Below are 51,841 nucleotides of genomic sequence, written 5' to 3' on the forward strand. Positions count from 1 at the left end.
GCGAATCAAGGCGACAGTAAAAACGACCTGATATTCTTTGATAGGATTATCAAGATGGATATCAAGTTTTCAGACACCAGGTTGATTTTCAGGGTTATTGCCCCCTGCTTCAAGTTTCCTTCAGGTAAACTCGTTATTACAATATTTTCGCTCAAAACAATAAGTTCTTCAAGCACTTAAGTAAGCCGTACACTTCTTGCTTAATTATCCACTCAATACAAAAGTTATCCAGGAAATAATTACGTTCTTGATGTACCTTTTAACTCAGTCTTAATTATCCTAGAAAGAATTATGTTCTTGGCGTACCCTTTACCTCATCTAGTTTAATTATTCCCTTAAACCAAATTTTATCCTGGAACTAACACTGCTCTTGATGTACAGTTTTACACGTCACACATTTACTAAACACAGCACTTTCGCATTACAGGCGATTTAGTCAGAAATTTATGCGTATATTTCTCAGTCATAGGGTGTTTCACATCTATCATAGTTCTTGAAATTTCTTGTAATAAAATGTGACCATTCAACGTGTAATTCCTTAGCATTATTTATCAAGAATGATCGTATGGTATTACGATCTGTCAACTTCCTCTGTGAAGGAGTGTTATGAGTATTTTGACAATCATTTACAGAAGCCTCATGGATGAACGAGACATATGAACAATAGACATTTTCCGGTGTCTCTGTAACCAATTGGTTCTTAGCCACGTTAAATAAGTCTAATCCTTCGGGCCAGCCCTAGGAGAGCTGTTAATCAGCTCAGTGGTCTGGTAAAACTAAGGTATACTTAACTTTCTGTAGTAGAGTTTCCCCTCTTGGTTGTAATAAGATACAGAATCGGAATTCATTGTCGTGAATAAAGTAAGATTTCTGGGCACAGAGAGTTATGTAAGAAAGAGTTAAGTTTAAGTATTACTTTCCTACAGCTTCATATATAAATGCTGTGCCATACTGATGTGAAATAATTAGGGACGATTACAACTGATTATTGTAAAATTGAGAATAAAGATTTTTTCTGAAAAAAAGTTGCTAGTCTGCTTGGGATTCCTATATATTTATCTTACTAGAAACGGAAAGCATAAAACGATAATGCTGAATAGTAGCGATGTTCATGCGAAAGGTACGAATACGGAAATCCAAATTTTCTATTATATTCTCTATTGCCTTACAGATTGTTTATGGTAGTCCTATCGTTGTAGTCCATTAATTTAACTGCTCTTATAAAAGAACAGAATACCACTATCGGTAATATATATAATCTTCTATATATACTATAACATTACCTGCGAGATTTCCACCCTTCTCTTCAGTGGCTGAACTAACTGAAGGCCCAAGTGTCACCATAATGTTCAAATCCTCCCCTACCACTCTTACACCTTTTCTAAGGCCTTGCTGTCACTGTTGCCAGAAGAACGATCATATTTTTGTTCAAAAGCACTCTTAGCATCATGCAAAATAAAGCTTATAATTTTGCTGCTTCTCAAACTTCCTTGACTATCTGCCATGTCCCTTGTTTGCTTCAAGCCTGCAACTTTGCATTTTGTGACGTCACAAGGATGGTTCATTTACCTCAATCTTTATCGAATCCCCATAACATAAATCCACTGACATGAAGTGTAGACTCGTCACTAAAAATTACGGAATCCAGAAAATCTTTCATCATACTTCTATCGAATTCAACAACGAGCCTCGTTATTGTAATAAGCAATCCTTACCTTAAAAACATTTTGGTAACACCAATACACGATTCCATGGGAAATGACAGATTTTCCGGTCATACGGCGAGTTGACTTTTGAGAACTAGGAGTGACACTTGTCCTAACCATACTTCACTAGGACAACCTGGTGACCGGGCCTGTTGCAATGAGTATATGTTCTTAACAAACGTTTTGTACCGCTGGTGAACCTAGGCCCAATTTGGAGGCTCCTTGCTATATTATAAGCGAAAATTACATTAAAGTAGGTTAGCAGACTCCATTTCTTTTAAACATAACACAATATAAACTGTTCACGTCTCCATATTAACTTTAACTGGCAGCTCAAATTGTTCTGCCAAATGATTGAACTTAAAAGCATTGCATACGTCATTTAAATAAATATATAAAGCATTCCATTTCAAAGTTGTAAAACTTATTTTTGAAACAACCATTATATATACATACAGTGTATGTATATATATATATATATATATATATATATATATATATATATATATATATATATATATATATATATATATATATATATATATATATATATATAATATACACATATATATATATATATATATATATATATATATATATATATATATATATATATATATATATGAATGTTGGCATGCTTGTTTGGACAGTATGGGAATCCGAACCGCTTGACAGAAGCAGACAAAATTTGGCACATGGCCCTATGTCACCCCAGGAAGGTTTATACCTCAAAATCAAACCCACACCTCCGTGACAGACATTAAACACGGACAAACTGAATGAAATTTCCTTCAGGTGCTATGTGAATTAATGGTCATTTTTCGCCTGAACGTTCCAGCTTTCCTTTCAGGACTCATGATCAGCTGGAACATCAAAGCCTTGAGAAAATAAATGTAGAACCCTCCTTATTTAACAATATTAGGAGTCAATAATAATGTAAATAATTATTATTAGTTATAAGTGATTATTATTAGTTGATTAATAATGTCAAGGGATGTTATAAAGGGGATATAAGGATTCGGTTTTGCTAAATAAATAATTAAAAGTATTACTGAAACCATTGGCGTAAGGCGTAACTAGCGTTGTTGGACCCCTGGCCGGACTCTGAAATGCCAACCCATTCTCGTGCTAAAAAGTATTAAAGTGGTGGAAATTAAACGCACATTTAAAGCCGTAACATCTCATTCATTTATTTTATTTCATAAGGCTAAAACAACACAGAAGATTTACAACGAAATCCTATGAGCTTTGTTAGAAGCGAATTCGCTAATAACAACATCAAAGTCCAACCGATTGGTAATTTCAACCTCTGTTGACAACATCGCGAGGTTTGACAATCTTAGCAGACTCATAGTTGATCTTAGGTAGATTTTTATTAGTTTTAACTTGGAGAAGCTTCTCTCACAACTGGCAACACTTAGGACTTTTAAGAGCAATCTCAACAATTATGCCAGACCAGAACTGTTCTAAAAGTGTGGAATCTTAAGACTGCGCTCCTCCGCCAAACCCTATAATCATATCAATTGCATCAACGTCGGGAAACACCCAAAATAAAGGTAAGATAAAGCATCTGTGCATGCAGCGTCAATATATGCAATTTCAGTAGTTATTTTCATGATTTTACTCGAAATGGGAAAGTTTAGGCAAAAGCCTAGGACCTTAGGCCAGCTCCCTAGTATTAGGGTAAGTTCAAATTCGGCCATTTTCTTAGGCCATTTGCTTAATTAAATATGCAACTTTCATATTCATTTGCTTAGAACTTCATGCAGTACCTGTATTTGAAGGCGACAAATCTTGAATAAAGTGAAATGTGAAGGCATTTAGTTATTTTCATGGTTTTACACGAAACAGAAGAGTTTGGGTAAGAGTTTGGGACCTTAGACCACCATCCTAACTTAGGGGTAGTTCAGAGACGGCTATTTTCTTAGGACATTTGCATATTCAGTTGCTTAGGGTTATATGCAACATTTATATTTGCAGTTTTAATAAGGGTTTACGTTGGGTAGGCAGTCATGAACCTTAGGCTACCACCCTAGGTTAGGTATCAAGGTGGTCATGTTAAATGTAATTTCAATATTCAGTTGAATATATCTGTATTTGAAGGTGCCAAATATTAGATAAAGCGAACTGTTAAGGCATTTAGTTATTTCCATGGTTTTACACGAAATAGAAAAGTTTACGTTAGAGCCTAGGGGTAAGTTCAAATGCGGCCAGTAACATTTATATTTGCGATTTTAATAAGGACTTTTTTTTTATTTTTACCCACAAAACTAGAGTTTAGGTAGGCTGTCATAAACCTTAGGCTACCACCCTAGGTTAGGTAAGTATGAATGTGGTCATATTAAATGTAATTTTCATATTCAATTGCATAGAACTGCATGCAATATCTGTATTTGAAGGCGCCAAATCTTAGATGTGAAATGTGAAGGTATTTAGTTATTTTCATGGTTTTTCCACCTTCCCGCCTCAATCTTTCTTCCCTCTTCCCTCCCCCTCACCCTTCCATCCCCTCCCTACCCTTCCTTCTTCCCTCCCCTCTCCCCACCCTTCCTTCTCCCCTCCCCTCCCCACCCTTCCTTCTCCCCTCCCCATACCCTATTATTTCTACCTCACCTCCCCTCCACTTCTCCATCCCATCCCCCTCCCCTACCCTTCCCCTCCCATCCCCTCCCCCTTCCTTCTCCCTTCCATTTCTCTTTTCCCTCCTCCTTCCCCTTCCCTCTCCCTACCCGTAGGCTGTCATTCAGAGTTTTCCCAGGCATAGCCAGGTTGGTCAGCTAGTGTATACATAAAGTAGTTGAGCTAACAACCTCACCCCTAAAAACTTGCTGAGAAACCAAAGGCTGTAGCCTCCTGGCTCAGGACACTCCAGAAAACGGAAAAAGGCTTATGGCAAGCAAATCAAGAGCATTGTGCTAATAAATACCGTAGCATCAACTTTACTGCTCACCTCTGCCTTGCGCATACTGTAGAATCATCTTTCCTGATTATTGGGGTTTTTAGTTTCAATGTCTCTTCTTCATTTATCATATCTTCTTTCTCAGTTACAAATTGCTAACATTACGTCTTTGAGGGTACAGAAGTGATGTAATTGTAACCCTTTTTGGGCGCTGACTGTGCGTCGTGACTCATGTTTCAAAACTGCCTCAAAAATAACTCTTATTACTTCGGTGAAATGATTCTCTATTTGAGACGATAGCTTACAGTAGCATTTGTGTATTTTTTCGAGGAATAAAAGAATATGATGAGCAGAAGACTATAACACAGAATACTGTGGGCGAATAAATGGAATAACCGGAAACCGTAAATCAATTACAGACAGCCTAGATAAGGAATATCATACACATGCCTTGTTTCAAAACTTAAGGACAAAACTTAGGCTTCTGTTATCATTGCTCACTAAAGTGGTATTATTTGTGTTGCAAACAAAACGAGAAAACTTCACTTATTCCACAAAATATGATTTTCCCACCAGTGGATGCTAAAGGGCTCAAGGCCTGAAAGTCACTTAGCCTAAATAAGTAGGACATTACATTGACATTATCTTTACGTCTTAAATAAGGTACCTTGAACGAAGTAATGTGTTAGACTATTTAAAATAAAATTAGGTGCATAACGGAAGTTAGAATTTCAAGTTCTGGCCCGTACATAGACAAAGATATATATAAAAATGTATATTAAATGAAATTATTTACTTTTATTATTGCTTTAAGATATGTACCAATATAAAGAATACCAATATAGATATAAAAACTATTCTCTGACATGATGAAATTGTTGTCATAGACGGTAAGACTTACATCTGTTATCATTATTATTGGTATTGAGAACTTATCCTTTCTTGACAATGACTTCAGAACCGCCTTCTGAGAACCGTTCAACCTTTGCTCAGGAGGAGGCATCCACCTCCAAAAAAGGCCTAAAACCTATTGATTTTAGATACAACCTTTATCATACTTCTGTAGCACCTGTGAATAAGATCATGATATTGTGATTTTTGTGGCGTTACTGTTGAACTTCCAACTACAGAAGTAGCTTGTCCACTTCAGTGGTAACATAAGGACGGTTGTCGGTACTTCATCAAATTAGCAATTAGTGTCTCGCTGCTCCATTGTTATTTTCAGTGAATTAAGGTATCTGATTACTCAGAATTTTGTGAGAAGACCCACTACCGCCAACAAAACTATGACACTGTCAGTGTCATATGTAAACTTTTCTCCATCGTTATAAATGGAAAAAAATAACACCCACAGACTATTTAATGAAGGACAGAGATTTTAGTTACGCGATTATAACAGTCTTGTATCCTGTTGGCTGTTGCTTATCGTGTTCCCTAACATCCTTCGTCATCGTAAGATAAAAGAATTGCATAAAACCTTTAGCCTTGGGTTTATAGAGTTGCTATCTCAGGACATACATATGCCCGGGCAATAAATTATCCCAGGCCTTATCGGGATGACATGAGATGATGTCGGAATCCTTTGGCACACCACTGAGGATTGGGGACGTTACGCGGTGTTACGCGCAATTGCTTTTTCTCATTCAAAATATTATTTCACACACTGATTAGATCAAATCTTACTTTTTTTTTTCTACGGCGCACACAATAACAAAAACACTTTTTCTCCGAATATGATATACTTTTTATCCCTTTTTTCTTTACAGTACAAAGGGAGTAGAGACAGACTTGGAGCTGATTAAAATCTAATTATTTACCTTTTAGAAGGAAACTTAGGACCTAGGGAACACGCACGCACGCACGCACGCGCAAAAGCATAATGAAACTTAGTTGGAATAGTAAATGGCAATCGAGACTCGAGGTAGAGGACCTTTTATTTTTGCTTCTGAAGCACTATTTATAGAAAATAGAGAAGGTATTTGTCGGCCGAAAACATGATATATGTTGTACTAAACTCTCTCAAGTGCAGAGCAAAGGTGGTTATCCCTTGGTACTGGAAACGACACTGCAACCATGACAATGCAGTAATTGTCAAAGACAGATGATGACGTTATTTAGGAAAGACGCGCTTCTACCAACTAAACAGTTGTTTCAGTTTTAAGAATATTGACTGTATTTGAATATTTTCAGACTTTTTTAAAAGCTTTGGTGGGAAAATAACCCAAAAAAGGCCTTTTAGGACCACGTAACCAGATACATTGCAAGATAAATATGAACATTTGAGAAGTCAGGAACCATCAACTAAGAAGAAAAAAATTGGCAGCAGGTCACGGGGAAAAATTTGGTGCAAAGAGGACAGAGACCTACGTTATGGCAACACCAAGTCTAGCAAGCACTGTTGTGTCTGAGGATGGTGATAAATTTAGAGAGTAAATAAAAGGCTCAAGTGAGAATCTTATCTCGCAGTTGTTTAAAACTGACGAGCAATATGAAGTGATTCTCATACTGCCGGAAGACTAAAATAGCAATCAGCAATATTAAGAATAAAATGGGGTATAGGAAATTAATAAGTATAACGGGCTAGTGAGTAGAGAGATAGTGGATATTGGGGTATCAGGATAAAAAAAAAAAGACTGGAAAAGCAAAGGGAGAAACTCATGAGGATAAGAAGGATAAGAAGATAGTAGAAGTGTCTTTCTCATCCTTGTGGGACTTTCGGAAGTCCTTTAGATTCCAGTGTTGTCTCAGCGTCTGTTTATACCGTTCATTGTTGAATGGGATTAAACGACGAGGCTGCAAAAAGCAACAGTAACATCTCTTTTAATGAGAAAGGAAGACTAAATTTCGAAAAGATATTTTGAGAGTCCTAACGCTAAAAGCCCTAAGATACCTTAATTCCACCCACCTATTTAGATGACAATGGTGATTAAGGCTCGCCCCGGACTGGACGAGGGAAGTCTACACATTGAGTTTATTATCAATAGAAGGAAAGATTTTTATATATATATATATATATATATATATATATATATATATATATATATATATATATATATATATATGTAATATATATATACATTGCACTTAGATTGCTTTGAATATTGCATTTTAATGCATGGAGATAGGCTGCTTTTAATATTTATTCAGCAATGTACTCTAATAAAGTATTCCTGCCCCCTTTTCTTCATTATCTTAGAAGAAAGACTTAATTTGCAGTTTCATAATTTTCTTATCTTCCAAAACACTTGTCAGTTCGTGTGGTGACAATCCCTCTGATATTCAGTTACTTCAGATGGAGTGCGTGGTGAAGATAACGGCTTGCATTGTTATTGTGTGGCCCTCTTCAAATATATTATTTGTAATGACGAGAGAATCCATGCATGACACGCGTCATTCCAGGAATGCATGTCTATACAAGGAAAAAATAAATGGGATCATGTGCAGCATCATTTGAATTCTATTGAAATGTCTCTCTCCAAACCGATTTGTGAAGTGAATGACGAGTCATACGGGATATCATTCCTTACTGAACCTCAGCAATAGCAATACCAATATATAACATAAATATAAATTCATGATAAATTTTACATGTGCGCATTGTGTCTTTTGTATGAGTCTTGTCTCACTAAAGATCAAGTAGTAGTTTAATGCTTAGAAATAGTTATTATTCGTATTTCTTTAAAAATAAATGTTAGTTGCAATATTTAAAGGACTTAATTAGAAAAAATGTACGTTAGAAAAAATGTACTCGTACAATAAACTAAACATATCTGTTTTTGCAAATGAGACATCCTTTCAAATTGTAAGACTCACCACAACGCAGTTTACTTTCTTACAGTTTTACAGATCATTCTGGAACTGCAAAGGAGTAAATTTTATTTGCACTGGTTTAAAAAAAAAGACAAGAAAATTAGCCTTCTTGCTAAACGGCAAACCTTCCCCTCTGCAGTAAGTGAAGACCAAGGATCTTTGAAGCATAGAAGAAGAAAATGAGCTCCAGAGCTCATGGAGGATGATGTGGAAGGCTGATCCAGTTGACTAGCTCGTAGAGTCCTAATCAGGGCGTGTTATGACTAAAGAGCAAATAATAAAAACAAAATCAAAACAGGTAGCCAGAGTGGTTGTATGTTTACGAATTACTAACTTCCATTCGGCATTACACGGTATAAAAACTCGCCATAGCAACATCCAAAGCATTGCACATGAAAAAAGGTTAAGGCTAGTGATCTTTCAGCTAGACACAACCGGCTAAAATTTCAGCTAATAACTCGCTCCCAAAACTTTACTCAAAAAAAAAAAAAGCGGAAATGTGTGCGTAAAATTCTGCACTTATAACAACAAACAGATACTATCCGGAAGAAGATTGCTACATGAAGTGTAGTGATTTAAGATAATCGGTAGGTCTTGCACATAGAATTCAGATTTCAAGTCAGCATTGCTTCAGAGACTTTGTGGCTGCAGAACTGACAAGTGTTACGGTATTTAGAGCGTAGAAGAGGTCAACATTGCCAGCAAAGGGCTGAATGAGAAAAACATTTCCAGTATATGGGTATCGAATATGTCGACAAGATAGGGCGAGTCCACTAGTGAAATCTCCCGAAAGATAAGTTTTTAATAATAGTTTTACTTTCAGGTCTCTCTCTCTCTCTCTCTCTCTCTCTCTCTCTCTCTCTCTCTCTCTCTCTCTCTCTCTCTCTCGTACACACACCGGGTTTTAGTCCTTTGCAAAGTAAAGATTATCAGTATCACGTAATTAACTGTTTGCCAACCATTTACTGAAATTACACAAACGCTTTCAATAATTCTTTATTCCATATTCAGTTATTCATAATTTTGCCTTCTTTTTTATACGTTTCTTTGATATGTTTGTCAAACATTTCACCAAGATAATTTTTTCCATTTGGCAAAATTCTTTCGAACGTCAAACCATTTGTCTAATTAAGTTGGTTTCATTTATATGTTTATTCTCAAAAGGGTGTCACCCATTAACCTAAACTTGTCTTTATATGAGACCTAAAGCTATTTTGAGTGTTTCTATGCAGCTATCTATCTATATATTTATTACGAAATATATAATTTTAAGAATTTGTTCACGTACCTTGGACGCGGTGCTGTTATCAATCACAAACAAATGATAACAAAATGTGTCAGGATCTCGTGTCACAGACAACAGAATAATAAGTTTTAACTTTGATTTTTATGTTTTTTAAAGCAGAGGAATATCTCGCCACAAAATAACAAAAACTAAGTTTCTGGCAATCATTAAATGTTATATCATTCGAGTGTTTTTCCTTCTATCAATAAGCATGTTAGAGAATTGCCAGTAAGCCTTATTCAAGGAAACTACGTTATCTTTGCTTTCGTTTTCTTCTTTAATATTTAGTGTTGGAATTTCAGGAACCGCAAACTCTTCAGAAAAAACATTTTCTCTTGAAATCTTTATTATCCGTCCGTAAATGTTCGAAAGAATAATGTTTTCTTATTCTTTCACGTCATACGTCGCAACATACTGTTTAAGAATGTAAAACTCTCGAAAATTAATTAACAGATTGAGGTGTTTCATCAATAACAGCAAGGCTGAGGGATACAGTACCCGTGTTTTCATACACAACAATGGTTACAGTTCCATAAGAGTCGTAATAACAGAAAGTAATAAATGCAATAATGTCAGTACGTGCATCAGTACAAGCAGTACCTTCACGTACGCATAATACAAAAATACCGGTTATTCACTTACAATTATTTCTTTCGAAGGTTTGGGATACACTATAGTTATTCGATTTTCATATTTTTATTTACGGAATGTGAAAGGATATGTAATTTCAAGAGGAATGCGTGTTCAAAAATTAAGGGTGCTCTAAAATAGCTAAAAGTGACGAAAAAAAAAAAAAAAAAATATATATATATATATATATATATATATATATATATATATATATATATATATATAATATATATATATATATATATATATATATATATATATATATATATATATATATATATATATATATATATATATATATATATATATATATATATTCGTCACTTTTAGTTATTTTAGAGCACCCTTAATATATATATATATATATATATATATATATATATATATATATATATATATATATATATATATATATATGAACAAAGTTTCAGCCACGAACAAAAATCAGACATGCATATATATACATACAAACACGTCATAATTATGTGTTTGCAAAGCACTTAAAGAGTTATAGAATGATATCAACAGAAAACTGCAAGGTGATCTAAGAAACCTTGAAATTACACCGAAGAAACTGAAGAATTCTTTCTGCCAAGATGGTGGATTTCGCGGATGGATCGGCTAGGTCAATTGTCGAAGGCTGCGAATTGTGGCCACATCGAGTATATGTACCATGTAAGCATGTGTGTATGGTTCCTGTAATACCTACAGGCGCACACACATACATGGGTGTGCAGAGAATCATTGTATGTGTGAAGGAAGGTTGAAAGATTGTTTTCCTGGGGTGAATGTCATGGTTAAAAAATAAATGGTAAAAACTGGTACATAATTTGGACAATTTGGCAGCGGGAGGGGTGGGGGTTGCGTTTGTTGGGGGGGGGGCGAAGGAGAGCGAGACACTAAAATCTGCAGGTAGAGGATGTAGAAGGGGTGTTAGAACCCAAAAGCTTTAACATTCAGGAAATGACAGAATATTTAGTGAATAGAGGTGAGTGGTGCAGTGGGTGTAGCGGGTGTTTATATGCTGATAATGAGCCTACTGCGTAGTGACCTAGAGCAGCTGACTCTACGGGAGTGTTCTGAACAGGAATGCAGGGAGTGGCTAAATATGTTTCTTCCTTTTCATCTTACGCCTTTTCCTTATATTTTATATATATTTTATATATATATATATATTATATATATATATATATATATATATATATATATATATATATATATATATATATATATATATATATATATATATATATGTATGTATGTATATATGTATATATATACATATACATACATCTGCACACATACATACAGCCGTGTCCCTTCAGCGCAGGTGGTTCCCGAGAAGATTAAGGCAGCGATCATTCCTGCATTCATTCTGTAACTATTAATCGTGAACGAATCCCAAGTTTAATGCGCTGAGAGGGTATATAGATATACCACATTAATATGTATTATATTATTTTTATAAAGGCCTTTGAATATGATTGAGCGAGTGTTTATATACCTTAACAAGTAAAAAATGCACCGAAGTTTCTCTGGCGCAATCGAGTATTCTGCGCACCGTATAATCAAGGCCACCGAAAATTGATCTATCTTTCGGTGGTCCCGGTATAATGCTGTATGAGCCGCGGCCATGAAACTTTAACACGACCCGGTGGTGTCCTGGCCTATCGCTTCCAGAAGCACGATTATGGCTAACTTTAACCTTAACAAAATAAAAACTGCTGAGGCTAGAGGGCTGCAATTTGACATGTGTAATTATTGGGGGGTGGATGATCAACACCAATTTGCAGCCCTCTAGCCTCAGTAGTCTTTAAGATCTGAGGGTGGACAAAAAGTGCGGACGGACAGACAAAGCCGGCACAATAGTTGTCTTTTAAAGAAAAATAAAAAGGTGACAAGCTGCTGGCGCTATAAAACACTGTTTCCGGATAGCTTATCTTTATTGAATTATACAACAATGTTTATACTGGAGTGGAAGGCAACCAGTCTACTGTAAGAAAGGAATAAACGTATATAAATTTAACGAAGTTTTTGGTCGTCTGCTTACAGAATTTAAGGAAAAGATTGGAAAATTTCACGAAAAACATATATACAGGTATATGTACATAACTGCAAGCTGTTGTTGGTGTAAATCGTTATAAATATCTGGAAAAGTTTGTGTAGACTTTAAACCTGTGCGTGAAATGAATTATACAAGTGTTTCCGTTTGAACTGGAATAGTACGTGTGCCTAATTTTATGGTTTTTCGTTCGTTGTAGGTTAAACTGGATTTGGACCAGAACGGGCTTTCGCTCAGTTTTTCGTAACTTTAGGAATACGTTGAGGGACGTATCCTACAATAATTTGATAAAGAATTTACGAACTACTAACCGATACAAAGAATCTGTCTTAATCTAAATTAAGATATCCTAATAACTGTCTTATCCATGGAAAACTGAAGAATTTGGCTTAACGCAAGGATGCTGCGCCCTTCACGTAAGGATGATAAGGCCAGGCAATCCTATGGATGGACTTGTGCCATAAATGTTGTTGGGAAGAGAAGAAAGGGAACGAGGAAGAGCAGTATCTTCCGAGTAAAATTTTGCTATTACTGTAGCATATTCTTTCCCCTCTGCTTGTCCCACATTGGAGCAATTATTAATTATTAAATTATTAAACAGGGCTTACATAATCAAAATAAGATCACTCTAAGATTATCAATGAATATCAGATCATTTTTACTCTCGTTTATTCGCCAATTTAATTTCCACGAAAAAAAAATATTTTCCAGCCTAATTGCTACTGCTGTGGCTGCTAGACTGGATAAATATGAAATGGGATACCTTTGGTCCAGTGTCTGATCACGGCCTCCGGCCGAAATTGTGCAAAAGACCCTAAAATTGGGCACTCCTTCGTCCAATGGGGTGTTCGGCACAATCACATTCGGGGCCAGCTAGTCCCTCCTGACAGGCTTCGTTGCAGAACGCTTCCCAAGGATCCTCAGTGGTTGTTTTTAGTGTTGTTGTCGTTGTTGTTGTTGTTGTTGTTGTTGTTGTAGGTTTTGTTGTTGTTGTTGTTGGTTTTGCTGTTGTTGTCGTTGGTTTTGCTGTTACTGTTGTTGCTGGTATTTTTGTTACTGTTGCTGTTGGCTCTACCGTTGATATTACTGTTGCGGCTTCTGTTGTAACAACCGGGGGCTCTGTGGAAATGATAGTACTAACTCCAGTTGTAGCTGCTTCCTCACGCAGCTTCAGCATATTGTCTTTGACTCGGTCCGGAAATACGGTGCGCTTTCCTCCCTGTTCTCCCCCTTGCGAGGAAGCCTTGTCTTTCTGTGGACGATCATCTCTCACCAACGACTGGAATTTAATGACTGGGAGGGGTTGTGGAGTGTCGTGGATTTTCGTTGACGATTCGTACATCGCAGAAAAAGGAGGTCGTTTTGGTCCTTTCAGAGCATTTGTTACAGGTGTATTTTCATCTACCTGTTCTCGACTCTTTTTGGCGAAATGTTCCCGGGCAAAAAGAGCTGCCTTTGCAAGTGGTAGTCTGAAGGAGGACTTCTGAGGTGGATCAGGAACATCATTAAGGATCAAAGACTTTGCATAAGGGTTGGAAACCAGCATCAACAATATCACACAAGACGACAAAGACATCGTCAGTTTCATCCCTGGAAAAAGAAATGTTTAAGGTCGTCACTAGGTTGTTTGCCTACAAGGAAAAGTAAAGGAAAGAAAATGATGAATGTCATCATGTATATCAAACTTCTAAAGATCTTTGTAGAACTTAGTCATTTGAAGCTCCATTTATTTTTTTTAACTTCTTTGCTTAGTGAAACAATATCTATTTGTATATAAAATAAATCCAATAAGTGCTGGTTTGAAAAAGGTGCTTTTTTGTTTAGTCACCGACAGTCAACACGAAAATTAAGGAATGATTTATGAAAACGTCATGAAAATTTATTTGAAAAAGTAATGATCATGATTTTGACACCTGGTCTTTATAATTTTTTTTTTCATGTTTAACGATCATTAAGTCTAATTTACAGTATTATGTTTTACAGGGGATTAAAGTGGGTCAAACAACCAAGGATTCTAGGCTATAGTTCCTCCTAGTGTTTTCTGTCCCAACACTGTAACAGAACACGTCGACAGTCGCTCTGTGACCAACCTAAGGACAAAACTCAAGGATAATTTCATTTCAAGCACAGTTCACTCACCCATTGCCGACAGTGTTATGAATAAATTCCTTCTCAAGAGGGTATTTCCGTAAGCGTATTCAAAGGTCAGCAGGTGAGGGCACTTCTGGTCAGAAAACGTTTGGAAATAACATTGACAATAACAGTTTTCTCGTGGGAAAGACACTGTAACTGAATGGCAATGGTCGCTCGAGCCTTTTTATGTCTCTAACTGTCTTATCTCTTCTTATCATCATCCCCAACCCCAACACACACAAAACTGATATATGGCCCATCCAATCCTAAATCGCCATCTCTCTCTCTCTCTCTCTCTCTCTCTCATTAATAACTACCTCAGAATTGCGTCTATCTTTCTGTCGCTGTTCTAACCATTAACTGTTCCACAGTGAAGCATCTACAAATAAATATATTCACAAGAGTTTTTTTTTCTCTCTCTCTCTCTCTCTCTCTCTCTCTCTCTCTCTCTCTCTCTCTCTCTCTCCATCCCCCAACTAACAGTTGTTTGGATACCTCGCAACGTAGCAGACAACTAAGTTCTTCTCTCAGAAGTTTTCCCATGAAACCCCTTCTTCCTCTTTGGTGTTCCGAATTTACCCCTCCCTATTGACGTAAACCGACTTCAAGGCGTCTTTTTCAAGTGGCAAATGACGTCTCTCTCTCTCTCTCTCTCTCTCTCTCTCTCTCTCTCTCTCTCTCTCTCTCTCTCTCTCTCTCTCTCTCGGCAAAAACCTGTGAACCGAGGCAATTCAGATTTTATTTTGTGGCTGTAAAAAAATAGAGTTCATTTTAAAAACAGTCTCAATTGGTGTCATGCTGATAAAACAGATAAAAATGCTGCTGCATTCAAGTTATCTTAGAATTAAGACACCTGAGACTGCAGATTTTGCAGGAACATCGGTCTTGCTCCAGGTGGCAGTTAGAGGTTTTTCAGTACCCTTTCTTGCTGATTAGTAAATTATCTTCAGTTTTTTTGTTGTAACGACGAAAGAAAAGTACTGGGGACGTGTAGTAGCGTGGTAGTTATATATATATATATATATATATATATATATATATATATATATATATATATATATATATATATATATATATATAGTATATATATATATATATATATATATATATATATATATATATATATTTAATATATATATATATATATATATATATATATATATATATATATATATATATATATATATATATATTATATATATATATATAGGCTATGTTTGTATATGTATATATGCATGTATGTATATAGATATATACTTATATGTAATTATATATATATATATATATATATATATATATATATATATATATATATATATATATATATATATATATATATATAATGATCTATTATCGGCGTCGGTGACCCTGGTAGTTGTGACGCCAGATAACCCACAATTAATTAATCATGATCTATTAGGACGATAATTATAGAACTTCTAGCCAGATTTTTATCGTTGCTGGAATTATCCTACGCCTTTTTCTAAAATCGGCATCTTGATGTAACTACAGATCGTAACTGAACACAACTTCTGGCATTCTGAATCGAACAGCATCTAGTATCCTGCATCTTTAATATCACTCTCGTACCGAGATGAGAGACTTCTCATACATAAGTGATTTGTCTTTGTTTTCGTTTTCCGACATCTTTTGGCTTTAGGCCGCTCGTATACTTAAGAGTTACTAGACAGGTATCAGTATTTGATTGGCAGGAATGTCATCTAGACTTACTGCTACGTACTCCGATATGAAAGCGTCATTGACATGTTTGGCGTCTCTTTAAGGTTCCTTTGAATTATCCAAGACAGTGCAAGGAAGGAGAGAGAGAGAGAGACTCTGTCATGAATAAGTAAATGTAAAATTTCTGCCGGAACTAAAGGTTTTGGAATGGACTTATTGAAAAGAGAAATAAAACGAAATCATGTTTTTGCATTAAGCAAGATTTTGTCGTGTTTTTCTGCCTTGTTCTAAAATATAAAACGCTCTTCTATAATTTGTGGGTCCCGAATGAACATTAGAATGAAAACAAATTTTCGGGTCAAGCTCAGTTTGGTAAAAATTTGCAGCACAATTACCGGGGAGTATGAACGTTTTGAAGTTCGAAATCGGCAGTTTCCAGAAACAATTGATCAGATCCTACTATCCATTTCAGGGACCGCGAGTCATCGCTTTCTCAAATATCTTTCAGACTAATTATTTTATCGAAACGGTTCTTTGACACAAGACACCTCCCGCTAATTTTTGGTAATATAGTGCATTGAGTTATGTCAGGCTCCATATCCGGTTGGTTTACAGTAATTTTTTTTTTCCATTATGGGCCCTCGCCCATGGGCCGGCCTGCAACTATAGCCACGAGTTAAAGGGAAGAAGAGGACTGGTGTGGGTCTCTGAACTCAGTCACCAACCGAGAGACCGTGGTCCATATTTGATTGCCTGACGCCAGGTTATAAACCTCGTACTGTCAAAGAATCTGTACCGTAGCCTTTCTCATTAACTGGTGTTTTTAAAAGATATTTATTTTTTATCGTTAATTTATTGTTACTTAGATATCAAAATCTATTGCTTTCCTGTTCTTCTTTTAATGTAAGCGCTCATTGTGGAATAATAATAATAATAATAGCTATTATTATTATTATTATTATTATTATTATTATTATTATTATTATTATTTGATACTGACTGAGAGCAGGAAGTCACTTAACACTTTGGTAATAATGTGTTGCAAGAGAGACAGAAAAGGGTAGTGAGAAAGTCATTTATTTACTAATGCATACGTGTGCCACCTCTCAACACGCTTTGACGTATGGCTGTATTTCAATGCGCTTGATTGATGCAGGTCTTTTTGTCAAGCTTAATGGCATTTGATATCCAGCGATTAGACGCTGTCTTTTAAGATACCACGATTATCAATGTTGAATGTATCTCAGCGTTTTTACAATGAAAATATATTTTTTTCTTTTTCAATTCCCTTGCGATGGTTTCTCGTAGGTAACTAAACTCGTCTATACGAATTTGACACTGCCGTGCATAAGACTTTTTATTTGGAATTTTTTCTTGACTGACATAGACTCTTTTTATACTTCTGTAGAATTTCTTTTTAAGAAAATAATCACATCGTGTGCTGCAAAGTCAGTAAAATTGAGCTTTAATACACCTCTGCGTTCTATGATGTAAATCAGGTCTAAAATTTTGAAAACTTATGGAGTACTTAAAATCCAAAGACTGCAAGACACTAACTCTCCACCATTCGTGTTTTTTTTTTATCAACAGCAGTCAGTCAGAATGTCACGGTTAATGATGGCTGGAACTTTCTTAAGTATCACGGTTTGGTTAATCACGAACCTCCAATATTTGACGAACAAAAATCCCTCAGATATGACAAAGTTTAAGCCTTCTTTTTCGAGTAAACATGTACCAGTTAGATTCGTTTAATCAAAAACTTCCCTTGGTTTGGTCAATCGAAATTTGCTGATAAGATTCCCTTGATATGGTTTTTCTATATTTGATCTTTCATGCATCACCAAGATTTGGATTAACAGTGAATTCTCTAAACCAATAACGAATCCCTGAGTCTAGTTAACTTTGGAACTAAACTAGCTTCTATTACTAACTAATTTTCTATACTTAACCAGTCACCAAAAAGCAGCTTCGGTTAGTTGCCCCGAATCCGGAGGTCCACAACAGGCCTATTATTCCCTTTAGCGCCTTACCCCAATTTCGGGCTGCCCTCAGACATGGGCCGTTGCTGGCATAAGGCCGGCTTAATCTAAACAATACAACCAAGGAGCCTCCATTATTAGAGAGTCACTGTTGAAAGTCGTAGTGATAAGTGCATAGGATTTAAATCTTAATAGTACCTGGGAAGGGAATAGGGGACGAGAGACATTATTAACAGACAGACTTGGGGGGATGGGGTGGCAGGTGGAGGGAGGTGATTGAGGGTTAGGGGAGGTTCCAAAAATCGCGGAGAGGGGGGAGTCTCTTGGTGGAAAAGGAAGCCTCTTGGCCAGGAAGATTCCGGAGCAATCATCAGTTGCTGAGAGCGGATCCTTCTGGTGAGTATCACTCCAGGGGAAAGCAAGTGACAGCCAGCCTTTTGATGGTCCGGTTTCCTCTGCCGTTTTATGGGAGCCAGTGTCTTCAGCGATCTCGTTTTGAAAAGAATAATCATCAGTGCGTGGGGCTAGAATGAAGCACATATGGGACACATGGGACACACACGTGTATATATATATATATATATATATATATATATATATATATATATATATATATATATATATATATATATATATATATATATATATATATATATATATATATATATATATATAGATATATATATATATATATACAGATATATATATATAGATTGAGAGAGAGAGTTTCTCTAAGTCACCATAACTCAGTGTTGTCGGTTAGCAAAACAATTAAAAGTTACAGGATATGACTAGAGATTAATGTTTGGGTGATAGTAATTAATTTTACCGATGGAATTTTTAAGCATATTGCTCGAGTTCATGCGGTAAACTCTACGATTCCATAACAATTTATTAACTTGGAAACGTCAAATATAAGCTACGTTTGGGCTACTGAAGAAAGTCTGGTTTCCAGAGGAGATCTTGAGAAATAACTTTTGGAAAGTTTTGTTAAGGTATATATTTTAAGTAAACCTAAAAACTTAGGTACTGTACAACGTAAAAGGCTTTTTCTCATAGCCAGTGTAAAGATTTCACTTTACAAATGTTAGTTGCATGACGCTAACATGAAAAAGGAATGATACACTTTCATGCTTTGCACAGAAAAGGCTTTACAAAAGATAAAGCAAGATCATTAATTTAATTCTCTCTCTCTCTCTCTCTCTCTCTCTCTCTCTCTCTCTCTCTCTCTCTCTCTCTCTCTCTCTCTCTCTCTCTCTCTCTCTCTCTCACTGAAGGCTGTCATGACAAGCAACCCATTGCCGGTTTTATCAAAGGGTAAGGTAAAAGTTAACTAAAAGAAGAAACAAAGAAATGGGACGAGGTGTTCCCATCACCAAGTGGATGAATTGCTTCTTAAAACAGGGAAGGTTATAGGAATCAGGGAAAGCTAAGAATGGATAGGATTTCACTACTAGGTGTTTTCAAGGCTGATCCGCGACAGTAAATACTAGAAGAAGTGTCTTGACGGGCGTTACTTGGTCGCTTGCAAAATATTCGCTTCTGGACATGGGAATATCTTAAGTTTGAGAATATCTCTGCAATATTTTTGAAAAACTACTTTTATCTCGAAGAGAGAAAGGGAGTAAGATGGAGAGACACGCATGCCATAAATTGGTTCTTCTTAACTTTCCTGTACACATAAGGTATATGATAAAGACAGTATCTAATATACAGATTTATACTCTCAAATTTCCAGGCGTTTTTGTCTCCGTAACACAAATTACATTATTTTCTTTTTCCATTAAATGTAATCGCAAAGTGAAGAACCTATAAATAAAAATAACAAATTAAGATAATTCAAATTCTAGTTAATTAGGTATACTTTTCAAAAGCGAAATATAATGGCTTACTCTTTGGAAGAATTGAGTTAATGGCAGTGGTCCATAAGGGACTACATACAGGAATCTGACATAGCCTACAGACAAATTGCGGAGAGTATAGGATCAGCAAGTCTTCTCTGAAGGTAACTCTCTAAAAAAATTCCATAAGCCAGTATACGGTGTATTCAAATTCAAAATTGTGTGAGGAAAGGACGTCAACAGAACTGAAATACAGGGTGGGGCAAATCAAATGCCCGAGTTTTGATAGGCTATTAGGAAAAGTAAAACAATGCTTACAGAATTATTTGTTGTTTTATTTTGAATCAGTATGCAATGCCGTTTGTGTGATCACTTTTGAAGATGGCATCAGGAAGATGGTGGCCATCTGTAGCGATGCACTGTTGAAGGCTTTTCGGCTGCTCTTCGGCACATCTCAAGGGGTATTGCAGCAATTTCCTCCCGAATTCGCATCTTCAATTCTTCCAAATTGTGTGGCCGACTTCTGAACACTTTCTCCTTCAGATATCCCCACAGGAAGAAGTCGCAAATGCTCAAATCAGGTGAGCGTGGGGGCCACTCGACATCACCCCTCTGAGAGACGAGGCGTGCCGGGAACAGTGCATCGCTACAGATGGCCACCATCTTCCTGGTGCCATCTTCAAAAAGTGATCACACAAACGGCATTGTATACTGATTCAAATAAAACAACAAATAATTCTTTAAGTATTGTTTTACTTTTCCTAATAGCCTATCAAAACTCGGGCATTTGATTTGCCCCACCCTGTATTAAAAGTCCCTTTTACGCTCAGTTAAACCGTACTGTCGTTTTTACACGGTACCCTACTAACAAATCCGTAGTCTCCTCTTTCTGGTTTGTTTCCAGTGTGAAATCTACTTGTCAGTGATGGGGAGCTAAACGCCATCCTCTAGTATGTTACTACTGCCGATGAGGTTCCAATTCCATAGCAAGGCGGTTTGCATTGAGTATTTGTTTAGAGAATTTGAAATTGTTAGATTACAGTGAGTGATGTTCTACGTATTTTATAGTAAACGTCTTCAATGAAATGCTGGTTGTGATTTTTGGGGTATTACTTCAATTGTCATAACCTTGTTATCAATGTCATCAAAGAATATATGACATTACGATCAGCTTCAGGAACAAGAGTTCATGCTGCGGTAAGGCCTGTTAAACCTCAAAAAAAAAAAAGACAACCTAACCTATTCTCTCGAAGCATTGTCGAAACTGTAAACATCTCAGCATTTTCAGTACAATTACAAAATTATATAAAAATTATGTGATGGGGCGACAACATGGCCACGTTTTATTTTCACATGAAAAACAACATTTCACGTTTATGACCAAAACCACGTCCAGGTTCCTAAAGGAATGTGAGATAGTCAATCTAATCTTTTTGCTATCACTCCTGTGTCACTGTCGAAGTTTTAGCTTTCTATGTCATGAGGCGATGGATTTTCCAAGAATATAAAAATATCTATGAATTAATGACAGAGCGTTTTGAAGACTCCTCCTGCAGTTGGTATCAGTATTTATTCGGCTGTCTGGTTCATCGACAAGGCTCATTGACCAGGATTTAGAGAGGAGTGGGTCTGTCATTTACTCTCAAAGTTCCTTTCAAGGCTTTGCAACAATAAGAATTATCATTAATATTTTTTATTATTGTTTTTAGCAAATTAACGCCGTAGTATAGTGTAGGACTAACGAGGTCACACCCTCGAATGTTATCTCTCTCTCGACGATTATTTCCTTTTTGCTTCTTAGCCGAAATACCATTGAATATTTGATTTTTTAGAAGCAACGCATTCGACTTTTTTTCACTTAATTGTGTCACCGTGTAAAGGTTACTCGATACCATGTAGCGGCGGCCTTCAAAAAGGAGGAGAGAGAGAGAGAGAGAGAGAGAGACTCATATGGCTAGCAACATTAAATGGGTCACTTTGCTGGTATTTTCTCTTATCACTGTTGAGAGAACTCACCTTACTCACGATTTTTTAAACTCATTCCTAAAGAAAACGAGGTCGGAGAAAAATTTATAATATTATATCCGAGTCGCCTTGAAATGGAGTACAACGGTTATTAAAAAAAAATTAACTTGAAAAAACTGTCACAAAAAAAAGCTCGTTTCGTGGCTTGGGTGTATTAGTTTGTGTCTGATTATTTTCCTTTTGAGTTCATTAAATGCAGACTTGTTTTCTTTCGATGTGTTTATTATTGTAATTACAGAGGGATTATTATCTCCAAACCTCTCCTCTTAAGTATTGACGTTGATCGCAATTAAGAACAATTATCTACTGAGTGCCGAGAATACCGAAACTTCTTCCAATAGCTATTGCAAATAATTAGACCTATTTTTATTAGACCAATTTCTTTTTTAGTCTTCTTTCCACAAATGTTGTTCATTCAATCCCAAATATAGGAAAACACTAACAAATGTCTCTCATTTTCTTTTACACTCATGTTTCAGGGTATGTCGATGCAGAGGCGCCGAGGAGCTTGTGACTGAATATCAGAGTATCATTCCAGAAGATAGCGTCCGGCATGAAGAAAATAAGCTTCATAAGCATCATTCTTATAGCCTTTATCGTGAAGGACTTGACTCCGGGCAACCATCACATCGTCAGAGCTTCCTCCTATGGAATCGCGTCCCAAAACATGCTAAAATCGTCAGAGGACCCAGTGGAGAACCAATGGTTCAGTCACGTCAGCTTACACCTCGCCAGTTTACTGAAACGCGTGACTGATGGTCCGTTGGAGCGAAAGTCCATTTACTTGACGGTCGAGGACGTCCTTGGCAAACACCTCGATGTCGATCTTCTTCTTCGGAATATTGACGTGCCGATATCATTGCTCAAGGCGGGTGCAGAGGAATGCGACTCTCTTCCAATCGACGAACCAGCCGGTGATGGAGGTAACGGGGATAACAGAATGGAGTCGACGGGGCCCACCCATCGTCAGAACTGCAAGGGACATTCGTCCAGTTCGGGTAACTCTGATAATTTTTTTCCATTTGCTGAGGGTAGCGTCCAGCAACATCAGTAATAAAAAAAACACGCAATCTACAATAAAGTCGTAAAATAATGCAAACACTTCAAAAATAAAAGCTAGAAAGTTGAACTCTGATTGCGTGCGTAAGCGAAATTTCAATCGAATGAATATTTACTATACTAGGAAAAGATGGCAATCAACCATCGCAGCAGTAAGATGTACTTGATTCTAGATCAGCTTTTTCCGTTGTGTGTGTGAAGATATACTTGTAGAATCGACTTTTCTTCATGACAAATTTTTCTAAGACCACGTCCTCTTCTATCTATAACTGATGGATATCAATTGTTCCAGGCGTCCTGAACATTGTTCTTGGAGGTCTTCCCCAATAGAGTCCTGAAAGACACGTGATACATTCTATAGTTATTATCAGTAGTGGTAATTGTAGCATTTTGTTATTATTATTATTCTTCCGCTGCTATAATTAAGCTCATTTTCATCACCATCGTCACAAGCCTCTCCGCGTTAATCATCCTTTTATTATTATTATTATTATTATTATTATTATTATTATTATTATTATTATTATTATTATTATTATTATTATTATTATTATTATTATTATTAAAGTCGCTGGGTTATCGTGGGAGTCTCGGCTTTGGTACATCCCATGATAAGACTTGTCAGCTTTTATTTATTCTATTTTTTCCCGCAACGCCTGAATCTTTTCCATTATCGGCTTTTACGCTGAAGTTATTTTACAATACTTGTTGGAGACCTTTGCAACACACTAAAGTGGAAGTGAAAATGATTTGCAATGTCTTCAGTTTGAAAGATGAAGGCTGCAGTATTCAAAAATCTAATTTACAAACGTAAACTGAATCGAAATTCCTTCCAATTTAGCCCGTATATTCATATACCAAAATCATTTGCAGGCACCGAAGTCATGATACACGTCATGGACGAGTCAGTGACGGAACATCTCATCGACTTGACATCATATCGGGCCTTCTACGCCATTCTTCTCATCTCCATCGACGCCAGTTGCAAGACACGTTACCTGATGGGGGTACTTCGAACCCCGTTTCTGGCTCTCCTGTGTCCCGTCTACGTGAGGGCGCTGGACGAAGAGACAAACTCCAGCGACTTCAAAATCTACTCATGGCAGCCTTTCCACCCGTCGGAAAAATCGCTGGAGATCGGAACGTGGTCGCCGTCTTCCATCTTAACCTGGAGTGATCTGTTCGTCGATAGATTCCCGTCATTTCACGGGATACAGTTGCTCGTTTCGAGTGACTACGCGGATATACCATTCCTATTCAAGAATTCCCAAGAGAAGGTCGACGGGCTGAGCAAACGCTTGATGGATGTCCTTTCGGAGTGGTTGAATTTCACGTACACGCTCAGCGCCAAGGCTAAAGATGGTAAACGACCTGTGTTCTTCTTTTGTTGATCTTACAACACTGAGTGTTTAGAGTAGCTTTTGCCTTTGTTTATTTGACAAAGAAAGTTTTCGTGCTTTAATTATCAATCGCAAGGCCTGAATATATTGATTACGATCTTAACAATATCAACACAGTGGTAATAAATTACATTCCAAATTTTTGGTTTCTAGAGGACCAGTGTATTATTATTATTATTATTATTATTATTATTATTATTATTATTATTATTATTATTATTATTATTATTATTATTAATAATAATAATAAATAAACGTAAGTTCTTATGGAACAAGTAACTTATACAAAAGAGAATGAGTAAGAATTAGTAAACATTTTACGTATAATTTCACCAAAGGTATGTATATGTATGAATCTATATGAACTGCTTAACAATGAACGAATCTGTTAATATCAGTGGTATTGAAACTGTAAAACAGGAGCAGGCTTATACAAAAGAGAATGAGTAAGAATTAGTAAACATTTTACGTATAATTTCACCAAAGGTATGTATATGTATGAATCTGAATGCATGTACTGCTTAACAATGAACGAAACTAACTCTGCCAGTTAATATCAGTGGTATTGAAACTACAAAACAGGAGCAGGCTAAAGAACATTCCAAAATCGACTTTCTGAAATGTCTGGGTAGGTACAAAAACTCTTGATTGGCAATCTAATAGTCAACGGTCTTTGTCAGTGTGAAGAGTCCAGAGGTCCGCATCAGGCCACTTATCCCCTTAAATACATTACCAGTAGTCTGTTGTCAGTAAGCTTCTGGGCTTGAACTTTTGAGATAGGACTATTGACAAACAGAGCCTGAAGCCTGTTGACTTTTGACATTGCACTATCACTGGCGCTCCAGTAAACCAAGATGTGCATAATGTCAGTTCAGTTCAGTATTTTGAGAGCTACGGTAATAAGTAGCGTCTAATTTTGTGGAAGACTCACCACTCCCCATGCCTGATTATCATTTATTTTGCTATAAATGCCGATGCGTCTACAAACTTGGATACGTTTCAAAACGTCAGGCATTCCATTTCATAATTCTCAGGATGGATACAATGAAGTCTAAACAGGAACCTGCTTGTCTAGCTAAAGATGCACTTTTCCATGCAAATATTACAACTATTTTTCAAAAGTATCTTCTCCACTTTTATTACACAAAATCAGATTTCTTTAACAATTACAAAAAAAGACGCAATTAGAAATATGGTTACGTTACTTCAATCTTCAGCAAAGCACTGTTGCCTGATATAAGTCTAATTATTCTTTATGCCTCTATGTGCAGGAAGATGGGGAGCCTATGAGAATGGTACAAAATCAGGGTTTTCTTTAACAATTACGAATAAAAGACACAGTAGAAATATGGTTATGTTACTTGAATCTTCAGCAAAGCACCGTTACTTGCCTGATATAAGTCTTAATTATTCTTTATGCCACTATGTGCAGGAAGATGGGGAGCCTATGAGAATGGTACGTGGACTGGAATGCTTGGCGATGTTTGGCGGGAAGTAAAAAACCTCACGATTAACTCGTTCGCCATCACTGAAGAGAGGAGCAGGGATTTTGCTTTCACAGGGGCATATTACAGAGCAGGGTAGGTTATTTGGGCGTTAATTTCTTTGCACTAGATTTTAAATAAGAAAATATGAACTTAACACGGGATCAAATAGGCGCGCTCGCTCGCTCACACACGCACACACACACACACATACAAACAAATTTCAGACACACTTGTTTCATTACAAACACTTGAACTAAACACTTGGACATCTTTGAACTCTTGTATTATGGGTCATTTACTTTCTCGTTTAAAATCCTACCATACACTTTCCCTGATATGATTCCTTTGACTGGTTTGAATTGCATTCTAACGATTGCGATTGATTTGCGATTGGCTCAAGCGTCTTCATTAATGTAACCTTTTTTCTCAAAACGTCATTTCCATCCCTTGTACTATATAAAACTCCAATCATGACGTTGCTTTATGTGAAGGGTAATGAAATATCACCAGGCCTAAGGTGAATGGCTGAAAAAAGAAGCGAAGAAAGTGAGGTCAACCCTGCAAGAGGTTGCAATAGACTTTACTTTTTGAATAAATGAGGTTATGGATATTAGGAAAAGAACAAAATGAAAATGATATCTAACTTTTAATTGGAAATCAATATTTTCATTTCCAGTACACACCAGTAACTTGAAAATTCACCTTGACTAACCAGTTCTGCCAATCCGTCTTATTCTCAGTTTTGGTTTCATCATGCGTCAACCTTTTCCACTACCAAAATGGCGTAGTTTGACGTATCCTTTGCGACTGGTCGTCTGGGGAGCCACTGGTGGGACGCTCATTGTCACGTCTGTCGTTTTCTACTTGCTACTCCGAGGCCAACATTATGCCATCTCCCTCTTCAACTGCTTCTTTATCATAATTATGGTAAGGACGAGTAGCTTTTGTCTGTAGAAAATGACTAAATTTAACGCCCTTTTAATCATTATTCTTACCAGTATTGGAAAACTGTGCAGTGTATATTACACCCACACACATATGCAGTGTATATTATACCCACACACATATATACATATATATATATATATATATATATATACATTATATATATATATATATATATATATATATATATATATATATATATATATATGTATATATATATATATATATATATATATATATATATATATATATATATATATATATATATATATATATATATATATATATATATATATATATAAAATGTCTAAATGAAAAGTGAAGTATCTGCTAGTTTTTACAAAATCTGGAGTGGATTGGTAAAATACGTCAATTCTGTATTCATACTCCCGCCAAAGTCCTTTAAATATACTATGGTATTTAAAGGACCTTGCTCCTGCCAAAAGATATCGATAGCTCAGAAACGTAGCACAGCATGAATTAACGTGAATTCATAGTAAATGCATGATAGATTTTCAGTGAATGAATACCTGGAACCGCCCTGCTTGAAGTTCTCAAAGAGGTTTTCACGACGTTGCAGGGACTGATAGGGGGAGGCGCCGAGGGAGTTCCTAACTCGTTGTCCATCAGGACGTTTCTGGCCTTCTGGTGGCTAGGGGCATACATCATCGTTGTGTGCTACACGAGTAACCTCATAGCAATCCTGACCATGCCTGTATACCCTGCGAAACTCCGCACGACTAAGCAACTCGCCGAGAGTAGTTATAGGTAAATCACTACCACTTTCTCGGAAAAAGAAACTAGCTTTTGATGAGTGCAAATCATGATGACTCGCCTTTCCAGTTGCGGACTATGGCGTCATGCTGTATTTTGTCTTTCCTCAGCTTTTTCCATCCTTACAACCTTCCCCCTGTTACGCGGTTGGTCTATCACTCCGTTCTTGGCTATGCAGTGCCCATTTTTCGTTCCTTCTTGTCCTTGTCAGGCCTGGACCAGGAAAGGACATTATAGTTGCCCATCCTATCGGCATTAAACAACTATGAAGAAGGGTTCAAAATATGAGTTTCATCTTCATAGAGATTAACAGTGGTTGCACTAAATGATTTTGCTGAATAATTTATTCGTTCATTGTAACAGTTGATATTACAATCACAAGTTAGTGATCTGTTTATGTGGTACTCAGTGGGTAGATTCCCCTGCTGTGTCTTAAAAACGCTATCAACTTTGCAGTTAAAAGCGTAAAAAGGTTTTTATTGATTTACCAAACTCCTCAGCTAATAAAATGCTTTTTGAGTGAAAACTAGAATTTTCCTTTTCTCATTATTAACCAATGAAAAATAATTTCAGACTATGCATGCTGGATTACGGGGAATTCGTCCCCGAAGCGTTAGCAACATCAACCGACCAGAATCTGCTCGCTCTAGGGTCCAAGCTAGACCTAGTCCCAATGAGGGACACAGAATGGTTCGGAAATGAAGGTTGTATTAACCTCGTGCTGGGCGGAGGGTATGCTAACTTAGATTTCTATCCTTTCTTGCAAAACCTCTATAACGTTCTGGGATACTCTCATAGGATCTACAGTCTCAGAGACATGATTTATTCAGCAAACATAGCATTCTTCTTCAAAAAGGACACGCCATGGGTCTACAAGTTTGATCAAGGGATACAGAGAGTGGTGGAGGCTAATTTGATGCAGAAATGGTATGCTGATATCCTGAGGGATCGTGCGGGGAGCAGCAAAGAGGTGACTAAGATGATTCTTTTACGTTTAATACCTATCCCATTTGGATCTGTTGTTCACTAAATTAATTAGTACTCAGATACTCTCTCAAGACTCTTTTGATTGAGGGTAAGCTAACAGTTTGTATCGACAGCTTTACTTTTTTCTTTTTCTTTCTTTTGCATTTAACAAACAGCTCCAAATTCGTTTTTACTTTGTACGTTTGGGCATCACACTTCACTTCCATAAAGGTTAGCTGGATCAACAATCCCTTCTTATCTTTTCACCATGGCGTGGTTTCCATATAGTTGTGCACGCAGTTCCTCTCTTAGCACAGCCGTGCGTGTTAATCAAGTTTTTTTTTCTTGATAATATACAGTCAGTTTTCTTGATTGTTTACAGGAGCCGACCGAATCGTCTGAAAAACCACTGAGTCTCATACACCTCCAAGGACCATTTTTGATACTTGCCATTGGACTTATTTTTTCTTCAGTCATTTTTCTCGTGGAGTTCCTCGGACAACTGGTTTACAGTCTAAATGATTAATGCAGTGTAAAACTCATTTTCGAATTGCGAGTGTTTTTGTGTATTTGTAAGACAAGCCAGAAATCAATAAACGACAATTACATAATAGCATATTTTCATTGTCGTGACCTCTGGAATGTGTACCTCTGGACTCTATCAATGAATAGAGACAAGAAGAGTTCTGAGTCGGTAATATAGCAGGATATAACTATAACTAGACGGTTTTTTTTTTTTTTTATCAAGCAACACTTCTAATTTTATTACGTATTATATAAATGCAGTTGCCGTGTTATTTCCTCAGATTTATTTAATGATACGCCATATTTTTAAAATGGTAAAATATTTCTATTTTCAGTACTCTGATACAGAATTAGCCGTCAGATATAAATCAATAATGATGCCTTTTAAAGCAGTACTTGAATGACTCGAACTTGAAACTTAAAAAAAAAAAAAGTTTATTGCACACTTTTATCATTCGTTAAAAGTTTCGTTAACCAGTAAATATAAAAATCAATTTTCACGTTCAGTTTTCATCTGAAATCCCGGTCATTTTATCAAACGCCAGGATGCTTAGTACCCGAGATAGGCCTCAAAGATCCGATAATGGCAGCAGTGCGGCTTATGAATGGGGGCTACCCCGTGTCGATGTGTGGATGACATTTTAGAGCACATTTTGATTATATTCTTACTGAATGCCAAAGGTGCAAGTGAATTGTACATTAAGCAATTATAATAGTGAGTAGTGCCTTTTTTCACGGACTGGAGTTTTACATTTTCAGGGATTATGGTAATCAGTATCAGTATAGTAATAGTTTTCACGTGACAGGCAGCAACTATAAGATACTTTTGAAAAGAACATAACATACGAATTTCATCATATACCAATGGTAACAAAATGGGATAAGTCGCACGATGTAGGCCTATTCTATCAAAGCAATTAGAAAATTTTAAACAAATGAACGGATATAAATAGAATATATTTGAATATACTGTTTTAGACATTTCTAACAAAAACAAGAAAATAAGAAGAGGAGCGCTATGTATTTCACCAAAATACAAATAAAATCGAGATCAGTGCACTAATAGACTGTGCAAATACATTTTATAACGAAAAAAGTCAAACTCTTTATGTGGAGTTACAGCTAGCAAACTACGTAAATAAATCCACGAAAAGATCTGGTCACATCTTTAGATTTAGCATAAATGACGGCCATAGTGAACTGGAGAAAAATTTAAAACCAGATGGTGATTTTACCTGGTATTTGAGTCTTTCTAACAAATATTGAAAACTGAGTGGGAAATGGAATGGAAAGCTGCTCTTTGCTCTGATATTTTTTGCCGAGGAATTTACTTTCAAGATGTTTCCTTTTTCTGTTAATTTCACCCAGTTGAAAATAGGCTACCTGGACATGCGGTCCTGAAATACCCAGGTATAATGAGCTTTCAGTCCCTGTAGCCCATAGAAGCTATCTTGGTGTCTTTATCGCTTGGATGGTTTACATTAAATCGGCTTTGTGCCAGAATGGACCCCTGCCGAACGGGGTTCAAGTGAAAGGCATGATGTGAAACCCGCCAGCGTGGCCAGGCATATTCTATTCATTGGCCGAATGAGCACTGTCCGCGTGGAAAAGCGAATTGCAAGTATAACACTCAAGTTTGAGTGTTATGCTTGCATTTTGCACCACGGAATAGCAAAGTCATTCTTGAAAACACTGATGCCATATTCTTGTCATGACAAGTATTTTCCTAGAACTCTTCCACCCCCAGATCCTAACTTATATAAAGTCCTTCGGTAATAGCTAATTTAGGATAAACGATAATGAAATTCAAATGCACAGTTAAGGTTAAATACTGACAACATATATAACCAGATTATTGGTACCGTTTTGTTTATTGTCTTCTTTATCCATGTGAATTTCAATTAACGAAGCGCAGCTTGGGCAGTGTTGTGATTATTCTCTATTGTTGACAATTGCTATTTTCGTTTCGTTACCTTCTACGTCACGTAGGCAAAATTGTACTACCTCTCGGCAAAAGTAGATAAATAAAAATTGCTTACGGTAAATTACTATTTAAACTATAGTCTGTATTGTTATAAATATTTATATAAAGTATAAAAAATATTTACAATATTGAAAACTCTTTTGTGTACGTACATCTATGTCATAAAACCTAGAAACATTATGGAATTCTGTCATATTGAATCTTAAAAACGGGATAGTGTATGTTGACGTGACAGGAGGATATGGAAGAACAGTAACACCTTGCACAGTTACGTTACTAGAATAACAATGCAACCACGAAGTGCTTCTCAATGAAGCAGATGAGTGACAGTGACATTTATTACCCAGAGACTACTGATTCAGCAGTAGAGCACAATAATAGCCTAGTCTAAGGAGAAGAATGGCCTGTGATAACTGTCCATGGAAGTACTACATGTCCACATCCTGTCACTGTATATTAGGTCTTGGCATTCACAAGAAATTGCTTAAGAAGAATCTCTGTAGTAGTAACGTAATGATTTTTTATATAGCTTTGTTACATGTGTGTCTGTTTGTGAATTGTGAGGCCCTTGGTGAGAATGAGGCACCCAAACGCTCGTACTTAACCTTACCTGACGCCAAGCTGGATGCTGTGATCCTTCCAACTGAGAATTTAGATGTAAGACCCCCCAGTCCTCTTGATGCAGTTCGCGAAAGAAGTTCCTCAACAAATGCAAGCCTAAAGCAGCTGGTGAAACGTCAGGCACCCGGGAAGCCAGTGACTTCAAAGGGAGACCCTAATCGAGCAGCAGTTGATAGTTTGCCCTCTTCCTCTTCTAATAAGTCCGCTGCTGATGATAAATCAGTCGCGAATTCACAGTCTGTAGTTCAAGAATCCAAAGAGTTGGACTCTGAAGTTGTAGATGACCCCCCTGCAGTGAACACCACTCCTAAAATTAAAGTTTCCAATGAATCTAGTGATACAGGTAGGTTATGCATGTAATCAGTCAAAAAATATATACCATGTAATATAGCCTAGGGTAGGATGCAAGGATGCTTTAGATTATAGTAGCCTATGAAAAGTAGGGTAACAGTGGGAGTGACTCGGGGATTGAACACCTAGTAGACATACCCTACTCTGGTCAAGTTTTGCCATGTAGGCTAATGTCTTGGCAATTGTATGATAAGTTCATTTTTTGCTAGGTATGTAAACGAGAGTGAATTGTGTTAGAGGATTGGTCAGAAATACATAAATCACAATGTCAAAGTTGGAAAACTTTAATATTTATATGCATTTAGGCTAATCAGTCACAAAAATATACACCATGCAATACATATAGAGTATGAAGATGTAGATAGGGCAGTTTCTGGGATACAACCTACCATCCTGGCCTACCCAAACTAAACCTAACATATAGGCCAGCTACTACGTGGTTGGGGTGTTGCACTGCTCCTGTACTCATCCTCCGAAACCTACATAGCACCGTAAATTGTAGGTGGAGATACAGAATGTATCCAAACCAACCTTAGATGCCCAGTTGTGCCTGTATTAGGGGACTTTCGCCTCCATGGACCTGCCCCACCTTACTTAGAGCACCATAAATATTTAGACACCAAATATAAGCACAGTACATAGACTTACACTCATCATATATCTTTTCATCCATTGTATTTTCTGAGGAGAACTCATTTGCATTTGGCTCTGAGTGTTAGGGGCCATTTACCATTTCTAATATCCTGTTGATATGCATCTTTTTATACTCTTTTCACTGCAGCCATTTGCGTCAGTTGGTGAAGGTAGCAATGATAGTGATTATTATGTAGAAAATGTAACCTGTAACACTCTTCCCTTAATCATCTTTCTCAAATCCATTTTCCAGTGACATTACTATAAATAACTTTTCAGATCTCTCATTCCAACCTTTATTCACATTTTCATATCAGAGATGACATTTGCATTTAGTGCAACATTATTACACCTGTAAGTAAACTTGTGGATTCGTAATATCCTCTCTGATGCCAGCTGGGTAAAAAATACTTTTCCAGTTTCAGTTTATATTGGCTACTTTGCTGTTGCGCACCTGTTTCTACAAAATTTACTGTACTCATTTCTTCACTTATGTTACTTCATGTCAGTCATCTCATTTGCACTCAGAAATTGTGTCTAGGAGACCTCATACAGTATTCACCACTCTGGCTCCATTCCACCCCAGTGTGTGGAAGGGAAAGACGCCCTTGCCTTCTTTTTGTCGCTAATTAGGTGGAACAAATTATAGAAAGTTTCCAACAGGTTGATTTTCAAGGAATCTCCATGATTATTCTTAGGATGCATGTTGCATAAGTATCCAACTGAGCTCTTGAGCTCATGGTACCTTCTGTAAAACTCTGTTTAACTGTTGACTTGATGACTACGGCTTTACATCATCAGGTGGAAAGAGCAGGCACAGAGGTCTTCTTATCCTCTCTTGCTGCTGTTAAATACTCCCTTTTATATGTCTACTAGAAATTACAGGCCTTAATTAATTTGGAGGAAAAAATTCTGTTCTGTGAGGATCCCTGGAGATCCTGATTTTTCATGCTTTAACTTCTTGACAAAAATTATTATTGAACCTCTCACTTCAAACAAGACTCATAGTTTTCAGGTTATTGTCCTTCCAACTTTTCATGAAAAAATCCTGTGAGAGCATCTTACTTTATCTCCCACTTAGGTATGGTAGATGAAAGACAATTAACAAGATCTCAATCTTACCCACTTTCTTTCTGTAGCCCTATTTTTGCCACTGTGTTGAATTGAAGGAAAGAAGCCCACTGAGGTGCCTAACAACCCTGCCAGGCCGTCAGTTTCCATGTTCATTATTTAGAAATCACCATCCTTGGAATCCTTGATTTGCAGTTATCTCCATATTCTCTTTTACCCAGTTACTTATTATCTTGCTGCTTTCAAGAACAGGGCCTGTCACTTCCTTCAGGTTGGGTTCCGCTTATTTTTGTTGTTTATCTCAAATAAGGCTCCATTGGCATTTGTATCAGAAAAATGTTGAGTAAAATGACAGCTGAAGGGGTCAGAAGTTGGTTGCCTTCCTCTTTCATAACTGGTTGACTTGCTTAAAGATTAGAGTTTGTAGTTCATTTGATTAGATAAGTCACCATATCTGTATTTTGTTGTTATGTGTATTGTCGAATACAGTTTTGACACCAAGCTTGTGCTAAACTGTAGTAAAACTTAATGAAATATGGAACTTTACAATTCCCATTCAGTGAAAGTGATTGCTGTCATGGAAAGCTTAGAAGTAATGTAGAACATTTTAGCTGTATGGCATTTGATTTATTTAATATGTTTTGGTGCATTGTTTTCACACCTCCATTGCAGTAGTTGAACTTGTGGTTACATACGTTTTGTAATATAGTGCTGTACTGTAAATGCAAATGGGGCAAATAGGTTTTCTATTAACAGGTAAACAGCAAGTTACTCATTATTTTCAGAATTACTTAGTAATTACTTTAAATTTTAATTTCAGGACAAGCTACTGAAGATTCTGAAGATGATGAACTGGGTCTTGGTCCTCCTAGTGGATTAAAACCAGATGCTATTTTAAGGCTGTTTTATGTCTTTGTTGTTGTAGGAGTTGTTGTACTTATATACATTCTCATCAAATTTTTAAGGTAAGATATATTTTCATCATATTTTTAAGGTGAGATAACTAAAGGTACATTTTTGGGGTTTATTTGCTTCTGAATTTAATGTGGTACAGTACACCCTTATGTCAGTGAAAACTAATTTTACAAGTTATGGCAGTTTAAAAAATTCACTGTCCAAAGTGGAACTTTGTCCTTACCAAATTCCTATTTGCCAATTCGCACAAATGTTGAAACAGATCTACCCAGGGTTCTGTAATTTAGTGGCAGTCTGGTTACTGGGTATACTATGCATTTAAATTTTTCTGGTTTTTATTGATAAGGATGTGAAAAGAAATTTTTGGGTAAAATGAGTGTAATAGTAAAGCCATAAATATTCAGTGTCTTTAGAAATTGATTAAAGGTGTTTCTTTATTATTGTATTTTCATGTTTTTAGCAGACCTAAAATATATGTAGCATAATGAAATGACCTGAATGGGCACAATTTTTCTTGCTTCCTGTGCTGTGTGTAAGGATCTGAATGACATTCATTGTCTTTGTAATCATATGTGTACAAAAAAATTTATTTGCAGTATTAAACCTTTTCAGTGTCTCAGACTTAGCTGTAAAGACCAAGTTGCAAGGAAAAGTGTGATGATGAAATGAATAGCTGCAAAGAACTGAGTTCATCAAATACAGAAGTTTAGGTCACTGCTATGAGCTCTGATTTGTTTGATTTTTGGCAGTGAACTGGTGTAACCAAAAAGATAAAAGTGAATAATGTAGGTGGTTTTGTCATTGTTCTTTGTACGTACATGGTTGTTGACATTTGTACTGGACGTGCAGTGTGTTTCTTTACAGAAGTGTTATAGAATGACACACGTCTTTAAGCTCACAAGCTTTTTGATGACCTTGTTGTGTTGTCTGGTTAATGCAGCTGAATTTTATAGCAATTTGTACACTTCTAACAACTACCAGTAAGAGAGAAATTTGTAAACCTTAATGCTGTTTTGTTTAGTGTTGAATGGTGTTTAAAAGTTTGTTAAAAATTTTCTTACACAAAAAAGACAACTGCCACATGAACTAATACAGCACTACAGGTACAGTGCTGCATTTGGAGGAACTTAGAAAAATTCTGCCATGCGCACCTTCAATAATGAGAAGTAAAGCCATATAATTTAGAATATAAACTGAGTACATGGTCATGAGGAAAGTGAAACAGTGGAATGTAAAATACTACGTAATGCAGTACAGCAAAAAATAAAAGTTTTTGCAGTCCTCTTTTTCAGTTGTACAGTATGTACTGTAGTTTACTTGAAAAATTTTGCTGCTTCACTTGTCTGTGTGGTTGTATAATCAATTTGAATATGAATTACAGTATAAAAGGGGTACATTAAAATACTTTAACCAGAATTACAGTAGATTCTTCCTGGAATGTACACCTATTGCAGATAGTTGTGTGTACTCCCAGGTAGCTTCAAGTCTCTTGATAATTATCATGTATGTACTTTTCTTAACATTTAAGGTACTGTATTTGTGTATTTAATTATCAAGAAATATTATAAGTAGACTCAGTTTTCTTAATAACTGTTAGCATATTATAGATGAAAGGAGCATAATACTGTACAAGTATAAATCTTTGAAACATCTTTTCTTCATGTCAATAATTATAATACTAAGGCTTTCATCTAGAAGTTCTGTTTTTTATTTTTTCCCCCTGATTAAATCGTACACTCTGCTTTCCAGGTTTAGGAGAAAACGAGCCACAAGAAAATACCGTGTCCTGTCACACACAGATGAGCAGGAAATGTTTCCTCTAGCTGCAGATGATGGTGATGATGAAGAAATATTTAATGCAGCAGACCACCAGACTCTTAAATGAACCTTCACTGTTGTTAATTTATTGATTATTTTTATTCACTGTATGCTGTCTACTGTGTATATAGTGTACTGTATGATTATTCTTTTTGAAGTTTGATATGCAATGAACTTTTGTGTGATCCTTTTGTTAGCATGGAGATAATTGTTACAGTTTTCCAGTCTCATTTAGAATGACCCTGATTTGTATCATCTTTTGTTTGTGATGAGTAATACACTTTCTGAATTTTGATTTTCATTTATAATTATAGAATGGTAAAAATTCTGCCTTATTCAGCTTTGGGAGTGAAAGACTGGTGGAAGGAGGACTTGTGTATACTTGCTAAACTGCTTATGTGTTTGTCAGCTTGCAGTTAGGCTTGAGTTGATTGTTCTTCCATATAATGTAAACTATCTCATAGTGGAACTTGTTGTTTATCCTAATATACATAAGATACAAATACAAAGATGCTTTTTTCAATACACGAAACACAATCCAGTTAGTTACGTTCTTTTTCCATTACATACACAAATATTAGTATGTATTTTGGCATGTACATATTAATTTGAACTGTGACGGAAGAATAGAGGATAAATCTAATGAAGATACCCTAGGTTATGCAAAAATCGTAAGGTCCACAAAGCTTTTATATGGCAGTTCAGTAATACGTCAGATCTAGTTAATACAGAAAGGTAAAACAAGGGTTTTATGTGAATTGCAGGGTGCACTATCATCCATTATGATTATAAGCAAGCACCATACTTACTGAATTACATTTTTGCTTGCTCATCTGCCTATTTCTTAAAGAAACTGCTTCACTTTTTGTTTGCTGAATTCACTGAAAATATGTGAGAAATGCCCTAAATGCTAATTGTTGTCATATTCAGATGTCTTATAATTACTTTGATTTAGCATTTAGTAAAGGGTTGACTCATTGTCAGTGTATCCAACTAGCCAGAGCTAGTTGCTATGCACGTTTGTGGGAAGTTTGATCAACTTTCTTAGCTCACCTTGTTGCACATGTCTAATTATTTTAGAAATACAGTCTTAGAAATTCATTGCACAATCTCCTCAGCCCCCAAGTTTCATCTGTAATCCTTTTTTTTTTCTCATAGCTTTCCATTTGCAACTTCTTCCCAATCCCATTTTTTCCCCTCATCTAAGAACATTAATTGGGCCATTGCTTTTAGTGCCTAGATATTTAACTGATTAGTGTTGCTAGTGATTGTAATGCTTTCTTATTATTTCTTCAAATGGGGGTTTCTTGTCAATTCTTTTTATTACACCTAATAATTATTAATACATTATCTGTTCTACTGTAACATTGCAGATGACAAAACACATTAAAATAAATTGAAAATAATTAAAAGACAATCCCCATAGGGTGGTAGTGCTGCCATCAGTGCACCTTCTGTGGTGTACTGTAGACATTAGTTAAGGTTCTTTGCAGCGTCCCTTTGGCCCCTAGCTGCAACCCTGTTTTGTCCCTTTATTTGTACCTCCATTTGTATTCTGTTTCTTCCATCTTACTTTCCACTCTCTCGTAACTATTGTTTCATAGTGCAACTGCGAGGTTTTCCTCCTGTTACACCTTTCAAACCTTTTTACTGTCAGTTTCTGTTTCAGCTCTGAATGACCTCATAGGTCCCAGTGCTTTAGCCTTTGGCCTAAATTCTGTATTCTGTTCTGCTGTTCTAAACATGATGGAAAAAATCAAAGTGGTTTCTACCACTCCTTTTACTTTTGAAGTATGTGATCTGGCTTTGGGAGATTGCACTTACTGTATGAACTTTAATATTTTTTAAATAATTAGATATGTAAGTTGCAAGGTAGGCTAAGAAAGATATGCAAACTTTCCACACGTGCACTGTTACTAGCACTTTGCTAGACATTAGAAGGTTGAATGCCTTGCTCTGTGCAAGTTAAAAATATTAACTCGGTATTCTGGTTAAACTACCTGTTTATTAATAATGATGATAATATCAACTGCTGTAGCACAAAGGCCCATGCTGACATAATCTAAACCAACCATCTGGTATCTAGGTGATATTGTATTATGTTTTGGATATTTCCATTTTACTCCAGTGCAAAGGTCTAGTCAGATTTATGAGTTTTACCGACTTGCCATAACGTGTTATGTGCTATGTTGTTTAGAGGAATTCATAATCTACTTGAAAATTTCTGTGTAAGGGAACATAGAAGATTAAGCCCTTTAAATCTGTGAGCAATTTAATTTATACAATGTATTTTCTTATTAAGATACACATTTTAATTGTTAACAGGTTTAAGGATTTAATCTTCTATGTTCCCTTGTAGAGAAATGTTAACAATAAACTGGACATGCCATTGTTTTGCTCCTGGAAAGGCTGGAATCTCAAGGTATGTTTGGGATTGGTGAAATAAATTTTTCACTGGAGATATTTATATCTTGAGTAAGCTTTTAAGAGGAGATAATTGAATAAAAATGTTAGCTAGATGCTGGAGGGACCGTCCTTATCTTACTTCTGGTAACTTGTTTGACTTGACTATCTTCTTTAGGAGTAGACAGTCACTCCAAAAATACAGCATGGTTATCATTTTGGAACTTTACATGAAACTTTCTTTTGTTACTTGAGTGAAGTGTACATATTTTTAGTAAGTTACATCAGCTCTCTTTGCAGGCTGATTTCCCTTTGAAGCCCTTTCGGGTTTGTAGCTTGTTGATTTTGTCCATAAGGGTTTTCAGCTGAAGATTTAAAGAAAAAAGAGAAGAAGAACATTTCAGTATTGAAGATTAATTTCAAAGATCTTCTGGCTTGGTGAAATTAAACTCAGAAATGCTTGATGATAAAAAGCTTGAGAAAAATAAGTTATGTTTGACTTGAGATCAGAACCAGTTTGTGTCTGAGTTCAGAATGAGGTTTGTCCTTGTGTTGAACAGGTGATAAGTACAGGTTCCTGGGTTTAGGGAGAACTAAAGTTGATTGCCAGAATGGTACCCAGAGCTCAAAAGGTCTTGTAGGCTGATGCTAACTTGCTAAGGCAAAACTGAGTTAAGATATCAAGATGACTTGGGGTGCTGGTATTTCACAGTGCCTGTTTACTGTCTTGGCCAATCATGATACCTTGATAATTTAGAAATGAGATTAGATTGCAGAATGCCTTGGTCATCTTGTTCAACACTTTAATTTAATTTTTAACTAAAGAATTCCACTGGAATACCAAAAAATTATGGAATGGTATTAGTGCTTTAATAAGAGGAAGAGAGCTACAGAAGGTGGGAAAACAAACTGGAAAGAAACAAAAAGTAAACTCTAAAAGGTGAGTGTTAGGTTTGATAGTTTGTATAGAGGGATAAGTAAAAAGATGGCATTTGATTATGTCACAGAGGAAGAAGGAAAGGTTGACTCTCATTTATCTGGGAATCGGTTAACTTGAGGGGTATGAGGTAAAGTATCAGTTGAACAAAAAGGAAAAACTGGACAGGGCTAATTGATTGTGGATCAAGTTTAACTTATGGAACTTTATCTCATATTGTCTGCGAAAGAAAAATGGCACCTGTTTATTCTGTATATGAAGAATCAGGAGGACTAGGAAGGGAATAACGTGGAGATATGACGGAGGTGTAGTGGAAAGATTAATCTGTGTAAGTTTGGGAGAGTGACCAGGGACTTCAAGATGGTTTGACCATATAGAGAGAATTTTCTAGAGCAAACTGTGAGAGGAAGAAGGAGGAGAGTTACACAGTGTGGGGTCTTATCCTTGATTCACAGTTCAGCATTCAAAGGATGAGTGTAGATGCGAAAACTGCTGTATTTTTCTCACATATTTTACTTTTCAGCCATGTTATGAAGCCTTCCAAGGACTAATGTCTGATTTGTAATATTCTTTCATTTTCAACTTTAGTATCATGAACAGGTATGCTAATTGAGTCCAACAGAGAAATTTATTAGGTTGTAGCTGATAGATCAAAGAGCTGATATTCTTCATCCAGTGAGATGTTTCTAAGTATATGAAAATTTTCTGTTGACATAGGGCAGTCAATGTCACTGTTTTTTGTCATGAACCATTGACGAAAACGACGCAGGAAAAGACAGTGGAGCGGAATATAGAATAGTATAATGAGATCTTCATCTTCTCCCGTTTTTATGTGCTGTTTTATTCCAGATGTTAGTGTGAAATTCCTTCTTTTGTTCCTTCGTCTACGCTTGGTAATAAACGAAAATTGCTATCATTTAGTTTTCAGATTTACCTATTACATCACTGTAACTTTATTTCAACGTTATCTTCTGTGTTATTTGGATTTACTTGTTCATTTTTATTACACTTCATGAGCCCTCCTTTTTTTTTTTAAATATCTCATTACATTGCCAGTGAATATGAGATTGTCTATCTTTTTCCAAGTTTCAGGTAGGGATAAAAATATCACACTTGCTTCAACTAGTGGCACATTTGTGTGTCCTTGTGCATTTAAAACCTTAGTGGTAAAAGTTTTTTCCTTTTATTTTTCTCACTTGTTATTGCCCTTGTCATTTTCTGCTGCTTAAGATTTATTTCGTTTTGGTCCATTTGTTATTTCATTAAATTGCCCGCCTCCTTGTGACTCAAATTCCGTTTCTCCGTTCCCTCTTGCCCCTTTTTCATTAAGTTCTTTAAGTTTTATCGTGTCATCTCTGCCTTTTTATTCAGATCTAGGATAATCCTCACTCAATTTTGTTGATTTTTTCCGTACAACCCGCGTCTCGTGTTCATTGGTAAATGTTATCGATAAGGGTATATTTTCACCTTGTGGTTGGTTCCTATCAATTTCGTTACCTTTTCTGACATATTTCTCATTGAATTGCATCATGCCCTTAAAAAGGCTCTTGTCGAGTTTCATTTTCTCAGATCAGTGTTTCGGAACGTGGTTTCAGAAGCACTGATCTGAACTTGTTGAGGAACCGCAACCGATTACATGTAGTACTTCTGTCATGCCCCACCCCCTTCGTTACTTTTTCTGATATATTTCTCATTTAATTGTATAATACCCTTGAAAAGGTTTAATAATCTCAATCTTTCATGTCGAGTTTCGTTTTCTCAGATCAGTGTTTCGGAGCGTGGTTTCAAAACCACTGATCTGAACTTGTTGAGGAACCGCAACAGATGGACCACTTTCGCTTGCATGTAGTACTTCTTTCACCTCCCCCCCACCCTCCTTTCCCAACAACGAAAACTGCCCATTCTAATTTCTATGTTTTAAGAATGACTGTCTGTTAATGAAAATGGTATTCAAATTGATATGTCAGAGAAATGTAACTTTATTATAAGAATTAACTTATACTCGAAATACCCTTAAAAATTAACAGAAAGCTATAAATGTTTCTTTGAAATCAACTAAACCATCAAGGAAAACAGCGATTTCAAGATTGCACAAAAACAGAGGGTATGATGCAGTTGATATGATCATAATCATAAGACTACTGAGTGATATGCTGATCTTTTATGAACAGCAATTCTCATGAAACAGTGTGGGGATTGAAATAACTATTAGCAAATGCAAACGCTGCTTTTATACTATGTTGCAAACAAACAAACCATAACTTCAGAGTAATCTACAGAGAGATATAATTGAAAGCTCCTGGTTTTGGTGTTACTACTCTCATTGCAGTAAGCAAACTGATTTGTTTGCCTTTTTTAAGTTCTTGAGTCTTCCTGTTGAATAGCCTGGACGCCAGTAACACAAAATTATATTTTGATTTTACTTATATGAACTTACGTGTTCCCTGTGTGCACTGTTATTGCGGTTATAACTCTTCACAGAGAATCATTTTTCAAGATGGCGACTGCTCGTTTCACATGAACTCGGTTTGGGTTGGGAGTGGTCTATCTGTTACGCTCTCTGTCACACGTTGTGCAACTTGCTTTCCTCCATCTTTCTGTCTGTTGAAACCTTGCTGAAGAGGTGTGTTGTCACGTGAGTTGGTGAAACATTTCATTTTTCAGCTGCGTTTACGTATTATTTTCTGTGGTGGTCGACAGTAATTCAGTCGGTGTAGGGTTTCGTAGTCTTTTAACAAAGATTTCCAATATTTATGGATAAATAAGCCAAATTTTGTCCGTCGATGCCGAGGAGTTGTGTGCGGTAATTGTTGTCTTGGGTTAAGCCACAGGAAGTAGTTTAAATAAAAGCCTAGTGTAATTTGTTACATATTCATTCGTAATTAAGAAATTATGCGAGTATGGTTAGATGTCAGCAGTTTTGAAAGTGACAAAATTCATAACCCTTACCCTAGGCAAATGCAATATTTATGGTAAAATTCCAGGGAAGCGAAGAAGGCGCCTTCCCCGTCACACGGGTTATGGTTTAATAGGTTGTTCACATTTTACCGTTTTGTAAAATTTTTCTTTCACTTTTTCGCCACAAAGTGGTTATCGTGAGTGAAAGTAGTTGTTATTGGTAGGCCTAATCCTCATTGGGTAGTATGAAAGGGGTTGGTTAATTCCCCCTTGCCAAGTAAGAGCATGGCCTCGCGGGGTAGGTTAGTTAACGGAAAGGTAGGTCTGGTATGATCGTAATCCTTCCATAAAACCGACTGCAGTTTAAGTGGCAGGCTAGCCTAGTCCTGACCATGTGACCCCTCCTTCAATATTAACTCCGCCATGTTGATTCAGCAGGAGTTTCTTAGTCATTCCAGGCTTGACTGAACAATGACTGCCAAATTGGGCCCCTAGCCTAACACTGAGTTAATGATTCATGGGTACTGTGGGCATAGTAGGCTTTTCAAGAGAGATTATGACCTAACCAGACTTATCAGATTTAAAAACCATTTTGGGTTTTTCATTGGGCACTAAAAAACCGAAAAATACCAACCTAACGTAACCTAGGGGGCTTACTGGTTACAGTTTTGCTGTATTAGCTATGGAGGGTGTTGATTAATTTTTTATTTATTTGCGCATAGTGTTTATGGGGTTCAAAACAACGAAAATGAAGAGCCCTTTTAAAAAATTTAGGTTAGAGAGTTTCATATTGTGTGTTGGCTACTTATTAAATAATACCCTCTTTAGTTGGCCGGGGAAGGCTTCACCTTACTGAACTCCCCCCAAGTAATTCATGACCCCTTTCACTGCATTCTACCCAAAGCGAGCTTAGCAAACCTAGGCTAGGCTAAGCTTGTGCAAGTTGGTACTTAAGAAATTGTTCATGGAATATGGAATTGTTCAAGGAATTTAGCCTATGTAGGCCAACTTTTGTTGAATTGCCATTTGGGAAGGCAAGACTAAATAATTTAATCGAGCATTTTCCAGTATTATGAGCAGATCAATTTAAAATGGCTTCATAGGCAGCTGGTTTTGTTAGAAACATGCTAAGCCATCAAGTTTGAACATGTGCATTGGACTTGAATGAATTTAATCCATAAAGCCATGTTTCAATTGGGATATATCCTAAACTTATTTTACCCTTAATGCAGGGTGCCATTTAAGGGTGGAATAGGCTTAATGAAACAAGGCATTACACAGGTGGTATAGGCCTATGCAGAATGCACTCTACCCCAGTACCAACTGATGGATCTATTGCACGAAGATGAAAAATTGCTGCAGTGTTTGTTCCAGTGGCAAGCTTAAGAGGAAAAGTGCATGGAGAGTTGAGGGGAAGATGTAAATTTTTACATTATTTGAAAGGAAAAAAATCTAGCATAAGAACCTTGATGTATAAAAATGGTTGTAAATAGTCACCTTCAACTGACCGTGGAAGGTATGGAAAAATGTTTAGAATTTTTTTTCGGTAAATTTACAGTTTCGGTCAAATTCACTTTTCCAATATAAAATTACATTTTCCCTAGCTTAAATAGTGTACTTTCAACGAATCTGACCTTTATTTCTTCCGTAAATGATTAGATTTTTAGATACATGGCCGCCATTGGTACCGCTCTCAGTTTCGGGTGGTGCAACGCCGCTACGCGGCTTATGCACATTTTAAATGATTGTTGCAAGCTCGTATGTTCTGGCAAGCGGTAATATTGCGCTGCGCACGCTTGCCACAGGGGTTACAGGGAACGAAATTTTACCCCTAACGTCTAGTTACAGTTTCGGTGAAATTCACGGCCGAAACTGCAATGTTACCCTTTTCGTTAACCACTTCACTTACCTTAAATAGATGGTAGTACTAAATGTTCACGAAGAAAGGTATTCACAACCTGTGGAGTTCCATTGTAATGTCCATGGAAATGACCAATAGCCTCAAAGTAAGACAGAGAACACCCACTGCAGACGTGCACGAGGGAATCCATGGCAGTCAACTGAAGCGCACTTTTGTAGAAAGCCGGCTTATTCCAAAATCGCAGTTAATTGGATATTCTTGAAACAAAGCAACCAATCAGGTCTGAGCATTTGTACTGTACTTATAATTCATAACGAAAAAAAAAAAGACGATTAGGCATTTTTACCCACAATACATTGACAAAAACAAAATGCATCAGCAGAAAAACTGACATGGCAGCATAAACGCATCCTCGCGATAACAAGGAACAATATTCATCGGCAAATATCTCCGTAACTCTTAATTTGCGGAAGATGCGAGCAAGTATTTCGTATGAATCATGACAAAAATATATGATAGCAAGTAAAAAAATATTAGATATCCGAATTTGACCGAAACTGTAATAATACCTTTTTTTCTTATACCATGTGCATTTGCATGTCTCCCTATTTCCATTGATGTGTTTTTTTCTTAAATTGGCCAACTTAAGAATTTGCCTTGTTTGGCAGGGTGCTTGATATGTATGTAGTCTGTCCCTTAAGGGTTAATGAAAAAAGTTATTAATATGCACTCCGAGAAGTACCCTGTAAATTATTTCATTGGTTTGATGCATGTGGTTTATGGCATATTTATTGAGGATCAAGCCTTTCCAATGTTTAGTGTTTCTTTTGGGGGTCCGGGAGGGGCAAAGCCCCCTTTGCCAGGTCAGGGCATGGCACCCTAATTGAGGTGAGGAAGGGAAGGTCTGGTTAGGTCAGGACATAGCATTCTAGGAAAGGTTAGATTTGTTTTCATCTGTGGAACTGTTCCCGTTGTTCTACACTTGACCCCATTGAGGTTTTTTTTTTTTCTTGTGCAATGTTTCAGTGTTGTTTCTCAAGACCATTTTCTGATTTTTTTTTTTTTTTCCCTGAAAATTTCGGCATCTTATAAATCTTTTATGTAGCCCAGAGCTGGCGTGAAGAAATCATCATCTTTAGGCTAAAAACTAGTTTGAAGGATCCACAAGTCAAAGAAAATGAAATAAATACTGAAGAAATAACATTTAGAAGGGTTTGATGTGGGGATTTTGATGTTTTGGTTATCTTGCATTATCTTAGATTATACTAAAGATATTTGTTGTCTTGTCATATATTTTGTTATCTTGGTAAATAATACTTGTCGATTATCTTATTGGATGTTTGCTTTTCAGGTACTAGGACAGGCAGTTGGAACGTTCAAACTATCAAGTCATTTATTAGACTAGCCCATCACTCAGGGATTAATTTTAGTCATGGCAGGTGTTACCTCATCAAATGAAATCTTTTTTAACGAATATTTTTCTTTTAAACATAACATTTTTTTGTGTTTTTTAAAGTATTTCATTTTTATCTAGCAGAAAGTTTATTTTACCGGCAAACTCAAAAATCTAATATGTGATGTCTTTTATTTTAGAGTGCAATAAAAAAAACATAAAATTATATATTAAATCTTGAATAGTATCCCAGTTTGCTGAAAACGGGAGTTTTTGGAATTTGAATGTAGAAAAAGTAAGTTTTGAGAAAAATGAAGTTTTGCTAAATTTATTTTGCTTTTGAAATATAAAGTTTCTTGGAAAAGCCTACATGGCACTTGTTCCCCTCTCTTTTATAACCTTATCCAGATTATTTTGGGGTGCACTTTTAGAGGTGACTAAGATTTGCTTTCTTGGTACTGTCTTCTCTTTATTGAAGGCCTTTCAGGCTTTCCCCTGTCATTTTCTCATAATAGGTAGCAATGAACTTGCTGCATAGCTGATATCATGATGTGACTATCAATTTATTGAGTCCTCCAAGCTCACTCCTAAACATAACTTTGGTTGGATCATTAAATCACCGATTTTGAGGTGAAGGGTGAAAAAGCTTTATAGGACAGGCAGTTGCAAGCGCTTCAATATCTCCAGAAGCTTCAAACTCGAAAATGCTCATTCTCTTCCTCCTCCCTCTCCTCATCATCAGATTTATTAGCCATCATCATCATCATCTTGATCTTAATCAAGCATGAAGACATGTCATTGAAAGGTAAGTCTAACTTCAAATGTTTTGAAATGGATCTGGGGGCAATGGATTTACAGTCCTGGGAAGCGTTGCCATCTCTATACGAAAGAATACGCATAATGAAAAGAAATAGAAATACCTGAAGAATGAATGCAAAATGAAATAGTAAAACCACCCCTAACCAGACCTTTAAAAGCTTTGTTTGCAGGAAGCACTGAGGACCACAATATTGATACCCTTAATAAGCATGAAGACAATTGATACCAAATGGAAATGGTCAGTTAGACATGGGGAGCTGTTGAGGAATGCTAAGGAAAATAGAGGGAGAGAGGTCAGTTTGACATGGGGGAGAGGAATGCTGTAATGACCTAAGGGAAATGGAACTATTATCTTGTGGGTTAGTAGGGGTGACTGCTTTATCCTTGGCAGTATTAACCTGAGCTCTTGAAAATTGTAAGCTGTTGAAATGTATTCCTGCTTTCTTATACAGTAATTTTAAGTGTTGGGTAATGATGGGGAAGAATTCCAAATCTTTTTTGGATAATTATTTATTACTATACATTATTAATTGGACTGATGTGTTGCAACAATGTGTAATTTACCACATAGCCTCCAAAACAAAGGAGGATTGGTGGAATCAGGCGTGGTAAATAAAATTAACATCATGACCAATATTTAGTACCTATTGCCGAAGAAAGGGTTTCTTAAATGGCTCATGAGTAGCAGGTTGAAAAATAAAGAATTTGTTTTTTACATGAGAGGTTATTATTGTGTGTTTGGATTGGGTTTAGAATTTTGAAGAGGTTGGCAACATGATTAGTAAGGAAGAATTTTTGTTTAAGCTGTTATGTAGCAAAACATGTCAGGGTTTCAACCTCGTCCCATTATCTTTATCTTTCCTCAGTGTAACTTGTCTAGTGGTGCTGGTTGATATCCCCCTTTCCATTACTTCCACCTGATGTGTCTAAGTGAAATGGCTTTGATTTGAGATATTATGATCAAGGTCTTTTATTAATGTTTCCATTTCTTCCTTTTAGTGAAATTTGTAACTTAAATGTTTTGTACAGTTCCCATAATTTGGTAATCTTTGTTGTCTCTTGACACATGCTTGCTGATCTAATCGTTTTTCACAAGGAATGGCCTTTTGTCATTTCAGAAAAAAGCAATTGAGAGTATCAACTCCCGTTTGGCCCTTGTTATTAAATCGGGAAAGTACATGTTGGGACTCCGCCAAACCCTGAAATGTCTCCGTGCAGGAAAAGCCAAGTTGGTCATCATCGCTAACAACACCCCATCTCTCAGGTGAGACAGAGAAGTAGACCTTCACGGAGTAAACTTGTTATTCTGGAATGTGTTGCTTTTGTTACATAACTGTACCAAAGCAAGCAGCCCAGAAGACAGGTCAGCTGTAACTTTTCTTGACAAGCATAATTGGAGCGCTTGAGCTTCTGAATGCTTGGATGGAAATGTTGCTGCCTTTGCGATGGTTTATGGAGTCTCAGGGCCCATTGGTCGAGGCTTGTCTCCTGACGTAAGTCAATTATGTAGGCTAATTTTTTATAGTCATTGGCTTAGTATAACATACATAAGCCTACTGTATATATACTTTTATATACTTGTATACATATATACTGTAATGTAATTGCTCAGCACACTACAAGGGAAAGGTTACCCTATGTGGATTTTATTGCTGATTTTAAGTGTACAGTGAAGAAAGCTTTAATATTCAAAGGGTTTCCTTTTAAAAAGAGACTAGTGATGTTATAGAGCTGATAGTGTATTTAAGTGAATTATTAATTGGGCAGGTGGTTTTGATCTTTAGCCCTGGCAAGAGTGAAACTTGATAATTTCTATTTACATACTTGATCATGCAGTATCAGAATGTGCAAGTGTATATCTGGCAACTGTTTGTTTATGGTGATTACACTTTGGCTTGTGCCAGTGTTACAGTCATTTACTGGTGCCTAGAATTGTTATGGTCTTCTCCAAATGCTTAATTAAAAGTATGCCTTACGCATTATCAACCAATTTGACCCATTATCTAACTACCCCAGACTGACAAACAAAACCTATGGCATCACTTTTCCTAATGATTACCAGTAGCTTGAACTTAACCTCGTTACCTTTGCATTACCTTTGGATAACAACTAGGCCTAAATTCCTCGCTGTCCCTTAGTAAGACTAAAATTCATGAAACTTGCTAATATTAAGGTGACCGAAAATTCAGTAGTGTGTAATGTTTAACTTAAACTGTATTTTTACAGGAAATCAGAGATTGAGTATTATGCTATGCTTGCAAAGACGGGTGTCCACCACTACTCTGGAAACAACATTGAATTGGGTACAGCATGTGGTAAATATTTCAGAGTATGTTCCTTGGCTATCACAGATCCTGGTGATTCTGACATCATCCGTACAATGCCAACTGATTGAGCAGTAAGTTTTGTTTAATATTGTTCACAACCAGTACTTTTATCACTTGGTTAAATTGCTGTACAGTATATGATAGCATTAGAAATTCACAGGATGCTCACTAACACATTTGCTGTTATTTTACATTTACGTACATGGTTTAGGTATGCATTTAATGTAGTATTCTTTATTTTACAGGTTGAAGCTCCAGACAAGTAAAAAATAGGACTAAATACATAAATAAATATAAGTCCAGCCAAAACCATGGTGTTATTGCCCTATTTAGAATACAGTATACGTTATTTTGAAGAAGTCTGGCAATTTTTGCATAGGAATTTTACCCTGGAATCTAGAAAATGAATATTTGAACAATCAATTATGGAAAAAATTTTGAAGCCTTAAGATGCCTTAAAAATTGGTCAAGCGGAGAGAGTTTGCCTGTTCAAGGAATAGAGAAAAAGGTGAGTCCCGTAAGGAATATCAATAAATTTTTTCTTTGCATCATGAAATGTGTAAATGATACAAGCTTGCCAGCCAATTATGTGACTGTGAAGGCCTTCCTTCTTGTATTGCATCAAAATGGTCTTAAATGACAGGTTCACCAGCCAGTTGTGTGACTGTGAAGGCCTTCCTTAGTTTTTATTATTGCCCAGCAACATTTTTATTGTGAATTTTCCGAATGCAAAAAAAGGTTAGGAAATTGAATTTGTGCAGACCCTCCCTTCCATAAATTAACTACACCACACTATTACACTTGAGTTGGTGAGACTAAAAGTAAAGCAGGAACAAAAGATGGGTGAGGTGCACTTGTAAATCTGTAAACCTTGTATCATGGTATGGACCTGTTTAAAACTAACAATGTTAGAATGGCTTCCAGCAGATGTAAGCAATCGCCATTGAAACTCCGGACAATCTGAAACTTGATATGAGTAAGTACTATGTATTGTTAATTGAATACCACCATTTAAAGTTACAGATTACACGTGAAGTTCATTTATGAGTGTGCGTAACCAAGTTTTGAAAAGCCTTTCTCATAGGTAGTAGTGCTGTTGGTGCACTTTGGTCATTACTTAAGGATCTTTACAACGTCTCTTCAACCCCAGCTGCAACCCATTTTGTTTCCTCTACTCTACATTTGTTCATATTCTCTTCATCTATATTACTTTTCACCCCCTCCTGTCACTTGTTTCATGGTGCAATTATGAGATTTTCCACCTTTTAATTTTATAGGTTCCGTTAGAAAAACCCTTAGCAGTATATACTAACGAGTTGATTCAGTTAGCTTTGAGAAACTGGCTGAAGTTAACCAACATGACAATTGCTTCATGAATGGTTAAACCTGCAAACGAAATTCATGAAACTTCATTAATTAAATGCTGATGGTTCAATAGGAAGCCATTGCCAAGTATGGCGTAATTATTTTCATACAAGCTTCATTCACTTCCATTGTTAAAACTACTTTTTTCCCAGTAGGTATTAGACCTACTATAAATCGTCCACTTCTTGCCTAGTTTCATAACTTGAGGTTCTTTGTGTTTGCCCGTGATTTCTCCCTCTCACTCTGATGGTTGCGAGTTCGAATCTCCGACCGGCCAGTGAAGAACAAGAGAAGTTTGTTTCTGGTGATAGAAATTCATTTCTCGCTATAATGTGGTTCGGATTCCACAATAAGCTGTAGGTCCCGTTGCTAGGTAACCAATTGGTTCTTAGCCACGTAAAAATAAGTCTAATCCTTGGGGCCAGCCCTAGGAGAGCTGTTAATCAGCTCAGTGGTCTGGTTAAACTAAGATATACTTATTTCTCCCTCTTGGGTTTTGTTTGCTGATACATCTTAACCCCCCTGCCCCAATAACATATATAATCTAAGATGCAGTATACTTCCTAGGTCAAATTGCTCAGGGAGTGAAAGGATTGTTACATTCATCGTTAAGTTTTCCAATCATTTAAGGTGTATGTGTATATCACTGAAGCTGATGATTACCTTCATTGTCCTGTTACTATCCCACTGTGTGTGTGTGTGTGTGTGTGTGTGTGTGTGCATGTATATGTGAGAGAGAGAGAGAGAGAGAAACAATATTGCTCAAAGAAGAATGACAGTGCATCCTATTTCCATCATCTACCTACATCAAAGTAATTGTTTACCATTTGTACAGTTAAAAACGTGTAAAAAAATTGATTCAGTGATTACTTAAGATGTCAAAAATTACCAGGCACTTCCTAAGGACCTTTAAACTTCTCTACATAACTGATCTAAATTTGCTGTGTTTAGGGCTGGTGCCAAAACGATCCCGAAGAATAGTAAGCTTAAAATTATTAGCATAACTAAATTAAGAATAATTATAGTCATAACCTTATTAAATAGCAACATGGGAGACCATTAGAGTTGTTCCCACTTCCTGATCCTACTTTCATCTTCACAGAGAGTAGGAAAATTTAGATGTAGAATACACATTGCCATGTTGAAGCTGAAGGGAGTGTTAAGTAATTTAATATTTTCAGTTATAGTGTACCCACGACAGCGTTGAATGTCTAAGGCTTCCTTTTTACTCTAGATTTC

At 36.4% G+C, this 51,841-nt stretch overlaps 3 protein-coding genes and 1 long non-coding RNA gene across 5 annotated transcripts; 3 read left to right on the top strand and 1 right to left on the bottom strand.

The window, feature by feature from the left end:
- Positions 1-2,971: 2,971 nt before the first annotated feature.
- On the top strand, positions 2,972-29,292 carry LOC136839570 (glutamate receptor ionotropic, kainate glr-3-like). 2 transcript variants are annotated; one of them, XM_067105831.1, is made up of 8 exons: positions 2,972-3,262; positions 22,530-23,048; positions 23,983-24,471; positions 25,942-26,089; positions 26,737-26,923; positions 27,522-27,709; positions 28,289-28,685; positions 29,064-29,292. In XM_067105831.1, the coding sequence occupies exons 2-8, from the start codon at positions 22,604-22,606 to the stop codon at positions 29,205-29,207; spliced, it is 1,998 nt and encodes a 665-aa protein (XP_066961932.1). In that variant the 5' UTR covers positions 2,972-3,262; positions 22,530-22,603; the 3' UTR covers positions 29,208-29,292. The 2 variants fall into 2 exon arrangements, with proteins under 2 accessions (XP_066961932.1, XP_066961933.1); XM_067105832.1 differs by lacking the exon at positions 2,972-3,262 and having other exon boundaries at positions 22,484-23,048.
- LOC136839568 (dystroglycan 1-like) lies at positions 13,045-14,689 on the bottom strand. Its single transcript, XM_067105829.1, has 2 exons — positions 14,532-14,689; positions 13,045-13,982 (listed from the first exon to the last, which is right to left on the bottom strand). The coding sequence occupies exons 1-2, from the start codon at positions 14,533-14,535 to the stop codon at positions 13,207-13,209; spliced, it is 780 nt and encodes a 259-aa protein (XP_066961930.1). The 5' UTR covers positions 14,536-14,689; the 3' UTR covers positions 13,045-13,206.
- Positions 29,293-31,161: 1,869 nt separating the features above from the next.
- Positions 31,162-37,108, top strand: LOC136839571 (uncharacterized). Its single transcript, XM_067105833.1, has 3 exons — positions 31,162-32,154; positions 34,687-34,831; positions 36,531-37,108. Exons 1-3 carry the CDS (start codon positions 31,590-31,592, stop codon positions 36,664-36,666), a joined length of 846 nt encoding a protein of 281 aa, XP_066961934.1. The 5' UTR covers positions 31,162-31,589; the 3' UTR covers positions 36,667-37,108.
- An 11,072-nt stretch (positions 37,109-48,180) lies between these two features.
- Positions 48,181-49,242, top strand: LOC136839576 (uncharacterized). Its single transcript, XR_010853385.1, has 2 exons — positions 48,181-48,403; positions 49,137-49,242. It is a non-coding gene; the product is annotated as an uncharacterized lncRNA (long non-coding RNA).
- Positions 49,243-51,841: the final 2,599 nt, after the last annotated feature.

Source organism: Macrobrachium rosenbergii, chromosome 6, assembly GCF_040412425.1.
Source record: "Macrobrachium rosenbergii isolate ZJJX-2024 chromosome 6, ASM4041242v1, whole genome shotgun sequence".
Lineage (NCBI taxonomy): Eukaryota > Metazoa > Arthropoda > Malacostraca > Decapoda > Palaemonidae > Macrobrachium > Macrobrachium rosenbergii.

What these genes read in the sequence shown, in the direction of transcription:
- LOC136839570 (XM_067105831.1), top strand. Translation starts at nt 22,604, where the DNA reads ATGAAGAAAATAAGCTTCATAAGCATCATTCTTATAGCCTTTATCGTG. An exon ending in GGGACATTCGTCCAGTTCGG is followed by an intron (nt 23,049 to 23,982) that starts GTAACTCTGATA and finishes AATCATTTGCAG; the next exon opens with GCACCGAAGTCATGATACAC. An exon ending in GTGCGGGGAGCAGCAAAGAG is followed by an intron (nt 28,686 to 29,063) that starts GTGACTAAGATG and finishes GATTGTTTACAG; the next exon opens with GAGCCGACCGAATCGTCTGA.
- LOC136839571 (XM_067105833.1), top strand. Translation starts at nt 31,590, where the DNA reads ATGGCCTGTGATAACTGTCCATGGAAGTACTACATGTCCACATCCTGT. An exon ending in CAATGAATCTAGTGATACAG is followed by an intron (nt 32,155 to 34,686) that starts GTAGGTTATGCA and finishes TTTTAATTTCAG; the next exon opens with GACAAGCTACTGAAGATTCT. An exon ending in ATTCTCATCAAATTTTTAAG is followed by an intron (nt 34,832 to 36,530) that starts GTAAGATATATT and finishes TCTGCTTTCCAG; the next exon opens with GTTTAGGAGAAAACGAGCCA.